Source organism: Amblyomma maculatum, chromosome 8 (assembly GCF_055883805.1).
Source record: "Amblyomma maculatum isolate TAMU_Amacu chromosome 8, ASM5588380v1, whole genome shotgun sequence".
Taxonomy (NCBI): domain Eukaryota; kingdom Metazoa; phylum Arthropoda; class Arachnida; order Ixodida; family Ixodidae; genus Amblyomma; species Amblyomma maculatum.
In genome coordinates, this window is record NC_139351.1 from 57058571 (window position 1) to 57130659 (window position 72089).

Here is a 72089-nt window from a genome sequence, read left to right on the forward strand (position 1 = left end):
CTCACTACTTTATATCGAGGAAAATCACTTGGCACTGTCGATATCATTAATCGTTGTTTTTTGTGGCTGTAGGAAGAAGGAAAAAAAATGCACGGACCTGCTAATGGTTCTGAGCCACTTCCGCTGCCTCGTGCGGACTGAAGAGAAAATAAAGAAAGGAAAAAGAAGAGGGAGAGAAAGGCGCGCTCCGGCAACAACAGCCTTCGTCCGCCACCGAAGCAGTGCCGGGTGCAATGACGGCCTCCAACAGATAAAATTCGGTGTCCGGCTAGCCTCCGCCACAAGCGGCGTTGAAGGTCAAATTATCATACCCAATCATCGTAGCGAAACATCGCGTAGTGGGCCCTCTGCTAAAAATTCATGAAACTAAGCTAAGTGACTTAGGGCACCATTCGATATGAGCTGATAATGGTTCCGCATTGCTCTGCTCAGTAGTGTTAATGCAGCTGCCCTAGGGCAACGTTGGCGGCCCGGTTGAAATAAGTTTTTCCAGGAACCCGCTGCCCTGGGCAGTGATGGCGGAGACGAGGAGGATGCCATGACAATAAGCGGGTTCAGAAAGCCTGTCGGGACTTAAGGAGAAAGTGGCGCCCTCACATTTTGTTTTTGTAATGAATAGTAGTAACCGCCTCACTTTTCGTCTGTACAAGACCCCCACCCTTTCAATATTATTACTACAAGAATCTCATTATCGCCCATAGCGCAGCCTTGGGCTAGCGCGATGGATATGGAGGAGGGGGAGGGGGACGGCGACCGTGAACACATCCCAGGGTGGATCGTTGACGGAATGGAAATATTAATTTTTCTCAACAGGCCCGCATGGTTTGCTTCAGGTTTCTATCGTGTCAAACGTCGAAGCCTACGTGCCTACGTTGCCTATAATGGCAGCGCACTCCTACTCTCGCCAAGGAAGTTTCAGGCGAGTGGTTGTGAAGGAGGGAGATCCCCTTAAATTAAAAAAAAAATAGGTGCAACTTCACACTGAAAAAAAAAAAGGAGTTTAGAAGCGGGCAACACTCAGTTCGTTCTCTTCACTTCTTTGTATATGTTTCCTCTTCACAACCTCTCAGTGTGGCGGCACACTTCCTGCATGTACCCAGCTCCACCCAAACACAGTACGGTACCGTCCACCCTTTGCCTAAACACGGTTGCTGTCCTCAAAGAGCCATTGCCACCAACTTGGACACGCAATGAAGTTTTGTGACAAGCCGTGCCAAACACAACCTCCACGTCCCTTTCTGCTAGCGTCCATTTGCTGCGTTATGCGAGGCCGTCCGAAGCAATGGCGCACGGCGCACACCGCCAGTGTTCAAACTTGGAGCGGACATGCCTGTACAGATCTGAAGGTGCCTAAAGGCAGACGGGGCACAAAGGACTGCCACAGCGACACCCACGTGAATCTGCACCTGTTGAGCATGCAGGGTGTGCGGTTCAGCTTGCTCTGCTCAAGAAGCGCGTCGGTTTCCCTTCCTTCGTAAAACCTGTTAACACGGTATTGTTAATCAAATGAATATAACACTCCTGTAAAAACGATGTTAGTTTGAAATAGACGGAACATTTTGTTAAGCAACGGGTTAATACAAACTGCGGGTAAAATACGCGCAATTATTATGTATCAGCTGTATTTATTGAAATTCTCAATTACCTATATCTATGTACTGCAAATAGCCAGCGTAAGATGACTGACATAAGAAATTGGTGTGTAGATGTATTGCTTTGTGTATAGCCTGAGTTGTTTTGTATGCGCTATTTTGTGTGGACAGACGTTTTATGTTACCATAACTGTCTAGACAAGAAATGTATGCATATAAAGTTATTTTTCCATCTGCTGCCTGATCAGCCAACAAGCAAAACGTATTGCGCAGATCAGAATTTATGATTGTGTACGCATACAGATGAATAAACTTTGATTTGACTTGATTCTTACGGCGCTCGATGCGAGCGAGAAGTTGACAGTAAACGTTTGCTGCAGAAGATAAGGCTGCACTTGTGCCTTCAATATTTATTTACAGTCTCGTAGTGAATGGAGACTGTAAATAAATATTCATGGATCACTGCCTTGTCGTGGCGGAGGGGCTTGCGAAACAGAATTAAGTAATGAGCTCTGCTGTGTAGGGCCACCCATGACAGACAGGTCACAGCAGAGAGTTCTGACAAAATGCGATCCACTGGAGAAGGTAATGCCAACCCACTCCAGTATTTCTGCCAAGAAAACCCTATGGTCAGTCACAATAGTATTAATGATATGGCGCCGGAGGATGAGCCCCCCAGGTTGGAAGGCGTCCAACATGTTACTGGGGATGAACAAAGGGCGATTCCTAGTAGCTCCAGGACGAATGAAGCGGCTGGGCTAAAACCAAAAGGACGCTCAGTTGTGGATGTGTCGGGAAGCGACCGGAAAGTCCGATGTTGCAAGGAGATGTATCACATAGCAACATGGAACGTAAAATCTATGACGCAAGGTAAACTGGATGTCGTCAAGCGAGAAATGGACAGATTGAACATTGATATCTTGGGGATCAGCGAGCTCAAGTGGACCGGAATGGGAGAATTCAATTCCGGCGACCATTATGTCTTTTATTGTGGGCACGAATCCAGAAGAAGGAATGGGGTCGCTCCATAGTAAACAAAAGAAGGGGCGGATCAGTCCTAGGGTACAACTCCAAAAACGACCGAATGATTTCGTTTCGGATCCAAGGTGCACCCTTTCAACATAACAGTTGTCCAAGTCTATGCACCAACCACTGCTGCTGAAGAAGCTGATGTTGAAGAATTTTATGCTGACCTGCATTGCCTTTTAGAGCGCACTCCATCAACAGACGTTCTTTTTCTCATAGGAGACTGGAATGCCAAGGTGGGCAGCGAAGAAATATCTGGATATTGCAGGCAAATGTGGTCTTCGTGAACCAAATGAAGCTGGACAGAGGCTAGTAGAGTTTTGTCACGAAAACAACCTGCCCATAGCAAATACTCATTTTCAACAGCACACGAGGCGCCTGTACACATGGACTTCACCGGACGGTCTGTACAGGAATCAGATTGATTATATTTTTTGCCGGCAGAGATGGAGAAGCGCAATACAAGCAGTAAAAACAAGGCCTGGGGCATTTGTGGTCCCAATTATCAGCTTCGTGTTGCCAAATTTAAGCTTCGATTGAGGCAAATGTAGAAATCTGTAAGGGCCTTCAGGTACGATCTGGATCAAATTCCATCAGAATATGCTGTGGAAGTGAGGAATCGATTTCAAGAATTAGATCTAGAAGCGAGAGAGCCTGAAGAGATGTGGACTGACGTTCGTGATATAATACGAAGAGTCGCTACTAAGGTAGTTCCAAAGGAAACGAAATGCAAGAAAGCAAACTGGTTGTCTGAAGAGGCTTTGCAAATAGCTGACGAAAGGAGAATGGCAATAGGTATGGGTGAAAGAGAAATATACAAGGTTCTCAGTGCAGAGTTTCAGCGAATAGTAAAGAGAGATAAGAATGCCTTCCTGAATATACAGTGTCAAGCAGTTGAGGACAACAGCCAATTAAGGAACACAAGAGCTCTGTATAAGACAATCAAAGATATCAAAGGAAGCTTCTGTGCTAAGCTGGGCGTGATAAAGGACAAACGAGGCAAGGACCTCACTGAAGCCTCAGAGATAAAGAAGAGGGGCGAGAATACACAGCTGCACAAGAAGGACCCGGATGTGCAAACCCAACAGAAGACGGTTGTGATCACTGAAGAGTGGCATCCTAAAGAGTGAAGTTCAATGGGCCTTAGGCAGCCTTGCGAAGAGCAAAGCTAGCGGACTTGATGGAATTCCAGCTGAGTTGCTTCAAAACCTTAGCGATGACGTTATTAACGTTCTGTATACCTTATGCCACCAAATTTGGAGAACCGTGCTGTGGCCACAGCATTGGAGGATGTCAGTTTACATCCCCATTCCAAAGACAGTCGGCGCCAAAGATTGCACGAACACGCTTATTTCGTATGCTAGCAAGGTGATGTTGAAAATCCTCCAAGGTAGGCTGTAGCAATATGTGAATCGGGAGCTTCCGGACGTGCAAGCTGGGTTTCGCAAGGGAAGACGAACTAGAGACCAGATTGCCAACCTCTGCTGTACCATGAAAATATCATGAGAAACCCAGATACCCATCTACTTCTGCTTTATTGATTATGTGAAAGCGTTTGACTGCTTAGGTCACAACAGATTGTGGCAAGCTCTCCAAGAGATGGGAGTTCCAATTCATCTCATCTGTCTCCTCAGGAACCTGTATGAAGGGCAAGAGGCCACAGTCAGAATTGGGCATGGTCTTACTGATTGGTTTCCGATCGAGAAAGGAGTGAGACAAGGCTGCATACTGTCACCCTGCCTATTTAACCTATATGATGAGTGCATCATAAGGAAGGCCGGGCTGAACGAGTCTTCAGCTGGAGTGAAGATTGCTGGAAAACGTATCAACAACCTTAGATATGGGGATGACACCACTTTAATGGCAGAAAGTGAAGTGGAAATCAAGAGACTTCTGATGCGCGTACAAGAAGAGAGTGAGAAGTTTAGGCTTAAACCGAACATTGCCCTATCAAGTCCTGGAGCATCAAAGGACAAGAAGTGGAAGCCGTGGCAGATTTTCTCTTGGGCTCCAAGATTACCCCGTAAGGTGACTGCAGCCATAAAAGTAGGAGACGCCTGCTTCTCCGAAAGAGAGCCATGACTAGCCTTGACCACCTAGTAAAGAGCAGAGACATCAGACTGCCAACCAAGATCCGTATGGATGTATGGATGCGAGAGTTGGACTGTGAAGAAGGCTAACCGCCGAAAAATTGAAGCGTTTGAATTGTGGTGCTGGCGAAGACTCTTGAGAGTTCCTTTGACTGCCAGAAGATCAATCAAGTCGATATTATCGATCATAAACCCTGACTGCTTTGGAGGGTCAAATTCTAAAGAGTAAGCTCAGCTACTCTGGCCATCTGATGAGAAGAGAGGAGTCGCTGCAGAAAACTTTGAATGTTGAGAAAGGTTGAGGTTTACCGGAGAAGGGGTAGGCAGCGAACGCGATGGTTAGATGGCATCCTCGAGGCGCTGCAGATGAAGTTATGTGATGTTAGTAAGATAGTGAAAGACCGGAAAGCGTGGCATGATATGGTCCTTAGAGTCACGAAGAGTCGGGCACGACTGAGCGACTGAACTGAACTGAGTGAATTGAACTGTTGCCTCAGTTAGATTCGTATGTCACGGAACTCTTTACATAGTGCTAGCTCACTGTGCAGGGAAGTAATTGAGGTATTAGTGGCCGTACCTATCATGCTTTCCGCATGTCTCAGGTAGCAGCCTTGAGGTAAACATAAGTTTGAAGTCAGTATTCTGCTTTTGCTTTGAACATGATCGGAACTTCGACGCATGCGCAAGGCATATTAGCATCTGTTCACGCAGTCTACTCTGGCTGCATAAACAATCTCGTGAATATTTATCTACTGGCGAATTTAAAGTTGAATATGCCTTTGGTCTCAATAAAAGGGAGCTTATGGCGTCCGACACAAACAAGGTGACACATAACTGAACAAATACTGTATACGACACATGCGGACCACAGGGTTTAGCTAAAACGTGTATGAAAAAAAAAAAGTTTCATGAGCAATTGAGGTTCAGAATGTAAGACAAACCCGCACATGATAAAAATAGACTAGGGACGAAATCTGTGGTTTATAACAATAAACGCAAACTGGTTAAGCTTTTCCCATCAAAATATATACGACAAAATATATTGCTCAAAATACAACTTTCTGTTTCTTCTTAACTGGAAATATTGTTGAAGTATTGTAATTCCTCCGGTGTATAGTCTCGATTCCGGTGTACAGGGACACCGGATTACTTCGTACATTTGTGCTAAATAAATTCCGGTTTTAGTTCAAGAACACGACACAAACAGCTGTAAAAGGGGCGCTGTGAGGGTGGTAAGATTCTGTTTTGCGTTTTTCGGTAGAGATCATCAGTTAAATGAGCATTTGCCTTGCACAGGCGGGAAGAAAGGCAACAACAACAAAAAAAGAAGAACCTTGTAAATTCTTTCCTTTAAAGGACAAGCGATCGTTGATCGAAGAACAACGGTTCAGGGGTCTGTTTTGGCCAATGTGGTTGTCAATCCGTTGCTTCTGATTCTGGCTATTAAGGCATCTGCGCTACTTTATAGAGTGCTTGAACTGCTTAACGCGGAGTAAAGGTGCGAAACTCGCGAATTCCGTTTTGGTCACAGCATTTGCTTATTTTACACGCAAGCAGGAATTGGCTCTGCCAACTTGTCATGTCTCTAACGGCAGGTAGATAACCACTCGCGCCATCCGGGCTATAAAACAGGTAAGCGGTCATGTGTACGTTAGGGACACACGTTTTGTTTCATGGCGGGAGGGCATAACAGGTCAATGATATGCCTAAAACTGGAGCACACGTGTATGCTTGTAAGCAAAATATTCCAAATTGGCTAGCGAGGCACAGGGGAAATCTTTTTTTTTTTCTTATATAGGATGCACATATCGCAAAGTTTCGTGTATGTTTCCGCATCCGCTAACCAGTAGTAAAGCAAGTACGACATAAAGCAAGTACACTGACGTACCGGCAGAGAGAGAGAGAGAGAGAGAGAGTTTTGAAAGAGAGGTGTGCAGGTGTGCGGCCATGTACAGGTGCCATCGTTGCTGGCATATGCGGGGTTTCCTTGTGTATTCTGCACCGTTTGAAACGATCGTCTAAGTTTGTGCGCGTGGCGAAATGGTTGTTATCGCGCTATGGACGCTTTGTTCAGCGGGCAGATCGAAATAATTGACATCAGTGTATCTCAATTTGTGGTCCATCGTCGCTTCGACGGATGGCGACTGTGCGGACTCACCAATCTCTGTCCTGAAATTAAGAGAGTTAACTGGTTTAGCTAGTTGGTATTATTATTTATTTTATATTTTTATAATGCAGCCAGGGCGAGGCTATTGCTTGAGCGAGATACATTACAAAACAACTAAGCACAGAAAGTAAATATACGACATTATGAACCGGTTTCTAAGAATTGCAATTATAATGAGCGAATATTGCCCAGTACAAAATTGCAAGCTTCAATGAAAAAAGCCGGTACGTAAAAACGTTAGTGCGCACGAAAGAAAAAAATATCAGAATTTTGTGGCTTCTTGTAGATTGAAATTTGAAGAATGTGAGAAAATCATAAATATGTCAAATCTCCTACAAACAAAACGTACAACCTTCTTTTGCTCAGATTCTAGTTTGTTGATTTCACACTGTTTATATAGATTTCAGTTACCATAAGCGTATTCGTGGTGGGACGAATGAGTGTTTCATATGTCAGAAGCTGAGTTTCTTCATCAAAAGCGCGGAAGGTGTGGTATTATAATTGGCCTAGTTTTTTAAGGGCCTTACTGCAGATGATACCAATGTGTTTTGAGATGTGTGTTAGCAGGAGACCGTATTACCTGTATTCTTCAACACTGTGTAAATTCAATGTATTATATGAATACGTGAAGAATGAAGGGCACGGACATCGTGAAAATGACGTAATAATCTTAGTAAAGTAATGTTCATTTGTTGTGTAATGAGCCAGTTGTAGAAATCAGCGAATGAATTCTTAAGGCCTAACATGGATCAAAGGAAGATTTAATGGTTTGTTATAAAACGCAGTCGTCTTTCCTGAAGCGGTAAATGGCAGGTCATAATTACGTACTCCGAATAGAAAATGACCCAGGACAGAGCTTTGGGGCACCCCGGATGATACATGAACTGCAGATAAGTTGGTAGAGTTGAACTGCACGTACTGGCAGCGCTGAGAATGATAGTCTGATATTCAGTTAACCAGGGACGGGTTTTTCAGTATAGCGGGCAACTTCAGCATTAGTGTACGGTAACAAACTGTATCGAAAGCCTATGCAAAATCAATGAACATAGCATCGGCCTGGTTGCCTATATTGAGAGAACTGTTGATGTCATGTACGAATTCTGCAAGCTGCGTTACGGTATTTAAGACTCGTTTGAAGTCCTGCTGCAAAAAAGCATTGAGTATGTTATTGGTCTCAAGAAATTCCATGGTATGTTTAAAGGTAGCTTGCTTGAGTAGATTATATAAATCCGCTGTTAAGAATATTGTACTGTAATTAGATAACGATTCTACATCACCAGAGTTCATTAGGGGCACAACCTTGGCTAGTTTTCACGATGAAGGGAGGGCAGCGGCTGTTATGAATTTCATAAAGATAACTGTAATGCATCTGCTAGACCAAAAAGAGTAACGAAGGAAAAATGCATCAGGAATATCATCAGAAGCGAACGATTTGTTGGTGTCTAAATTTAATATGATATTCAGCACACCATCTGTGGACACTGACACATCGCCGATGGATGAATGTGACTCATAAGCAAAAGCTGTAGTTACTGAATTTCATTTCGTAAACAATGAACGGAATTAGTCGTTAAAAGTAGAGAAGGTTGTTAGCTGCTCAGAAACTGCGGCATCGTTTATGATCAGTGTATCCGAAGTGGGACTAGGGACTAGAACAGATTCTAGAACTTGCGGCAATTAGCTTTTGATAATTTGGGCAAAATACCCTTGTTATAAATATTTTGCGGCGTTAATTTTAAGACGACGCTTCTCCCTGATACTAGAAAATTGACTGATCTTTACGGGGTCGCCAGAACGTCGCGACCGGCGTAGCCTAGCAATCCGGCGTGGTAAATGCAATAAGTCTCTATTCTACCAGGCAGTGGCAATGTTATCTTTCTTTGTTTTTAAACGAACGAAATGATTGATGCATGTTTCCACAAGATGTTTGAAGAAATGTATTGACATCACTATTCGAACTTATTTGCTCAAACTCGCCAAAGGAATCACATAGGATGTCAGTGATTGTGAGATCATCTGCGTGGTTAAAATCTGGAAACGTGCTGTAAACAAAACGAGGATTAGGAGCGGTGGAAGGAACTGAAACTAACACAACTTTCTGATCGGATACTCATTCAGTTACATCGCACACATAACCGTTGTTAATGAGAAATGGGACGAGAAGGACCAAGTCTAGAGCTGCCGCCTGCTGTGTACAGTTTTTTTCAAAAGTGTAGAGCCCAGAAGGTCTGCTTCTGAACATCTTCGTGGGGCTTGCGATGCATTTCTAGTGCTCCGATTCTCTTGATGTCAAGACGATGTTTTTGTACTGTCTTCTCCAATAAGAAGGACCTCCACTAAAGCTAAATCAGCCCCATTGGACGGCTCATAAGCAGACGCCTGGACTCTACACTTTTGACAAAGGCTGTACATTCTCGAACGACATGACACTGAAAAGTGTGTCAGCTTCCTTTCAACAGACACTTCATATCCGCTTACTGCCATGGATGACCACTCGAGGCAAGGTGCGTTAAAAACGCCTATACAAATATCGTTTGAAGATGAAGTATGGCAGTTATGTAATAACTTATTCAGAATGTCTGACTGATCGATATCGCAACCAGGTGAACGATAAATGAACTATATTATTTAGGATGAGCTTTCTAACTGTACACTGCACCTTAGCTTCATATCTGGTGGGACTGGCAACACAAAAAAAAAAAAACGGATGCTGCACTGCGAAAAACAAAAGGCCACGCCGCCACCTCGACCCAGTTTTTTTTTTTATCCTCTAACCAATATTAAGCAGGGGGGAGGGGGAAAGGCGAGTTACCTCTAAATCTTGTACACCATCATGTAGCCATTTAGCTATATCTTTGTGACTCCAAGAATGTGCGCCGCGTAAGAGGTGATCAATGTTAGAAAGTTCGGGAGTTTATTAACACGGCTGCTTGCATTAATGTTCAAAATAGATATACTGTTGTAGGATCTTAGATTAAGTATCAGCGGATATAGACGAACCAGCAGGCGACCCGACGAGCGTGTTAGGTGTACGGTCTCGGTTCTACCGAACCTTGGCCATGAAAGGTGGTCATATCGAATACGCATAGAGCAGCCATTATTCCTGTAAGAGGCTGCCTCCCAGAGTTTCTTGCGGTTGCTGCGGACATGGACGGAGTGGTCTTCGGACACACCGAAGACTGAATTTTTAGAACAGTGTTTAAAAATTACGACTTTAGTCTAGAGGTCCAAGCGCTTCATGATGACAGGACGCGGTTGGTCACTAATCTTCATGCCAAGTCTACGTCACCTCTCAATGCACGGACAAGAGATCTGAAGGTTATCCTCAAACCAACTGACAATGTTCGAAGACATGTTCTTAACTCTCGTCAGGTTCTTCGGCAAGATTAGGTAGGATACTATTGTTCCTACATTACCAGATTTCTGTATTGTAATTTATGGAAGTAAGGTTTGACATTTTTTGGGTTAATTGCTGGATTTGAATCTGAAGGTCATCATTGAAAGACAGCATGCTACCAGACGCTGGGGTTGATTCCAGTAAAGAGACACGGGCCTCGAAAGCTTCAAACTTCGCATTGACAGGTAATAGAAAAGATAAGATGCCAGCAGTATCCTGAGCCAGTTTTGTAAAGGTAATCAAGGAGTTCAGCACGCATTTGCGCAACCGTAGGTTAATTTACAGCATCCATCAACTGAGCATGGAGAGTAGAATCACTCAGGGAACGTGTGTTGAGACCAGACATAGATAGATCCTGCCAAGATCGCCCGAATGATTGGGCATCACCACTCAGAAGAAGCCTGCTGATGGCGTTCACCAGATCAGAATACAGTGAATTGTACGTAAAGCCATGGAGGCTGTTATGTGGGTGAGAGAACAGCAGCATACATCGGTCGTCATACCGAATGCACCGAGAATTGACAAGGTAACATACTTGCGGGATGAACAGACAATATGTAAGTACTTTGCCTGTGCTGCTGTCGCCTAGCCCACCGAAGAAAGAAGCCACCGACCACGTTTTTTTGACCGTAATCCGGGACGTCGCAGAATTCGGCCTGTCGATGATTGTACAGCAAATTGTGACATTGACGTTGATATCCACTGCACGTGAGAGGCATGCCTTCGTGACGAAGGATAGACCGCGGTTGTCATCCGCAAGGTAGATAGGGCAGTCTATATACGTGCTGGCTGGCACACACTGAACCGGGTGAAAAAGACGGCGAGGCAAAGCGCGCCGCGACGTCCGGGAAATGCACCGTATAAAGCATTCAGGATGACGAAGGCGGCCAAATAGATGGCGCACTGCGGGATGAACACACAAAGGGTAAGCATTATGCCTGTGCTGCAGTAGCATAGCCTACTCTCCTAGACCTGGACAACACGGGCGCTTGCTACAACTCTTTCATTAGGCGAAATAAGTTAACATATAGATCCCTCCCAGCTGAGGCGATTTTTTTCTTGTCGCCTTGTACGCTTGCACATCTGCTGGGAAACCTACACATAACTGCATGCTTTAATAAAACAGAGTTGAACTAGCTTGTGCAACATTTCTTTAACACACATTGCAACCGATGAAAGAAAAGCGAGTAGACGGGAACAGCGCTTCATATCAGCCTTTTAATTTATTGAACCAGCACGTATATGTACAAAGTGTAAAGACGATCAAGTGCGCATCTTCTTAGATAAAAAGGACGATTCACTTCATCCAGTTTCATGAAGATATGAGATTTCACGGTCATGAATGATAACCGACTGGGGTGCTAACGCACGTGTCAGAATTCTTGTGAATGACGCAGGCCTCTTTTCCTAATTTTTCTCTGTGCTTCTGAAACACTTGTTTCTTTGAAGAGGAGAGTGCATGGAGGGTGCAAAGGAGGCTTGTGGCTGCACTTTTTATGCTGTAGTGCCATGTTCGATGACGGAGCTTTGTCAAGGGAGTTCTCATTTTCTCGTAGCCTTATGTTGAGACAGCCCCGCCGGGGTCGCGCAGTGATTAGGGCACTCGACTACTTTGCCGAGGATGCGGGTTATACCAAGATACTTTTTTGGGCGAGTTGGTACTTATTCATTATTAATATAAACAGCGCGAACACGAAGACAAGGGACAAGAAACAAGAAAGCCACAGTACATGCGCTGACTCACAACTAAGCCTAAGCCTTGGAGTAAACGGCTTAGGCTTAGTTGTGAGTCAGCGCATGTACTGTGGCTTTCTTGTTTCTTGTCCCTTGTCTTCGTGTTCGCGCTGTTTATATTAATAATGCGGGTTAGAATCCCGGCCTCGGCTGCTGCTTTTCGATTAACCTAATTCACCACGCAAAAAAGAAAAAAAAAACTTCGCTTTTCAAAAAATGTCTCCAGTGCCATCGTTTCAACACTAAGTTCTTTGACGCCCGTTGCTGGGTTTCGCGTCGTCGTCGCCGTTGCCCATCGTAACCAGTTGTCATTGTACATACATGTCTTGCTCGAATTCTTTGCCGCAACATATTTTTTTTAATTGGTTCACAGAAAGGGAAGGCGCAGTATCTGTCACACTAGCTCTGTGACACCCGAACCACGCCGTAAGGGAAGGAAGGTAGGTGGAAGATAAAGTGGAAAGAGAGAAAGGGGAGCCATACTGGAGGGCTACGGAGTAATTTGGACCACCTGGGAATCGTTAACGTGCGCTGATAACTCACAGCACACGGACGCCACTTCGTTTCGCCTTCTCAGCCTATCGAAAAGCTGAAACAGCTGACGAGCCGCGCTTAAATTTCGCATTAGAAAGTACCGTAATCGTGACCAATTTTGCTTTAATGATATATGTCTACTGTCTTCATAATCCCCATACGTGGATCTGAATACCGATACTACATTACGGAGCGAAAAGCCGAGCTCAAGGAACGTGGTCTCTTATAACATAGCGCAGGTTAGGCTTTTACTGTTCTCCTCCCAAGAGACGTCAAAGATTTCCTTTATTTTTAAATAATATTCGTCTACTGTGTTGCATGATCCCCATACGTGGCTCTGATATCACTATTGTATTACGGAGCCGAAAGCCGCCCTCAAGAAACGTTATCTCTTAAAAACGCAGGTTAGGCTTTCGCCATGCTCCTTAAGAGATTATCTACTTTTTAAATACACGTCTACTGCGGTGCATGATCAACATATAAAGGTAATTTATTGGGTACATACATACATACAAAACCGCACATTACTCACAGACCACAGCACTATACAAAACACTGATACATATATATAATAAACTGAAAAACATGATTCCCCAGAGAGGAAAAAACAATGACGCAAAAAGTGAAAATATTGGATACATACATACATACATACATACATACATACATACATACAAAAACGCACATTACTCCCAAAACAATGCACTATACAAAACACTATAGGTTACATATGCATAATAAACTATGATTCCCCAGAACATGGCTGTAGTTAATACAACTGTGATACGGAACCGAAAGCGGAGCTCAAGAAACATGATGTCCCATAATAAAACACGGGTTATTTCGCAACTGAGGGGTGAAAATTTAAATGGAAAGTAAAAGTCCAAATCTGCGATGTCATCATTGCGGCCCATATTCTAACGCATTCCGCATAACGCACATACTTGTTATCTTCCTAAAAACATCTTGACAAGGCACACAGCATCATGAGAAAACCTCTCACAGAAGGAGAAAAGGACTCTTTAACATCGGTTTACCGAAGTAAGTATGGCAACCGCAAGTGGCACGCTGATCCCGTGCTGGCCGCCATGTTTTGATCGCTCCAGCCGTTAGTTTCGTGTCCGTCCGTGAGCGCTCGCCGTTCTGTTCGCACTTTTCACGTTTTAACCTAGTGTGCTGTGCTTCGACCTTTCTTCTGTCCCTGGTGGTTTCTATTAACGATGCCTAGAAGCGCATTTTGACAGCCGAGACGGGGCGGGGCCCACCGGCCGCGCTGCCAAGCGCAGTTACAAATTGCTCTACGAGTCGTGCATGGGCCCCACGGCAATTTGTGTGGTCTCATCCCTATCCAGGGTTTTGTAATGTGGATTTTTTTATCTGTGTGCCTTTGCTGTTTACTTGAACGCCTATAAGAGACGATTGCGAGTTTGCTTGGTTTGCGAGGTTGCGAGACGATTGCGTGGTTTGCGAGACAATTGCGAGGTTGCTGGTTAACCAGTAAAAGCAACCGGTTTGCTACCTTGCACTGGGGGAAGGGGATGAGTGGATATAAAAGTTGTGAGAGAGGGATAGTTGAAGTTAATACAGTCACATAACAAACACGCCACATCACATCACGTTACAGTGATGACATAGCACATTCATATTCTATCGATTACTCTCGGAAATAATCGGGGGCGGCGTAAAAAGAAACATGCCATGGTAATTTGTGCTTCCAGTGATTGAAGATTGATTGGTGTGTGATAGGCGATGACGAGCTGATAAAATATTTGTAATTAATTGCTCAATAAATGTAATAGGAAGCAAAAAAAGAGAAAAAAAGGTAAATTAAGGGTTTAAATGTGTTAGGATGCTCAGAATGAAGAACCTGCGGTGCTTGGCGATGCTAAGGAAGAAAATTTAAAATGTGTAATTGATTAATTGAAATAATTGAAGAATGCGTTCAAAAGTTTCAAATTGCTCAGAATGGAAAGCCGATTGTTGCTGACGCGTGTGTATTGGTGTATAATAATATAAAACATCAATAAAAATAAAAATAAATAAAGATTTGGTAGAAATATATTATAAATAAAAGAGCTAAAATATAAAACGTGAAGAAAGAAAACATCGTGCGAGAGTGCGTATGAGAGAGAGACGCTATCGCGTTATACCTTTAACGGCGGGGCTTAAGTGTCCCCCTAATGTTTTTTATAACGATATGATATTATACAAAGCTGACTTTATGAGCAGCCAGTTGCATCAAGCACAAACACTTCGAAGTAATGTGAGTTGACTTTTCAAATTTCTTTTCGTTTCAGCAACGTTACTCTTCCTCCGAGTTCCTCGAAGCTTCCCATATCAGCGCTTTCATATGAGGTTATGGCTTCAAATGTTTACTGTCTGACAGAGGAAATAAACAAGAAACCTAGATATTTAAAAAATTCGCTGACTTTCAGGTAGCTGTCAATTAGCGAACCATCGGGTGACTCGACAAAACACACAAAAGTGAAGCGTACGCTTCGCTATTTTATCGACCCCGCTGTCAGGTATAAAGGCACATAATGCAAACCTGAGCTGCGCGCTCCGGACGTGGACCGGTCTAAACGGGCTGCACGAGAGCATGTTACAACACAATAGTGGGATGCCATCTTTTCCTGCTTGACAAGACGCCTCGGGTTTGACAGCTGCTTGCTTTTGCAGCAGCGTGAAACACGCACCTCGGGCGCATTAGACAACTTTATTGTTCTTTGCACCAAACACTATCATTTTGTACGACTAAGAAAAGTATTTTCGATATCATTCCCCTGTCTTAAATCAAATAAACAATGGTAAATGCAACCTATGTACAAAATGTTTCAAAGAACGTATTTGTACTATAGCGTTCGTTATACATGCATTGCTCCTTTGCCCGTGTCCTCCATCGCAGCGTAAACTTATCCTTCAAGTTCACAAGGCTCCATTGCACGCAAAGCAACCTTGCTGTTTTAGGTGATAGCAGGTTCTGTGAGCTAGCTCCCAGTCAGAGGGACGTGCAGTAATGCTTTACATGATGCAAGCGACACTTGCAAATACGATTAGGACTGCAAACGAACGGTCGCATACACGCGTATACCTTGATTCCGTGCGCGTCTACGACGGTGCGTTGGCTGCAGAAGGGCACGCAGCAACATGCTGGCATCATTCTGAATAGAGCTTGGTGCTAACAGCGACTGCTGTGAGGTTAAAAAATGAAACAATCGCTTGTGAGCACTCCAATGCACATTTCCGTGCATGCACGGGTTCCACGTTGACAGCGTACTCGATGGGGGGTGCGGGCGGACGGAACAAAACATAGCCGCCGTGCACAGTTTCTGTTTCTTTCACTAGATGGCGCTAACTTTTGTAAAGCCTTGAATATGCAGGTAAATCTGCTGGCGTGGCTCAATGGGTAAGACTACTGATTTGAAATAAAATTTAAATGTAAATTGGTTTATGAAAAAATAATGAAGTGGTATCAGTCATACTTCTCCATGGACACTTGAAAACCGGGTCGGATGTAAAGCGAGGAAGGCAGAAGTGAAAGCGGAGGAGGAGGAAACAACTTTATTCGACGCATTACTAAGCGTCAAGAATGTCTTGGGCCAGGGTCACCAAGGCCTACTGATCATTTAGCTGGTCAGATGCTAACCAAGCCCGCCACGTTGGCGGAGGAGGGTGTGGAAAATGGGGCGGTTGAATTGCGACAGGCCATGAAAACATGCAATATTCCAAGTTTTCATAGTGTTCGGAACTATTTGGGCATGCGGGGGGAATGTCTGAATCGGTATAAAAAGGATCTGGCAGGAGTAAAGCAGTGTGTTTAGTTGTATGCGTCTAAAAATGCGTATTTGCGTGGTAGTCAGTGATTTATCAGGAAGAGGAAGTGTACGAAGAGTTTCTCTAATATTGTCATAGTGAATGTTGATATCTTTTTTGTAGTGAAGAGTAGTGTCCCATGTGGGTGGATAAGGCCAGGGAATCCCAGGCGCCCGGTGTTGAAGTTCGCGGGCTAGGCGATGCATTACCTCATTGCCCGGGATTCCAGCGTGACCAGGAATCCACCTCAGTGTTACAGTGTGAGGACGTAGTTTGGTGAGAGCTCTGTGAAGATCATCCTGCAGTTCTTCAAGAATGCGACCCGTATGAATGGCGCGTATAGCCTGTATTGAATCAGTGTATATGGTATATCATGAAGGGTTAGGGGGTGCTTGTGCGAGGTCTTGAATACTAGCGACTATTGGCAGGGTCTCGAGAGTCGCTGTAGGTGGAGGGTCTATGTAAGACCCAAGGGTGTGCGTCACTACATAGCTAAAGCTCTCAATTGAATAAGCAGCTGCTTCGACGTTAGTTCGGGATGCAGCTGTGTAGACGATCGTGAAATCTGTAGGGTGAACATGATTGTCAATGCGAGCGGATCATCTGCCTGGTGTTAGTATCGGGTGCAACTTTTTTTTTTTTTTTTGGAATAGGGGTTATTTTGAGGCTATCCGGGAACGAAGAAGGAGGAGTAATTATAGGTAGGTCGATAGGTTTGAGTGCAACTTGTTGAAGTATACAATGTCCTTGTTTGGTGCTAGAAATATGAGCCATTTGCCGGTCTCGAGGTTGTATCAGGTCTCCCAGGTGCAAGAACAGCCCCTTAGAGTATAGGCGCTCCTTGGACGTATGTACGGGGACGTTAAGTGCAGTCTTGTACAATATATGAAGCGCAACCTTAATCTTATGTCGTTGGCGACAGGTTAGAGTAAGGTAAGGAATTGTATATAAAAATTTTGCTAAGTGCTAATGCACGGACAAGCTGCCTGACTTCACCCTCATGTACCCCGACGTGCTTATTGACTATGCGGCGAACTAGATTCATAAGCTGATTGCAAACTTTAACGGTTGTAGATACATTGGCCTGGGTAGTTGACTCATGGATATGAAGTTCAAGGATCCGGCAGGACGATGCACGAGGAATGGGGGGACCCTGCAAATGTAAGATTGATTAGCTGGTTATGATTGCGTTTTTGCAATCAGCAGCAATTCGGATTTTTTAGGTGCTGAAATAACCTTACTTTATCAAGATAGCTAACGACCGCATTTACCTCGCTGTAAGTAACAAACCTTGAGGTCACTGAAGAAATCGCAATGGACGAATGTGAAAGCACTAGAATTGGAGAGGCCCCGCTGGGGTGGTGCAGTGGTAAGACGCCCGACTACTGTGCCGGAGTCCCCGGGTTCGAACCCGACCGCAGCGGCTGCGTTTCGATGGAGGCGAAACGAAGTGGCGTCCGTGTGCTGTGCGATGTCAGCGCACGTAAAAGATCCCCAGGTGGTCGAAATTACTCCGTAGCCCTCCACTACGGCTCGTCTTTCTCTCTTTCCCCTTTCCCTCCCACCTTCCTTCCCTTACGGCGAGGTTCAGGTGTCCACAGAGCAAGTGTGACAGTTACTGCGCCTTTCCCTTCCTGTGAACCAATTATTATTATTTTTATTAGAATTGGAGACACTTTCTTGCAATATTTTGTTGATAACCTAGCCAGTGGCTGACAGAGAACCTGCCCCGAAGCCTCAGCGCTTGAGATTCCCATTCCTAATCAGTTTTAGTCATTACAAGTCGTCGTTAGATATTTTGGTCATTACAAATAATTAGTAGTCATTGTATATCATTAGCAATTCATTTTAGGCATTACCATCATTAATCATATAACTACGACCAACCTCTGTTAACACATCTATTAATCACTAGCTAACAGTATCAATCATTCTTTCTTTTTTAATCTCTCTTCATACGGCGGACATTTCCTGATGACGAGCCAAGAAGTCACATCCGGCGGTAACTCTGCCGACGCGCCACGAGCCTAGAAAGGCTTTCACCTTGAGAAGTACCTAGTCACACCTCTTCCCTTGAAGGACGAGCGATCGTTTCCTTAACAACGATTCACGGATCTGGGGCTGCCGACGTGGTTCTGATTTCCTACTTTTCGATTCTTACTGCACACGTTCGCGCATCTGAAAAATTGGAGGGCATACTTTGGACCACTAATGTGCGACGACGCGGAAGCCTTTATAGCACAGGTGGTTGTTGTCGTTTGCGCGATCTTTAGTGAACTGTGGATCACTGCTTACTGATTATTTAAAGCCTGGGAAATGATTTGAAAATGCCTGACAATAAAGGTGTGTAACATTTATAGATGTATGTGGCTCTTTGTAGGAACGAACGCACGCAGGGACGCACACTTGTGAGCCTATAAGTGCTTTCGCCCTGATGTTCCTTGGCGCGCGCTCGTTGCAGTGCTCATTATACTGTGGGATTGGATGTACGGCGTCGCCTCTACCGTGCGGTGTTCTCTATAGCCACGTGACATCGACACTAGCCGGAAGCACCTGAAGCGGCTAGGTTTCCGTCCGTGTGCTGTGCGATGTAAGCGCACGTTAAAGATCCCCAGGTGGTCGAAATTACTCTGTAGCCCTCCACTATGGCTCCTCTTTCTCTCTTTCTACTTTCACTTCCACCTTTCTCCTTTCTCTCACGGCACTGTTCAGGTGTCCACAGAGCAAGTGTGACAGATACTATGCCTTTCCCTTCCTGTGAAGCAATTATTATTCGCGCCAGCGCCATCTATATGGCGCTGAGCGCCACCGCTCTCTTCTCTCGACTCACTGTGCCGCGGCCTCGTCATGTTGTAGCTTGCCCCGCCGGGGTGGTGCAGTGGTAAGACGCCTGACTACTGTGCCGGAGTACCCGGGTTCGAACCCGACCTCGGCGGCTGCGTTTCGATGGAGGCGAAACGAAGAGGCGTCCGTGTGCTGTGCGATGTCAGCGCACGTTAAAGATCCCCAGGTGGTCGAAATTACTCCGTAGACCTCCACTACGGCTCCTCTTTCTCTCTTTCCACTTTCACTCCCGCCTTCCTCCCTTCCCTTACGGCGTGGTTGAGGTGTCCACAGAAAACAAGTGGGACAGCTACCGCGCCTTTCCCTTCCTATAAATAAGTCAGTCCTAAATCAGTTCAAGTTGTAGCTAGGATTCGCCATGGTGTCGGTGGAGGTGGTCTTCTTGAAGAAACGAAGAGGCGTCCATGTGCTGTGCAATGTCAGCGCACGTTAAAGAGCCCCAGGTGGTCGAAATTACTCCGTAGCCCTCCACTACGGCTCCTCTTTCTCTTTCCACTTTCACTCCCGCCTTCCTCCCTTCCCTTACGGCGTGGTTGAGGTGTCCACAGAAAACAAGTGGGACAGCTACCGCGCCTTTCCCTTCCTATAAATAAATCAGTTTTTTTTCCTCCTGCCGCATAGCCGAGCTAGATTACAGCGCGGAGGGGTCGCGGGCATTATAGAGACGGGCATTATAGAGCGCGGGCGTTCCATTTTGTGGTTTTTAGAGGCGAATACACTAAGAAATTGGTATCGAAGTAAGTCGCCAACTCGAATGAAACCAGCTGGTCGACAGTTTTTAGTCATTGCATACGAAAACGATGGAAAGGCACTTGAGCGACATAATTCTTTAGTGGCAATTTATTTGGAAAAGATGCGGAAGTATACGCGTTCCGACCGCGCTTAACCGAATGATTACCGCATTGAAGGCCTTCACAACTAATTTTAGTAGCTCATTTGAGTGACCGTTTGTTTGAGGAACTCTATTTTGATCATTTATTTTCGGCAGCCATCAATTTTGCAGCGCTATAATAATCCAACCTAATTTGTCTGCGTCATTCTAAATCAATGTTTAGTTTATTGAATAATTTTAATCCGCATAAATTTCTGTAACTAATTCGTAAGAGTTAGTAAGTGTCAGTCATTATTCACAGTCTTATACCTTCTAAGAGTCCGCTATAAATACACTGTCTTCACTGCACCAACAGCTCCACACATTTAAATGTTATCTTTGACTTAAACATTACTAATTTGTCAACCAGCCTTGACACATTAACTTATTTTTTTTCGGGAGCTCGGCTAAAAGTTGCATAGTAATGATCTCTTTAAACCATAACAGAGGCATTTGGAGCTATAGGATGTGTTATGAGCGGCACAGGGACAGAGCATAAAGATCCCTGCGCGACTGCAACGCACGCTTGTATTTCGTGTGTTCTGTTCAGATCCAAGCTGCCTTATTCGTTGCAACTTATTCGCTGTAGACGAAATATGCGATTCTTGTCCGCAGCTGCGCGCCCTGAAGTATACATTGGTAAAGCATTTTAAATACAGTACACGATTACGCGATGCATATTGTCATAAACGATAATAGCATGCAAGAAATGTTAATGCCTACAAAATCGCTAACGTTGTTTTCAAGACACATGCACACTTTAGGTATTAATTTAAAGCTGTGCACGTAATTATGAGAAAAAGCAAGGAAACTAAACAAGCAATATTGTAATCACACTGGATAGGTGTGAATTCTCAGTAGGCAGCCGCTTGTCCCGTTTCACATTTATAACCCACAGGTCCTTCTCTTTGGATGCATACGAAATGCAAACATCGTCCAGCCAGCTCAGGAGTGATCCTTGCTCTCGTGCACGCTGACATGGAAGACCCCGGCATGCATCGTAGGGAAACACGACGCCTTACGTGAAACTGACGCAGGAAAAACGCGAAGTGGGCGCAAACACGGCCAGCGCCCTCGCGGAGACGGCACCGACCCTTTCAAAGGATGTCTTCATGCTCCGCGTAGTGGCAGTGGCAGAGAGGGGTGTGTGCATCGAGGCACCCCATTCCGTGATGGCCGCTAGCGCCCCTTGCGGATGGCGTCACCTGAAATGGACGGTGTCCTGTGGTCCGAGGCAGCTTTTTAAAATTGCCGATTTTATACTATTTTTTTCCTGCTTTCTACCGCTGTTTTCTTCAGCTCCCTGCGGCGTCCTTACTCCAGACAAGAGAGCCCGATGCAGAGTAGTGGTCAGCGTGCTCAGCTGGGAATAAAAGGGATTGTGAATCGGCGTTTCGCCACGAAGCGATTTTTCTCCTTATGTATCAATGTGAAGGGCATTTTCTAGGGGACAATTTCCGGTCACACTTTACGGTGACACGGAGCATGAGGAAAGGACGTCACAAGGGAACCAACTTCTGCCGATATATTATGCGGACAGTTTCTAATATATTGGATAGGGTCTAAAAGGTTCTGCTCAGTCGTAGCTAGGATAGTTTGAAAACATTTGCAACCAAACTTAGTGAAAATATAGCTGTTGATTGTGGAGCAATTTCTGATTTGTTGTATTACAAAAATCCTTAGGAATAATTGTTTTAATTTGCCTATAGTTTTAATAATAAATGTGCCTCTTGTGGTGCCGCAGTCCCAAGGACGCCGATTTGCTAAAGCCTCTAGTGAAAAGTAGTTTAAAGCTATCTAAACTTGCCAAAATTTGGGTAGAACGTGAGGAACAAGATTGTTTACACGGTATGAAGGAGCACTGAATAAGGGCAAAGGGGCTGCGCTTCAGTTCGCAGGTCGAGCCAACGTTTCGACAAGTGGACATATCGAAACGCCCAGAAGACAAGTCCAGTTGTCGAAACGCTGGCTCGACCTGCGAATTGAGGCGTACCCACTTCACCCTTGTGCAGCGCTCCTCCATAACTTCCCAAGATTTGCCACAATATACACAACAGGTTGATAAAACACACACCTCAGAAGGCTTGGTTCCTCCGCACAATACAATACTGACAGAAAGTTTGTGATTTGGGATATCATTTATTTCACACAAGAAATATCTCCTGAAATCGACAAATGCATATGACAGAAAAATGGAGCGCTGCACAATGTGCAGTTGTTCGTATGAATAAAAGTGTGATCCGTTTGTAGCATTGTCTCTCAGAGCCTTAACTTTCAGCATCACCACACACTGAAGGAAAATTTACGTGGTACTCATGAAAAGTGGTTTCATCTTGTTTTGTTGATCAGTCGAGGATTCATCACATCGTCTCACCTGTGCTACAACATTGTGCCACAAAAACGGCATTTTGAGAGTGTGTGAATGGGGGAAGCACAATGGCACTTCACGCATGTAGCGAGCCGATCCGAAAATTATTTAGAAACAAGCGAGAATCCACAATCACATGAAGTAATTGTGTTAAGGCCCCCTTTGTCACAAACGTCTCTGGACGGCTTAGATGTCACCGCTCCAGACACATCACAAACTCTTGGCAGAGTACGATAAGCTTGACTAGCAACAGCATTTCTTTTGGTCTATCTCTGCTGCTTCATTATCATCCTCTCATCGCAGAACTTGAGTTATCGGATTTTTAAGCACCTATTTCTCAGGGAAAAACATTCCCTCCAATTTCTGAAGCTTCGGTACCCTATATCTCAAGGTGTATGAGAGGCAGCATAATTACGTTATAACATATTTATACGCTCATATCAGGACATTCCAAATGGCACGCAGTTAGGCACGATTACAGAACATATTTCTTACCAGCTCGCGACACAGATCATATGTAAAATGCTCAAAAAAGAGAAAAGTAGATGTACATGAAAGTGAACTTATATTTAAGATGAGCTCTAATTTATAAAAATTTAGTAAAAATGACATAATTTCGAATTCATTTACAACAATATTCGTTCTAAAACAATTTTCATAAAATCAGCAGGTACATATGGCTGCAGCAGATACAGATGTGCCTCACGGGGTATCGAATGCCTGAAGGTACCATTCGGGCAGCACAAAATACTCCCCCGGCTCCACGAGGCGCTTGCAGACTACCCTACGCGACGGCGGCGGCGACGACGATGACGGCCGCCGCGACGATGACGACGGCCCCGACGATGACGATGATGACGACAATGACGGCTTCTCGTAGTAAAATAGGTAGACTACCCTGCATGTGCCACGCATAACAGACGGCATCCAGTTGGTACGAGCAGACGAAGAGCCACGAAAAGCACCTAGCGCTCACTGTTTAGCAGACCCTATTTGTTGGTCGCTTCTTGACGCTAGAGCAGCACATCAGGCACAAATTGCACAAACATCTGCGATCATTAAACTTTCACTGCTTCACAGCTAGTAACTATTGGTCACTCAGTGGGACAGTGATTAAGATGAATACAAGCTGTCATTGTATAGACATACAGCCGAGGGTGGCGCTCCAGAATTAGGTAGTCTTCAGCGTCATTATAAACGAAAGCTTGTGTTGATCTTTGCACTGTCCCACTGAATGACATTCCTTATTAAGGAAATATGCTCTCTTTGTATTGGTTCGTATGCATTAAACCGGGATTGGCATGTTTTCTTGGATAAAACTGTAATAGACTGTCTTTACAGTGACGTTTTCGTTTATACCTTCCGCTTTAGTTTCTTTTTTCTTCTTCATGTCCTTTCGGTTTGACTCCCTGAGCTTCATTTTCACTCGCGCACTGAACATCCCATTAAGCTCCTTTTACCCGCGTTTTCTACCTCGTGCCATACCTGTGTCGTGTTGTTGCAGCGACTCTGTACAAAGGTGCCCAAAATATCTGCAATCAATACAAATGCGTACACCCATCAAGACGCCTCGTCTCCCTCTTGGGTTATTGGTCACCCACTTTGTTCTTTATTTTTGTTTTTTTGTCGTGCGGGCGTGCTTGTCTATTTTTGTTCTGCTTTAAATTGGTGTCACATACCCACCTTCAACAACACAACAACAGTATATTGATCTGCACAACATTACATCAGGCACTAAATTCACCGGCCCCTCCCTTGATTTCCTTCCGCACACAGAGAGCAAGCAACCTCGGGTGAGAGTTTCAACCTGCAACACCTCGACCGTGGTAACATAGAAGGCATACATTCTTCACCACTCCTATATCCTCCTTGTGTTCTTAACCGATGCTGACAGATGCGTTCGGTGAAAGTACCACAACTGTAAGATTAGGCAACCGTAGTTCAATACAACCGCACTAAGGCTTTAATTCATTACTTGTGCGCATTGTTACGGAAGGAAAAAATGCATGCATACAACTGCTACTCTCAAAAACTGCACCAAGTGCTATACAAAATTTGAAAAGATTAAGGTTCTTGGGATCGCAAGACTGCAAAGCACTTCAGAGCATCAGTCTTAATTCGAGACTATCGGTTCTGAAGGCCGGTTTTACTGTGCTTCAGTTTCAGTAACTCGTTAATGATAGCTAAAATTAACTACGCAGAACACCTATCAATAACCACCTAGCTGCCTACATTTTTGGAATGTGCTCCAGTATATCAAAGATGTCTAGCATTCTCAAAACGTAGGCATTACGTGGTTAAGACACCCGCGACAAAGCTGTATTCACGCATAGGACGACGTTGCAGCAAACTTGACTGCCAGGATCCTACCTAACGGACGTGATGCGTGCTCCCAGAGTAGTGGCTCATCGCGAACATTCTCCTCGTCATTTCTCATCAGCTGTGATGTACCATACATTCTCACATCTCCGACGCTTTCTTGGGCGACCAAGTTAATATTTGTCATGCCAAGTGAGAGTACAGCCCTAATACGTCGACCAAGCACAAAAGATACCAGGCAGTTGTTCAGAGCTTCGTGTGATTATTGGTACAGCCAGCACTTTAAATTCCACCGCTGGCTTGCCAGCTATGCACTTTCCTGTGCTTTGCTTAAGAACATTTCACCAGAAATTTGCAAACGATCCGAGGGACGAGAAATAGAGCAAAACAGAGTGAACTGACCCTGGGTTGTCTTCTTTGACGTGCTTTTTGATGGAGGACAGAAGCAAGTCGCAATACTGCATGCAAACCTCTCCAGACCACGAACTCTGCATTGTAAGAGAAGCAAGCAATAAAATCACTTGAGGTCTTACCAGGCCGGCACAACTTTCCGTTTCTCATGAAAGCAATGAACTATAACGTGCAGTTTGTAGTTTGTGACAACACATCGTTATTCAATAAAATCTGCAATCGCTGCTTTCTCAGCGCCATAAATTTGTGTTACATTAAATATATTTTGTTGTTATGGTCAATCGTGTAAGACGCGCGCGCGCTCCGATAAACCATCACTCTGTTATTGGATAGTGCTATAAGTAATATACAACGATTGCAGGACTTGCGGTAACTCGAATGACACTGACATCGAGAGCCTCTAAAACGCAGTGATAACGAATGCGGAATGCATTAAAGAGAACAAAATAAGGCTACTATGTCTCACTTTCCGCACTAATGATAGATAGATAGATGGATTTATTGATAGGAAAAGGCAGAGAGGTTGGCCCGAATAATTCAAATCTGGCCTGCTACTCTGCACTGGGGAAGGGGAAGGAGAGAAGAAAGAAGGTCATGATGGGTGACGATGTGGGAGAAGGCATATGAAATATATATACAGACACAGCAGCTTGCTTTACAAACGTGAATCAAGTCCACTGGCGCTCAAATAACGGCAAAGAGCGCGCACTGCCTGGATGCCCTTCCCCTTGTTCTGCCAAGCGCCCAGCAGCAGTTCCTCCGACAGAGGCCTCTTGTCTAAACGCTTCAAGGAAGCAGCTAGCACATTTCTTTCGTTCGCATACTCTGGGCACACCAATAATACATGGTCCACAGTCTCTGGGATGCCACAAGTTAAACATTCCGGTGAGTCCATCTGTCCAATTAAATGTAAGTACTTGCGCGTGAAAGCCACGTTTAAACGAAGTCGATGTATCAAGCATGTCTGATGACGCGGAATATCACGCGGAACAGTAAATTTAAATGTTCGATCAAGCTTTCTTAGACGCATGTGTCGGGCGTCTGGTTGAGCCCAGTAAGTCGCTGTAGCACTAATGATCACAACATGGTCATATAATAATTGGATGCCAATGCTACTGGCATAGGTATCAGGCTTCGGAATGCGGCCCTACACAGCATGAGGGCTCAAATTTTACGAGTTCCTTTATTCAAGAAGTGTTTTCCTTCAAACCATGGCAATTTTATCTTTTATCCTGATGCTGCCCGAATATCCCCATGCAATCCCTAATGCCTACTGCATATTTGCCAGGGTGATTTCTTGGGCTTTTCTTGAGTGTGCGTAATGAAGGCGGTGTAGCAGAGCTCTAGAAGCGTTCACAAATACTTTTTGATTGTTTACGGTGATGCGTCAAAACACCTGTCTTGACAGTTGCGAATGCGTTCGGATAAGTTGCTGTACCGCTTCTACCGTGTCTACAATAGCCTGAAGAGGACGATCACTACACAGAGTTAACGGTCGCAGAAAATTTCTACAACGCTGTGTACCTAGATCATGAATCACACTAATTGCATGAGTTCCATGCTCATCGTGGACACTTGTTATTGGAGGCCTTTTTGAGCGTGCTCCATGTGATTTGACGACTGAAGTCGATTGTGGTTTTGGCGATACATTTCAAGTGGACAAGTGAAAGACAGAAAGGAGGAAGAGGAAGGTGGGAAAAAGGATTGGAGAAGCATATCATCATCATCATTATCAGCCTGACTATGCCCAGTGCAGGGCGAAGGCCTCTCCCATATTTCTCCTCTTAACCCGGTTCTGTGCTAGCTGCAACCACTTGACCCCTGCGAACTTCTTAATCTCATCCGCCCACCTAACTTTCTGCCGCCCCCTGCTACGCTTTCGTTCCCTTGGAATCCAGTTTTTTACCCTAAGCGACCATCGGTTATCCTCTCTTCGTACTACATGTCCTGCCCATGCCCATTTCTTCTTAATTTCCACTAGAATGTCGGTAACTTGAGTTATTTATCTGACCCACGCTGCATGCTTCCTATCTCTTAATGTTACCCCTACCATATACTACACTGTCATTGTTCTGGGGAAAGCAATATATGCACGCCGGCTCTCGCCCATATTATAGCTTGCTTTGGACAGTATTATTTCATGCTGGGAGGAAGAGTGAAAGTAAGTTTTTTTTCGTGGATTTCAGCTTCCTAGCAACGTTTTCCTCAAATATTGGTTAAGCATCTTGCGTGTAACAGTGCAGACACAGACCAGCACAAGAGACCAGAAGACGTAAAGAAAGGAACTGGAGAATTAAACACGGGTCAACACAGGACACAGCGTAGGCGGTGCAAGTTTATGTAGGCGTAACAGAAAAGAGGCACAAAAACCAATAATGGTGCGCCACCAACCTTAGCTTGTCGCACAATTTCATCGAGAGTGAACTCGTCGAGTTTGCTCACAGTGCCCTCATCGTTGCGGAAGCCGCAAAGCACTCTGGGAATGCCAGCCAGAAACGACCGCATCCACCACTTGAGAAGCTTGTGTCTGCGATACGTGAACACAAATATCGACTCAACATCCCGAAGGGGTTGCGCTATAAGAAATGCACAGATTGACAGCGCCTTCGGGTTAATTTAAACCACCTGAAACCCCTTGAGGACCAACAGAAGTTGTTGTGCTTCAAACGGATACCGCTCTCCTGACAACAAAAAATATATCACTCATCAATAAGAATATTTGTGCACTAAAACAGTAACCAAAGTGAAATAACTGTACGTGTTTGAGTATGCGACATCAGAGAGCCCGGCTACTTCGTCTGTGTCCGTCGCATTTTGGCGAATCCTGAGCGCCAAAACTACGGATGTGAGAGAGAAGTCCCTGTCGTATTTCACTTTAGGCTTTGTCAAAATATGTAAACTCAATCAAACAAACCTAAGAAATGTCCATACGTTCCTCACGGCATGGTTCAAAAATCGAACCAGCCTGTCAGAAATTTAAGGGAGTGTTTCTTGAGAGTTCAAGCTGCTAAATATGAGATATATCTAATTTTCTTCATCACTTATGTCATGCGCAAGTTGCTCTGCCGTAAATTTCGTTTCATGAAATTATTATTTTGGAAGCAAAACATCAACAATGTAGTGCCAGAGGCAGCTATTCCTCACAGAGCACCTTTTTTTGCCAATTTGCAATGAGATACGAATTAAAATATGTAGACGACTACATATATAGTTTGCCTGCTAAGAAAAAAATTCAGAAATTATATGCCAGACATCTCTCTCGGTATGCGGAAGTTACCACTATTTAAAAAACGAATATAGGGTGCAGCGTTTTTCTGTGAAACTCAAGTGAGTCGTTGCAAAATGTGTGTAGACTGCTGCGCAAGCAACAAGATAATAGCTAGGTTTGCCATGCGGTAGTTCTAAAGGCAGATAATGGTGCCTATGAGAGCAATTTACATTCAACAAAAGAATATTCATCGTTTAAGCCGATTCGAATCTTTTTGAAGCACCCGTGAACTGTCTATAGCACTCCTTTCCAATCAGCCTCTTTCAGAAGCGTCCCAACGATTCCTTTCAATTCTCATGAAATGAGACTGATTTAAGCGAAGGTGCCAGCATCGGCGGAGTAAGGTACGAATATTTTGAAGAAGCAAGACTCTACTCTAACTCTAGGTTGGGTCATTTGAGGCGTCCTATACGCAGCTTCCATCCCTTGCATCCAAAATGCCAGCTTCAATAAGTGGACATTGCAAATCCACATCGCCTGGTTCACTCCGCGCCTCTCACCCCTGGCTAAGATGGAAAACATTTACAAATTGAGGGACAATACCTAAGGCGTTTTCGCTGGCCTCGCACACTCCGTTGCTCGCATCACTGACTTGTGCCTGTGACATATATGTAGCCTGTCAGGCACAGATACGTGCAAATTCCTTAAGAGGGCCACTTGAGGTACTTGAAAACTTTATTCCGGCTGCCACATCCCACCTTTCTGCTCACCTTTACTTTGCAACAAATTCGTTTTACCAAGTACACGCTCGGAGCATTTTACGAGAGCAGCACACAGCAAACTCAAAACAAAGAATATAAGGCTGCAAAACCCAGGCTGCTCCCTCATTTTGCGCAGCAACGATATCGCAAAAACTGCCAGGAAACACTCCCTCCGGCATTGAATGACTGAAATAGACAAATTAATGACTTCTCTTATAAACTGCTTGTAACGACTTGAAAAGTTTCCGAGACCACTGCAGAATGCGCACTGAGAAATGCGTAACCCTGATTGTTGCTATGTTGTCCGCGAGTTGTGTCAGCGGGATTCCGCAAGTGACCGATACTGCACCTTTCTTTTCCTGTAAACCAATTATAGAACCTGGGTGAACGTTGATGCGTTCAACAGAACTATGGTTGTGCTCGACAAGGGGCGCGCGACGTACCGTATGCAGCAGCAGCGCTCAAGCTTTCCTATTTCCGCACTGCAGATTCAACAGTGCTGTCGGAATTTTTCAGACCGCAGTTTGTTGATTGCCTCTCTTCACACACTTTCTGATCATTCCCACCCATTTGTGCACGCAAATAATGGCCTTTCCCGCTCAATCACGTTCAAACCTGTCAGATTTCCCGCAACGGAAGTTACGGCTCCGTCACTGGATGTCAAGTGCCACTTGAACCACTTTGGACGTCCATATTACTCCTCCCTGCTATTTTGACGTCTGGCTGATTTTACTGAATTTACCTAATTAACCCAAATCAATCGTTTCGTCCCTTTCACACCTTTCCTTGACGACCTATCTTATGGTACCACTCTATTCCGATATACCAACTAGTTCCTTTTTTGCAGCACCGGCAGGGTCATTCCTACGCGAAACCTACCTACATAGCCATATAATGCTTACACATTAGTAAATACATGAAACAAAATTGTCCAATAAATGGGGAATCGGTACAGATTTCGTAAGAAAAAGGACCATTTTGCGCCGTCAGTTAAAAATATTGTCTTCAGGTATTGTAGCAAAAGTAACAAAACATTTGTTGTTGCGTGCACTTGTGGCAAAAATTATTCTCGAACAAACAATAACTAGCCAAGCAATCCCATGGGCCCCGAAAAACAGTGGGAAGTAACACTCAGCTGCCACGCACTGGCGGAAATTGCGGCGTTGATTTGCAGTGTTGCTGATTCGGGAGGTCTTGAGCTCGACGTAGGCGGCCATGGAGCCCTCCTGGTGGCGCTCGCTGTCTCGGACGTTGGGATCGATGGCACTAACTTCGGCGTCGAAGACGAGCGTATGCGACCCTAGTTGCCTCCGCACCACCACGCAGTACGAGTCTCCCTCGTGGACCACAGCGTCCACGTCTGGGCTGGCGCCGGGCTCATCTGCATCATACACGTGGCGCCAACGCTACACTGGCATTTAACCATGCCATTCACCTGCTCAAAGGGGTTTCATGAGTGGGATTTAAATTAAAAATTCCTTCTGCTGCTCTAGCAAATAATAAATGCCTTTGTTGAAAAGAAGACTTCAATTAAAATGCGTTAAGCTGGCGAATGCAGTCCTGTGAAGTTATACCAAAAATACTGTATTGTCGAACGCATTTGTTAAGAGAATCGATTCTTGACTAGCCTCCGGGATAGCGGCAAAGAGTGTTATCTATCACGTTCAGACTCAAGGGAGAGCGTGGTGCTTACCGCCTCCGCAATGAGGTCTGTTTTCACCTCCCGCCGCACCTCGATGGGGTCGCCACCTTGTCACCCCACCGCCCCTGCTACTGCAGTTCACGCGCATGGAAAGCGCACGCTCGGTTCCCGACTCACCCGTATATATTGCAATTGAAAGTCCTTAGGTTTCGATCCTTATGGTTCGTACAAAGACCGCGTAATCAACGTCTAATATTTGCAATCTACTAGATATAAAATGAGGCATAATGAAGTAAAAGTGGTCGTAGAAAAGAGTGCGCGCTCTCCGTCGAGATCGACCATGCCTCAGTAAAGTGTGGCTTAAAAAATATCCAAAACTTGGTGACACCTCTATCTCATTACTGGGCTTTTTTAGGGTGCAAAGGATCAGCATTAAATGACAGGAGGGTCTTTAGCATTGCAGTGAGATATACGTCAACTCAAAGTTGTACTACGCGTCCGCATAAACTTCAATGAATATGCCTTCGAGGCAAAGTAATGCTGTTTCTTTGAAAGAGTGGCCTCCTATTATTGTGCCGATGAATACTGTCAGACTTAGCAATACGGCAACACACAGGGTCTTCAAATCATTCAGCACAATGATTGACTTCACCTGTATGCAGCCAAAGCACAGCTCATCAAATAATCGCCCAATTACTTCACACACCACTGTCTCGGTGTGTCCCTCAGACATGCTGTCAGCATGGCGAAATTTTCAGCATAATAAGGTGCTGAAAAAAAAGCGGAAAAATGGGCGATGTCTCTGGCTTCGTGTTGAGTCTAAAATGTATCATCATTAACCCGAATAAACGATACGGCAAAACCCTCTCCAATTATCTCTGAAATGAACCCATCCTGTGCCTCCTGGTCCTCACCGTATTTACTCAAGGGTCCTAATGAAGTTCTACTTGGCTCCCCCCCCCCCCCCTATGTACGCTTACCTTCCCTAAATATCCAGTCTGAAATAGCGGCCATCGAGTACCCTGCACTTGCATTACGTACACCATCCCGTATTTCCCCTTTTCGATTTCACTAGTATTTCATCAAGCTGCGTTTGCTCCCTGGCCCATTCTCCACGCTTCCATTCCTTAAGGGCCAAGTCCTGAAATATTTTGAGCATTTTGCGTAAATGATCGTATCACGGCATTGCGAGTCCCCTATGTTTATCCCGCAAATCAATTAAAGTACCGTGGTAAAGGATTTTAGCATAGCAGAAATTGGGAAACAGTAATTCACTAACCGAAATCAGGTTCCGACCAACCTGATATCACTATCTGGTACCTAACGCCCAGAAGATTCCCACAAATCACATGATGTAGGTGCTGACTAGCTAAACTCTACATGAAATTGCTGAAATATACCTGAAATTGTCAAAAAGAAGCTCATGCTTTTGTCCCGCAGTAAACAGTTGTGCACCCAGTGACGTCAAACACTCAAGGTTGCCCGCAGGAATATCTTCGAGGCCACGAAATGGGAAACTTTGAATGTCATTCGCGCTGCGACAAACATCGAACCATAGCGAAGCATTGCACAAAAGGCCAGCAAACCGAAGTCTGAAGAGAACACGCTTTGAAAGTTCCAGATGAATTTGAAGGGGTCGAAAAACCTCCTTTAATATTAACCTATTCTTTTTCTTTTTCATAGAGGGCTGCTTCGCTCTCCTATTTTCAAAACGTCTCCTTCAGTCTGTTTCGAAACTCTAGTTTAGGATCGGCAAGACGAAGCTGTTTCATGTTTTGTCACTACAACTACTCCAATTTCTCCTCCCTTCTACCAAACACGATGCAGCATTTGTGAGAACAATGTACCTGGTGGTCGGGCTTTAAGAACAACATCTGAAGTCGACGGCAAAAAAAAAAGGCAGATGACCTCTGGTACTTGACTCACCGCTGACCACGTACTGAAGAAACTTGTACCCCCAGAAGCGCACGAGGTCTTCGCGCTTGGATTCCTTAGTGTGCATAGCCTGCCTGATGCGTTCATTGCGCTCGTCCTCTGTCTCGAAGGCGCACAGGTAGATGGTGCCTCTAAAACAGCAAGCCACCAGAAGCCACTCTCTCCACTTATCGTACGGAGTGCACGCCAGCCGCAGCAGTGCTCCCCTGTGGCAGACAAAGTCTGCGCGAAGTCTGCAAATGAAACACATTGAACTACAATTAACAGTAAATAGGCGAGGCTTTACATAGTCGATGAAGCAAGAAAACATGACCTCCGCGGCGTTGCCAAGTTGCGGCGCGTTTTAAGAAATTTTTTATTTCGGTGCAGCCAGCACCGCAAGGTGATCGAGTTGGTTGGGTGCTGTTTTCCCGTACGCATGCATTTAAAAAGGTAAGGGATTTAAAGGCTACCTTTCTATTTGCCGTTGCTAGCCGGCAGCCCCGTTCGCCGCCAGTGATTATGCGAGAAATGTCTGCGAAGCTATTTTGGGTCGGTACCTGGTCGTCATTCGACGAAGAACTGTATATCGAAATCATTTCAGTGAAAACGGCAGCATGCCAGGAACGCCGCATAAGACCAAATGGGGTGCAGGTCGTCAGCCTAAGGCCGTAATGGGCCGCTAATGGAGCTTTTCGTTCGCATTGGTTTAATCATCATCATCGGACAAACATTGTGGGAGTTTAAGAATGACTTGCACCTAGTTATAGAGAGAAAGCTGTGAGTAGTTGCAACGATAATCTCTGTAACACCCGCTTTACAATCTGCGGTTTTTCCATAATTTGCATTTTAATTTAAAACGGGTGCTATTTATGTTCCCTTGTTTTTAAGCTACACGGAGTCAATTTCTTAAAAACGAGGTGCAATGGAACCACTATAAGTGTTATAAACAGCAGTAACAGAGCACTGGTCGCCACCGTGCAAAACTGCCGAAGCGTGGGTCTCTTCTGCCATGTGTCTTTTGGCTTCGTGTGGGTGTGCGAGCGGCCTCCACCCACGCGCCATAGTACAGTCGTCAAAAATCTTCGCGCCACTGCCCGTGCGGCAGGAGTGGCGCGAATAAGAGGCAGTGCGAACAGGCAAGGCCGAACAGATGATAGCAGGACTGCGTCGACAGACAAGGTCGATTAAAAGGGCCATTTACTTAGGTTTCGCTGGATAACAGTGCTCGCGAAAACTTAGTGCGGATTTCATGCTCGCCGACACGGAAACCTGCGCTGGGATAACGAAGGGAAGGAAACTATAAAGCGTCAGCAGCAAGTCATCACACAAGGATAGGCAAATTATCGCGGCTCATTATTACTGCTTCTTTTATATTTGTCATTCACTGTGACTTGCCGAGTTTGATATCTGCTACATAACAAAGATTAAAGTTGCACACCGTTGATACTGGAAGACCAATGAAGCGCTCTGTCGAACACGGCCACACAAACACAAGACTGGCGAATAAACGAATGCTTATCATGGCAGTTTCAATCAGCAAGCAAATGCTTTAAAAATAGGCCCTTCTAATGAGCAGAAGCCAGCGCTGCTTTGAGTATTGGCAAGCCGGTCAAGTCATACTGAAGGATAATTATAGCATGAACAAAAATCAGATAGCCCTTGAACAAATAACTTTGCCTTTATTTCCCGATAAGCCTCAATGGCCGTGAGGACGGCGGCGATAAAGTCGCTTGATAATAAGTGTGTCATCGTGACTATCCTGTAGGACGCCATGACCGTCGAGCCCTACACGTGTTTATACCTTAGATATAAACGTTTCCTTTTCCGCGCAACCACCGCGCGTGGCTAGCTGAAAACATGAGTTAGAGCTCTGCTTTGTACTTCAAATGAAAACCTGTCCATTCAATAAAAAAAAAAAATGGATATCACACATTCTCTGAAAGCTCTAGCACTATAAATGGACGAAAGAGTTCTAGAGCAGCGCTCTATGTGCGCTAGGTTAAAGCGAATGCTTGCTCTTAGACGTTCGTACTGACAAGGCGATTTCCGGTGCTGCAGTGTGCTATGTGAAGCTCCGTGGGCATTACTAGGGTTTTTTTTTTTTTTTTGCTTACCGGAAACTTACTGCGCAGATGTATTCCAGTTTGCCATACGCCTGCAACACAGTGGCGGCGGTTGCTCCCACCACTGTTAATGCGGGCGTGCAAGAAGCATACGTTGAACCGAAATACGTCGACATGAGTACACCCTCCCACATTTTTTTAACCTGGAAGCCCAAACGTCGACCGTCGAGACTATAAGCGCCGTATGACGGCGCACAGCGGCGAAACGAGCGAGAATACGCGCGTGCGCGCAGTGAGCACTCCGGTGCAGCTGTCCTTTGCCAGGCTGTTCTGGAACGGGACCTCACCCCTGCTTCTTTTAAGCACCACTACCTTCATCATCTTTTTTTTTAGAGCGAAAGTATTTAATGGATCATACTATCGTGGACAAAGTGTGTCCTGCTTTTGCGGTAGCTGTCGAGTACCGTTATTTGGCACGCGTTGAAGTGTGGGATTGCAGATGGCAGGAACGCTAGACAAGATGGGACGTCTCAGGTTTTCGCCTTTCACTACTTTAGTCGCTAAAGTCCCTCGTAATTTTTTTTTCTGAACGCTTCGATCAGGTTATAAATAAGCGGTCAGGTGGTAGCGCTAGCGCTGGATGGAATGCGATATACACCCGATGATTATACTGCATCGTATCAACATTGTTTCTTTTTTCTATGGGTCACGTAGCACTTTCCTGTGCCCATTAAACGTTCTTAGCTTACTTCGCTTATCAATTACTTCCCTTATCAATTCACATCTTACTCTAATACAGGAAGGCAGGTGGTACCACGTGGCCTTTTTTCATCGTTTCCACAGTGGCATGCAGAAAACAAAAGGAAATGCGATAACGCACAAAAAAAAACAGGTTGGGTTGGATCCGGTTCCCGTAACAGCTTGGCAGAGCACAGCTGCACCGGAGTGCTCATTGCGCGCATTCTCGCTTATTTCGCCGCGGTGTTCCGTCGTACGGCGCTTATCGACTCGGCGGTCGACGCTCGTGCGTTCGAGTTAGAAAAGTGGGAGGGCGTACGTCTCCGGCAAGCTAAACGCAATGAATTCCAAATGCGCGCTGCTTGGCTGTGACCACAGCATTTAAGTATGCAAAGCAGCCTGCCCTTGGCCTCTGTACCGCAAACGTGCTTCAGGCAGGACAAACGCTGCACCAAGTTTCTACACTGTTACCAAGAAACACTCGAGAGAGTATTTCGCTTTCACCCCGTTTTTATCATCAGTAACTCGCAATGAGTTGGAATAGTCGGAAAAGCGGAGCACTGCCGTTTGGGTTGCTTTAATTGGCACCATAAGTCTTTCGACTATAGCTACGTATCGTTGCGAAGAATATTGTTTACGTTTAACGCTTTACTGTGGCGCAGTTCGCTCGTACGTTTAGTTTAGTGTCGGTAGGTTGAGGTAAAAGCGGACCAATATAAGTGCTATCATTCTACGGCATTGAGGATATGACCCATACCCATGACTTGAAATGTGTGCGAACGAAGTGGATAAAAAGCGAGAAGCAGCATTGGCACCAGGCGCACTGCATGCAAGAAGAATGTGACTGTTGTGCTGCGTTCAGAATGGCCTCTAGTGAACCGTATTAGGCAGTGCTAAAGAACTGTTTAGGCGGCAGAGCATACTGCGCGTCTGGCGATTAGCTACGCCTGAACAGAAAGTGCAGTAATTTTATAAAATAATCATGGGGCTCTCCTTCGAGCGCACCAATGATACCTAATACTGTACACGCTGTTAACAGCGGTCGCCTACAAATGTGCACAAGCGAACACTCGCCTTTGACGTTCTTTCCTCGGAAGTTCTTCGGCGGGCTCCGAGGCTTGGTCCAGAGCGAGCTTGTCCTTGTTACGAAGAATCCAGTGAAGTAGGTTATCCAGCCTCTCGTGTACAGAGCGGTCAAGTCGAACTGCCTCCTCGTAGCCAGGGTTCAGGTCCCAGCTGAGGTTTTTAGGATTTCTCGGCATCTGCAGATACTTCAGCTGCTCGGTGCCGTCGACACACTCGCGCTTCTCCCCTACCAGCGAGTAGTTGCCGATCTCACAAGGATCCGTGAACTTTGGCATTTCGACTTTCAAACTGTTGACCGGTTCGGGCACATCGATAGACGCGACGAATACGCCAGGGATAGTAAAATGTGACGGCTTCTGTGCCTCGACCATGCTGCCAGCGCTGCTGTTCAGTGCCGAATTCAGAATGGTACTGATGACGTCCATTTTTTCAGCAGTGACTTTTATCTTCACTGTTCACTGCGTATGCTCGAGATTGAGCAAGAGTGCGATGCGCCAATGGAGGCATGCGGTAGAATTATCAGTTTCTATCGGCAAAGACGCATGACTTGAGAAGCTTGCGTTGACGAAGCAAGAACTCGGTGAAATACAGACATACGGATCCAAACACAAATCCATCGTGAGTGATACGTGGAAATAAAAGCCAGAAGGAAAGGCGCGCTGTATAGGGTACTGCGAAAGAAATGGAGAATAATGCCAATATGACAGCAGGGCCAATATCATGCCAATATCAACCACATCACGAATTTATCGGAGCAAAGTTGTCCGAACACGCGTGCCTGGTGGGTGTTTCCGGACCGCCTGCATGCGTATACTTCCTGAAGCGTGCATTTTATTTCTTTTTCGTTTTCATTTTGTTTTTCTCCACATTTTCTTTCCTAAGGCGCATGATTCTCGAACCGTTATGTGCAGACGTATGAATGCTTCCCTGCATACACTGCAAGCTGCGCAGAAGCAACTTTGTTCAATAGGTTAAAAGGGCGCCTAATTATTACTATATGATGAAATTCCGCTACAATTAGGTCGTGTTGCTTTTTATTGCTTACCTTATACTTTTTAGCAAGTCGCCATATTCCTGCACATATATTGCCATGTATTGTATTTTTAAAGGAGTTTTGCCAATTGTTATTTAACCAATTGCTGAAAAACTTTGCTTAGATACGTGGCTCGGCAGCTTTCATAGTCTTTCTTAGACATATTCATATTTGTATGGCTCATTCTCAGTTATTTTCGTTTTCCCTGATTCATTCATAACCCTTTCAACTTCTCCCGGGTCATTCCTAGTCATATAACGTTTTCTTTAGTCATGCCCGTATAGATTATAAATCATTACTAGCTGTAAGGAGCCATTTCTTTGTGTATATTCTTCCGTAGAAGCCCACTTGCTGCTTATGTCACGCCCCTTGCCTGCGAGTGGAGGAAGTATTCCCACTCTCTACTTCGTCATCTTTCAATGGTGCAAGAATTTCAGCCGACTCTTCCCCCTAGAAACTGTATTGGAGGCAGTAAGTCCCAGCGTTACACATTGAGTTACATATTGGGACAATATATCTATATTGACACACATAGCACATCTACCTAATATGATCTATTCGACGGCGCCGGCAAAGCTCCCTTCACCTAGGGGAAGAAAGTTTTAAGGCGAAAGTCTTTTAGCGCTCATACTCGTGGTGACCGTCGGCCCGTTACATCTTAGTCTGGAAGGCTGCATCAACCCGAGCCTCGACGTAGTCGACGTCTTGTCAGCCTACCACCTCAAGAGTCCAAAACGTCCCGGGATAGAAAATTCCCACTTAGACCTACACCCAGCGGTTCCTGGCCGCATTACCGAGAGCCCCGCTCCTTTGCGGAAGCAGCTGGCGATGACGTGGATGAATGGCTGACCCACTACCAACGAGTGAGCCGCTATAAAAAGTGGGACAATATTGACCAAGTGGCGAATGTCGTTTTCTCTTTCACGGATACGGCCCTCACGTGGTATAAAAATCACGAGGATACATTGACATCACGGCCACATTTCGCGGAAGAACAAAGTGCTTTTCTGATTCCTCGGCGAAAACGAAGACGGCTGAGCAGACATTGGCTCATCGGGCTCATCTTCCCGCTGAGACGTGCACACAGGATATTGAGGCAGTGCTGAAGCTCTGCAAGGTCGCCTGGTCTCGTATGTCCGACAATGAAGGAGCGACATTTGTTCAATGGATTGGCTAAGGATAAGGAACGTGTAGTTCCTTGAGAGTAAGGAAAGCCCGAACACAGTCGCCGATGTCGTACGGAATTGTTCAACATTTGACAACTTGAAGATGCGTCGAATAACGACACAGTGACAACCGTTGCTGCCATTGAAATAACTTCTGAAGCCACTGATCTCGCCTCCTCTATCCACCGAATAGTTCGAGGAGAATTTTCTCGCTCCCAGGCACTCCCTTGCGATTACAAGTCCACATCTGTGCAGCGATCTGGAGAGAGGTTTGCCATCAACGCAGCGACTTTGATGCGCACCACACGTCTAACGTTTATCGACCAGACAATGCACCGAGATGGCACCAGGGCCAACGTTACTATGATCGAACCCCGCTCGTTCACGGCCAGAACGCACGGCCCAATGGATCCCAGCACCGATCAACGCTACAAGACAAGGACCTTTGGTCACTCCGATGAAGGATACCAGGCAAGGACTGTTGATTGCCCACCCATGGTTTGCATCCTCTGGAGAATCCAGGCCATATCGCAAGTTTCTGCCACCGCCGTCGACCTTATTGATGCGGGCCACCAATCTTACCAGTGCGACCGGCTTACCAGGGTACCTTGACTGCCTACTAACGTCCTTCAACTGAACTTCGGCACACCATCCTTCGTAATTCGTCCCCGGCGTATGATCTGAGTGTCACTCCTCCTCCCGTGCTTCGCGCGGTGGTCTCCGTCACCTCATCGCCGGTCGTCATCACCTCGTCCAGAAAACTAACCAGCGAGACCGATGGAGGTCAGGCCGCTGGAACTCTGCTGTGTTGATATTTCTCTTCCTGTCGCAATGCTTAAGAACAAATTTTGTGGTCGTTAATGGCGTGTATACATTAGCTCTAATGGCGTGTATACATAGAATAATGGCGTGTAGATATATACATAGATATTAATGGCGTGTATACATAGATGGGAGCGAAAGCGGAATAGAGAAAGAGAGGTGCCGTAGTTGAGGACTCCGAAGTAATTTCGACCATATGGGGATCTTTAACGTGCACTGACATCGCAGAGAACACGGACGCCACTTCGTTTCGCTTCCATTGAAACACAGCCACCGGAAGCCTCTCCGTTAGGTTAGGTTAGGTTCGCTTTTTCTTAGGTTTTTAGGAAAGGAGGGCGCAGCATACTTTCAGGCGGACACTACTGAATCGTGGGCACCCACATGTAGTTATGACAAGTTATCATATTTAAAAATATAAAAATTGCGAGTGCAATGCAGAATATGGACTGGAGAATGCTAAAGCATCAGCGTTGCTGCTACACATGGTACATTGCGCACCTTTTGTCTAGAGTTTGCAAGAAAAACCACAGTTTATGCCGCAGAGTGGAAATATTCTGTTCTTGTCCCGACCGCCGGCAGCTTCTTTTCAATAAAGGGAAAACAAAGAGGTATCTGTGTGCTGCCTGGTGATGCACAACGGGATTAGGTGCGCCTTTTGTAATCTTCAACGTGTCTTCACAACCAAGACATGCAGGCCACCATCCTACAATGGAACTGCGGGGGACTAGAGCGTATGCATATTCATAACAATATACGCATATGCCGCTAGTAATAGTCCTGCAGGTGGTGAATATGGAGGCTAAGATCACAGGACGCACAACACATCAAACAAACTCCTCGACATGCATCTTGGTCCACAAATCGTGCACAGCAAACACTGTAGACCTTTGTCTAGACAGCCACATTTAATATAGCTTCACAAAGTTGTTACCGCAACCCAGAAACAGCAAAAACACCTACATGCTTTGTATAATCCCCCAAACAGCGCTGCGCAGCTTTGACGCTATCTTTCTAGCCCCTTATGGGGATATCCCAGAGAAGACGCAAAAGGCAAGGAACTAAAGTACCTACCCCATCGCTGACATGACACTTACCTAACTCACGGACTCGCAGCACCTGATGCAAGTCGGTGCCAGCATAACGCGGGATACCTTCCCTGACCTCATGCTCGTCCGCCACGCCCGCAACTATGAGTGCCTTAATGCAGGAGAGACATTAAGCAGCGATCAGTAAGTGCTGCCAGTCATCTCTGAAAGCAACAAGCACAACAAAGCACTAGGGCAAGCCAGAGTGACAGACTGGGAGAATTTCAGGACGAAAACAAAACTAGTTACATAGGAAAAATAACTAGTCATGAAGAGTGGACGGCCTTCATTTTCAATCTTAACGAAAAGGTCCCAAAAGCGCTTGCCACTGCGGAGGATCACTCACCTTTTGAAAACCATCTTCTACACCTTCGGGAACTAGACGTAGTTTCATAAAACGATGGAAGAAGCAGAGGCACAAACCAAAACTTAGAATTCAAATAGCGAAGCTTACAACTCAGGCAGACCAATAGGCATGGGATCGCGCTCGCACCAATTGGCCAACAAGATGAGAATCCCTCAAAGGTCGCCTAGACACAAAGTCTACGTGCAAACTTCACCGATGGCTAATTCATTCTCCGGAAGTGAAGAGTGAACAACATAGAAATTTGCATCGAGCCTTACACAGCTTTAAAGGTACGGATAACGAACTCCTGGATGAACTCAGACGTCGCTATATCTGCAATTTGATAGACGCGGAACCCTCAAGTCAGGAATACCGGGGGGGAACCGAACTAAAACATAGATAGAGATTTCACTTTAGAAGAAATCGCGGCAGACTAGCTGATATGCGCCGAGGTACAGTCCCGGGACGAGTCAAAATTACGGCTCGACGTCTAACCAACCTCGGCACGGAGGCACTTCAGCAACTTACAGATTACGTAAACGAATGCTGGCGTACCGGCACCAATCCACAAGCATGGAAAACAGCCATAGCGCACTTTATCCTCAAACCTGACAAGAAAATCATCATTGAAAACATGCGCCCCATTACTCCCACGTCGTGCGCAGCCAAACTTATGGAAAAGCAGTCCACAAATACCTCTCCAACTATTTAGAGAACACCGAGCTACTGCCACTCATCATATTCGGATTCAGATAACCTGTCCACCCATGCATGTTGTACTTCTAAAACGCAAACCCAAAGACATTGGTCTAGTGCTCAGAAACAGTGACCGAGTGCTTCTAACCCTCGACCTCAAACGAGCGTTTGACGTCAAGCACTCCACATTTCTCAACAACCTCCATAAAACGAACTACGGCAAGTAAGTCTACTCGTACATTTTGGAATTTCTTAAAAAAAGAACCATCAACATCGGCACAAAACGAAGCACGCAAGTGAAAATGGGCACGAGAAGCAATCCGCAAGGGGCAGTATTATGCCGACTTCTATTGAGCATTGAAGTGAAAGTGAAAGTTTATTAGATTGACATATTTACAAAATGCATAAAAATACAGACGAGGGTCCCATAGTCATAAGACTGCACCGGGACCCTCGATAAATCACTACAACAAAATAAATGATAACAGCAAAGTTAGCGAAAGGTTATAATATACAAAACATGGCAAATCGGTATTTTTACACAAAAACAAAGGCACTAACACAGGAAATAGGCGAATGAGTAGTTTTACACAAAAACGAAGACACTAACACAGGTATCAGACATAAAAAATTTAAAACATCAGCAATTCTACAAATATTCTTTCAAGTTATTCTTAAATGTGGGCGAAGACATATAAGTTTTCAGTGTTAAAGGCAATGAATTCCGAAATGAAATGACTGCAAAAGGTGTCGTCATTTTTCCATAATTAGTACGAACTTTTGGGAGAAGTAATTTGGTATTCGCTGCAAATCTTGTAAAGTTATAGTTCAAAAGTAGTAACGGATTAACAAACTGGAAATGCAAGCTGCCATTCGATAGCTTAAAGAACGCGATTACAAGGTGATACTGAAATAGCCGGTGGACTGATAAGATATGATGCTCATATAATAAGGGACGAACGTTAGTGGAAAAAGTGCTGCAGGTGATAACGCGGATGGCCCGATTTTGTATATGCTGTGCAGACGATAAATGGCAGTTGTATTTCCCCAAACGACAATCCCATAAGTGAGGCGACTGTGAATGAAAGCATAGTACACAGATAAGAGAATGAACAAGGAAAATATGTGCGTGCTTTAATGAGAGCTCGGATGCCAAACATACTTAGATATTTTTTTTTTTCAGATGAGTGATGGTGGGCTGAGAATTTAAGTCCAGAATCAAGAATAACGGCCAGAAGGATAGTGTTATCGGAAGTTGGTATAGTGTAAGAACAGAGGGTTAACGTCGGAGTGCAAGGAAGGATTTTCTGGCTACTTTTGAAGGTTAAAAACTTTGTTTTAGTGGGGTTAATAACCAGGTGGTTATTAAGACACCATTTTGTTATGTTACTCAAAACGACATTCAAATCAATAGTAAGATCATCAATGAACCTGCTAGATAATGACACGGTAGTATCGTCCGCATATAAAACACAGTGAGTTGGACTAATAGAAGTAGGAAGGTCGTTAATATATTGTCACGTTAATGTATTTCAGGTTCACACTTGTCGTCTCAGATGTCATCTTTTGCGTCAATATAATATGAACAGTAAAAGTCCTAAAATAGATCCCTGAGGAACACCCTGGTTAATAGTTTTATCTATAGAGGTAGTTCCATTGATATTAATTATTTGTTTACTATCTTGTAAGTAGCTTTTCAGAGGAGAGATACAGGGCCTACTATGCCATAACATTCTAGTTTCTGTAGCAAAATCAAATGGTTAATCGTATCAAAAACTTTTGTGAAATCTAAAAACACAGGACCAACAAATTCGCCATTGTCAATGCCATGCATTGCAATCAGAAATCTACCGCCCCTTCTAAATCAGATACAGGGCATATGCCACGACCTGTACGTCGGCGATATAATCAACTGGACAACCACGGGAAGTATTGAAATGATTGAAGAACTACAAACGACGGCAACAACAGTTCTGGAGTATGGCCGAGCGTATGGACTAATCGGCGCTCTCAAGAAACGTGTACTTCTAGTCGTCCGCGAGCACCAAAATAAGACCGTTATCGACATCCACGTTGAAACCTTACCCATCCAGGAAGTTCAGACCCTCAACGCACTGAGTCTGTACATAAATAGGGCAACTGCCTTCTCATCATCAAGGAACTACGCCTCGTGAGCGAGCAAGTTGCCAGGATGATGGACAGGATACCGACGCGGTAATCAGGGATGCGAGAAGAAGATACTTTCCGACTGGTGCAGGCTTTTGCCGTAAGCAGCATAGTCTTTGCAGCACCTTACCTACACCTCAAAGAACATTAATAACATCGATGATGTAAACAGAACAGCCTACAAGAAGGCCCTGGGTCTTTCTCTTACGACATTGACGGACATACTTTTACGACTGGGCGTCAACAACACGGTAAAAAAGCTGATAGAGACACACCTCATGAGCAGGTGGTACGGCTCGTCATGGCACGGACTGGCCAAAACGTTTTGAACGATATGATAATCAACTTCCCCCGACAGCTTGACCCATAAACGACATCCCAGCCTCATGAAGAGGAAAATTCAAGGATATCCCATTGCCGAGGAATATGCACCCCGATGTTCACCAGTGAAGACGACAAGCACGAGCGGAAGCTATAAAGGCACTACGGCCGCCGCGAGGGCGCGTTCTCTGTTGATGCTGCGGGTGCCGAGTAGGAAGTGATGGCCTTCGCAGTAGTGCAAGGTAGAAGGTAGAAGTAGGTGAACTACGAAGGTAGATATATACCTTGGTAGTGCACCAAAATGAACAGTGGATGGACTAATATTGTGACAAGCAAACCGCATTTTGTTGTTCATGTCCCGACTTATAAACAGTAACGTCATACTCTTGAATACGGAGGCTCCATCGTGCCAAGCGTCGAGATGGGTCTTTAAGACGTGCCAGCCAGCACAACGAATGATGGTCGCTGACAACACGGAATGGTCGTCCATACAGATATGGTCGAAACTTGCTGAAGGCCCAGATTATCGCAAGACACTCCTTCTCCGTGGTCGAATAGGTCGCCTCCGATCATGAGAGTGTCCGGCTCGCGTAAACGATAACCATTCTACTCCTTCTTGCCACTTGATGAGTACTGCCCCGAGGGCAACGTTCCTGGCATCAATGTGCACATCGGTGGCGGCATCTTCATCGAAATGGGCCAGTATTGGGGGTCTGGGCAGGCTACTTCGGAGCTCCTGGAAGGCTTGTTTTTGATCACCTCCCCACAGGAAAGGTATGCCGTCTCTGGTTAGTGATGTCAGCGGTTCAGCTGTCTTGAAAAAATCTTGGATGAAACTTTGATAGTAAAAACAGACACACAAATCGCCGAAGTGCCTTTTTGTCGGTGGGGCGTGGAACATTTGGCACTACCGTAGTCTTGTCGGGATCAGGGAGGACACCCTGTGCACTAACATGGTCGAAAAAGCGTAGTTCCTTGAAAGCCGAGTGGCATTTTTCAGGCTTGATCGTTAGTTGGCCGCCTTTGAGTGCTTGAAGCACAATGCGCAACCGGGTCAAGTTTTGCTCGAAAGTATATGCGAGAAAATAACATCATCTAAGCACCCCAAGCACGACTGCCACTTCAGACCTAATAAAACTGTGCCCATCATACGTTGAAACGTGGCCGGTGAAGAGAAAAGTCCAAACGGAAGCACCTCAACCTGGCATAGGCCGTCGGGCGTCACAAATGCATTCTTCTCTCGGCCTCTCTGATCCACCTCGATTTGCCAGAATCCGCTTTTGAGGTCTAATTAGGAGCAGTATCTGTCGTCGCGTATTCGGTCGAGGGCATCATCAATCCTGGGCAGTGGATAGACGTCCTTTTTGGCCACGTTATGTAGCTTTCGGTAATCGACTCAGAATCTCAAGGTGCCATCTTTCTTTTTGACAAGGACCACTGGCGATGGCCGTGGGCTCGTCGAAGGCTGGATCACGTCGTCCGCAAGTATTTCATCCACTTGCGTTTTAATGGCATCACGTTCCTTAGGAGAAACCCGGTACGGGCGCTGGCATGCCGGTAACGTGGTCTCATCGGTGATGATGCGGTGCTTGGCGACAGGAGTACGACCGACCTTAGAGCCTGTGGCGAAGCAGTCTGCGAAATCGCTCAGAAGAGCCGAGAGAAGATTCCTCTGATCGGGCCTCAAGTCGGGGCTAATCTTAACGGTTTACAGAGCATGACAACCCTACTGAAAAATCAAAAAGTTCTACCGGGCAAAAACCTCATAAAATCTCATCTCATCGCATAGTCACTCATACGGTGCAGATCATAAAATATCGTGCATAATTTATGATAATGTACAAGGACCTATGAGACCTTAAGCAATTATATGCGACTTGTATGTAACTTGTTATGTGAATTGAGTGAGATTGTGTGAGAAAATGTGAGGTTATTGCCTCATACAAATTTTTCAGTAGGGAAGGTGCGGCCACTTCTTTAGGATTGGCTCTGGGGGTGCATAAATGAGGCAAGGCAGTAACATCATGAAGGCAGACAACAACCGTGTCCTTGGCGATCGGTGCTGCACCTCAGCAAAATTTGTCAGGAAGACAGTAGCACAACCATTACGGAGTTGTACGAGGCCTCGAGCAACGGCTAATTCCTTCTCGAGTAGTAGCGGGAGGTGCCCATCCGCGATGCCCTCGTAATCGTTAAACAAGTCATGCCTCAGAAAAACAAGCACACTAGACCGTGCTGGCCCCCTCACGTCATCGTCAACTGTACGCAAAACGTTGAGTCGCGGATCCTCGTTTTCAATGCACGCCACGGCCCGATTCCTCGCAAAGGTCACACGCGCTTTTTTCAGGTCAATGACAGCGCCGTTGGTCTGCAGGAAGTCTAGGCCAAGAATCAAGTCTTTCGAACACTCAGGAAGTACGACGAATTCTCCGACATACACAATACCACGGATTCCGACCCGCGCTGTGCTCTTGCCAGCGGGGGAAATCAAGCGACTTTCCACCGTGCGAATTTTCGGACCGGACCAATGCCTAAAAACTTTCTTTAGTTCTCTGATGAGACCATGGCTCATTACTGAATAATCGGCACCGGTGTCGAGTAAAGCGGTGACATCCACTCCATCAATTGTTACGCCCAAATCGGAGATAGTATGTCGGATGCTGTCGCTACCTGTCCCAAGCGAAATGTCGTCGTATCGGTTGGAGGTAGCTCGTTGTATGCTGTCGCTACCTGACACCAGCGAAATCTTGTCGGATCAGCCTGAAGATGACGGAGGACCTTGATATTTCCCGACATAAGCGACCCTGCCTCCGAAGGCCGCTGGTATTAGTTTTCCCGGCGAGGGCTGGGAGAGCGTCTGGAATAGTTGGGACTTGGCGAACGGTCGCTTGTCGGTGACGTAGATCGATGCTCTTGGTAACCGGGCGGGTTGGGATACTGTCGAGCAGCAAGGTTGCTTGCGACCTCAGTAGGCCGTTCGCCATTCCGAGGGCAGGGGTCGTCCAGTCCAAAACCCTGCATATTGACCCGGCGGTACGGGCACGTTCGGTAGACGTGACCAGTTTCACCGCAATGACAGCAGAAGGGTCGATGGTCCCGTGTCCGCCATGCTTGACCCTTACGAGGTCGCTAGTAGGTTGGCGGAGGGGAGTAGCGAGGCTGCATGCGGCTCCATGCCAGGTCTTTTATGCGAGAACCCTGCGGTTCCATTGCTGGAGCGGCGGCATTGACACCATGGTCCGGCGTGGGAGCCTTGCGTAGGAAGGACGCGTAGGTGGGACGCGTAGGTCTCGCGTCGAACTGATGGGAACGTCACGCACTTGCTCAGCTGCCATACGCACCTCGTCCCGGAAGACTTCAGCCAGTATAGGAAAAGATGTCGTGTTGGAAGGCATCCAGAGGACTTGCAGTTCCTTTCGAACGACAGAATGTATGAGGTTGCGTAATGCATGCATGTCGCTACCGACATGCATAGGGAGTGCGTCGGACCCAATGCTGTTCACGTCGCGGTTCTGTTGTCGGGCTCGGTGTTGCAGCGTTATCTCCGTGGTGGCAGCCTTGGTGAGAAACTCCGCCACAGTGCGCGGTGGGCTGTGCGCCAGTCCCGCGAAAAGTTCTTGCTTAACGACCCGCATCAGGTGGCGCAGCTTCTTCTCTTCCGGCATTTGCGGGTCTGCGCTTGAAGAGGTTTGTCATGTCCTCAAAGAACATATGCACTTTCTCATTCTGGCGCTGACTGTGGTAGTGCAGCGCAGCCTCTGCTCTCTCCCGGCTGTCGGTACTAGGAAAAGTGGCTTTCAAGACAGGAAAGAAGGTTTCCCAGGATGGGAACGAAGCCTCATGGTTTTCAAACTATCTCCGCGCAGAATTTTCAAGCGCGAAGTACGCGTTGTGGAGCTTACACTCATCGGTCCACCCGTTGTAACGAGCGACTAGCTCGTAAGTATCAAGCCAGTCCTCGGCGTCCTCGAACACGTCGCCATGAAAAGACGGAGGTGGTCGCGGCTGATGACACAGGATGTGCGTGGGAAGCCTGCTCTCAGATGTCATTGCAGCAGGTTCTACGGCCGTCTGAGGCTGCGTCGTCCTGGTAGTGGCCAGAAGAGGTACGAATTCAGGGGGCCCTCCCCGTAGGCGGCGGCCGAGGCGCTGATGTACCGGGGTAAGCTCCGTAGTTACAGGCTGGTCATGCAGGACTGAATTGATACCCGGCAATGCCTCCACCAGACATATAACGTAACGTTACACAGAAGGCACGCTGGCACCGAGGAACACCGACAACCAGTTAGGTCATCACGAGACAAAGTAGCCTCACTTCGCCATCATTTCCCAACCACCAGTTCAATTCTCCGTCGTCGTCTTTGAATGACATTTGTCAATATTGCTTAGCCAAGGCACACTGGCTGCGAAAGAAGTGGCGATTGCCCTAGCTGCAACACACACCACTTCAGAATATATTTACAGATTCATACAGCGTTTCGAAATTACCTCAGGCACAGGATTCCACCGCTAGCAGCTAAAATCCCGCACGATAGTTACACCCGTGGCTAACAACCCACATATAAACACTTATTACGGATACCAGGTCACCAGGGCATCCCACGAAAGAGAGCACACGCCCCTCGGCCCCAACATTTCTTCACCGGACACCCAGTACGGATCTCGTGGAACCTACTATCATATTTCTTACACCGAAATACATAAGCACGTAACATCATCTCGCCGGGTCTACCCTCCACCGGCTAAGACGCTGCAAAAATGGAGGAACAACACCTCCGCAAGCTACAGAACAACTCTTTCAACAACCTACTAAGACTACAGGCGGCAGATCTAGAGTGATGTGATTCGCAAAGCAAATTTTGAGGGGAGAAGGTGGACCTGTACCATATGGTGTGGATCTGTCAACGAAATCAGGCTGTCACTATTAATAACCAGCCAACGCAGGAGGGGTAGGAGGCAGCTTTGACTAGCTAGGACACAAAACTCGTCGAAATAGCACGGACAGCAGCGTATGCCAATGAGGTTGCGAATTGAGGATTCTTACCACTGCTGCAACCTTCTAAACATTTTCATTATATTTCTACCATCAACATCCATGTGTGTGCGTTGTTGTTGTGGCTGTAGGAACAAGGAAAAGAAAATACACGGGCCTGCTACTGGCTCTGTAACTAAGGCTAAAACCTCTTGATACTTTGAAAGTTACGCCAACGATTGAACTTTGCCGCCGCCGCGCTACCTCCTCGCCTCCTCCTCGCCCCTTGCGCGCCCCTTCGCTGAAGGCCGGTTCTCCGCCCGATTTCCAGAGCGACGATTGGTCTCCCTGCCGTTGCCCTTGGAAACCGACGCGCGTCCGGCGTTTTCCTTGTGTTTTCTTTTTCCTTCGCGCCATTTTTCTCCTAGTCTCGGCGAGCGAATATTGCGCGCTGTGCTTTTATTGCAGCGTGCAAGCTCTATGCCGTGTTGTTGCTTGTACAACTGCAGCAAGCGGCCTGAAGATGGTTATGCGGTATTCATGATATCTCAAAGCAAGCGTGACGGCTTGCGCACGAGTCAATGGATTCACAAGATTAGTCGAAAGACGTTTATTCCTAGAAAGAACAGAGTTGTTTGCGGCGTCGGGTGCCTTTCTCACTCCCCGTAATAACGCGTCACCTGATGCTGCGTTTTTTATTCTTGATTGTGCAGCATGCTGAATATTCTGCGAGGCTCCAAGGCTCCATCATTTAACACGCTTCGACTTTTGTACAGTCAGAAACAGGGCGCTATAATCTGCTTTTTGCTGTCAGAGATAACTGAAAAATTACAGTCTCTCGATTGCATTTGTCGCAATTATGCTAGGATCCCTGGCCACCTTCACTAAAAATCAAAATTCGGGCTTGTAGAGGAGCTAGCCTTTCCAGCTTGTACTTGTAGTGTGCGTCGGTTACTCGGGAGCAATAAATGCTGGCCCTGAAAAACTCTTTGGCAAGTAAATGCGAGGTATTGTGGGTAATCTACACTAGTTAGGTCGTACGGCATTTTTTTTTTTCAATTTTTGAATGTGTCTTGCCATGCTTCGACGTACGCGTGGGTTAAAAAATATGCGTTCGTTTTATCAGGGATACGGCCAATGTGCAGGAGGTGTTCATATGATCACACACGCTTCACTTTCACCATGACTACTAGGCGTTGGCAGGTTACCTCCGCTTTGAAAGCAGGAGATCTAAAACCGCGATTCCGCGTATTCATTTATTGCGAGAAAAGTTATCCCATCGATGTCAAATCAGCCGGAATCATTGCATCAATTTTCTGATTGGTTGATTGATTGGTTGATAGGAAGGTAAAGGCGCAGTATCTGTCACACTTGCTCTGTGGACACCTGAACCGCGCCGTAAGGGAAGGGATGAGGGTGGGAGTGAAAGGGGATAGAGAGAAAGAGGAGCCGTAGTGGAGGGCTACGGAGTAATTTCGACCACCTGGGGATCTTTAACGTGCGCTGACATCGCACAGCACACGGACGCCACTTCGTTTCGCCTCCATCGAAACGCAGCCGCCGTGGTCGGCGGTTACGAAACTTAAACAATCAATATTGATTATAGTTATGATGTAAAAATAGGGGAACATTTTGTGAGCAACAATTCTTAACACTGTAACATATTACTCATTTCAATTGTATGCAAGATTTTTTTTTCACCTAGCCTGAGTGATTAACTCATCGCTCTATGTTCTAGCTACATTTCACTGGAGACCAGTTTGAGCCGCCAATATTACACGAAGTAGAAAATAAAAAAAAACAGGCCAAACGCAGTTCCATCAATTTTCTCTCACCGACCTGTCCTGAAGTAAAGGAAGCCTCCTCGACAGAGACATGAACCTCGCGCTGATAGTAGTCAGTTATTTCTGTGGCTTGCTCTTTTCCCACCGCCATTTATGAGAAAACAAGAAAGTATAAGAATTAAAAGTCAATGTATAGTTGTCTCGTCAGATATTATGAGATAATAGAGATATGACTGACAACGTAAGTCAATGAAAATTGAAGTATATCAATGAGTCATGGGACGGCATCAGATTAAATAGGGATGGTTATGAATAGTGATAGGTAATGATGGTGACTGTTACGGATAATAATAGTAAATGATAGTAATAGGCCCGGATAGTGAGGTGATAGTGTTCGTTGCGGATAGTGACAGTTACGATAGGTCTCTGGCATTAGTAGATATAGTGATAGATAGGATAGCGATAGTTAATGAATTGGCAGTTATATGCTTTCTCATTTCCGCACGTTGAAGACGTATGCGCACCTTGTAATTTTTTATTTGATTGTTGCGTTCAATGAAATCAAGCTGTTTTACATAGCGCATGAGACCACAGCATGCTTGCCCCAGAACTTCAGCGTATCGGCAATAGGGCCCACCACTTCTCCCAGTGTGCCCTGCTGTCTTTTAACCACACGCGAAGTGAGGGGCCGCGTACTCATAAAATTATTTAATTCCTCCATCAGCATCATATCAAGACTGCCGTGACAAACCTGTACCTTGCCTCGAAGCAGCAAGGAACAGCTCAAAATTTGGTTTTATACAAAATTAACTAATTAACGTAGATAATCGCGGATCGCTAACTAGCACAGTGCCATTACACTTGGCCTAAGCCTTCCAACGGTATACGGTTCGATGTTGCAGCTAAAATTTAGATTTTAATTGCAATTTACTGAATATCAATTAATTTGGCCCAGTAATTGATCGAAATACATGTACAATTAACCAATAATCTAATCTCATGGTTGATCACGTGACATATACTATGCTTAGAGAGATAGCTTGACAATAGCGAAATAGACTAAGTCCTGCTTTAACCTTCTCTGACCTTGAAGTTCAAAGCACCAGCCTGGATCGTTTTTCGAAGTTTTACCGCGGTGACAGATTTCACGCTCTAAAAAAAACAAACACAAAGTCAAAGGCAGTAGTAGATTAAGTGCACAAAGTAAAACCTTATCATGAGACTTAAAAAGTGCCTGTAGCACAGAACTCGCCTGAAAGCTTTGTTTATCAGTATTCCCCATTCAAACAGTTCTAAGAAGAAACCAATCAATTCATGAACTTTACTTTCAGCATTCTCAATGCTTTTCTCGCAATTTTTCAAAAATTTTGCGCACTCCTAGAGCGCAGACCTGGCGCAAAAGCTCGCGCTTCACTCACTGCTGCGGCCGGCCGGCGGGCGTCAAGGAGAAAAAGCGTGTCGTGCGCAGCGCTCGCCGCCGCTGCGCGAGGAGAATCGAGGAGGAAAGCGCGGCGCGGAGGAGAGTGTCGCTACTTTCAAATTATCAAGGGACTTTAGCTGAGCCATCTCTGCTGCCCCGTGCAGACAGAAGACAAAAAAAAAACTGATTTATTTATGGGAAGGGAAAGGCGCGGTAACTGTCTCACTTGTTTTCTGTGGACACCGCAACCGCGCCGTAAAAAAAGTTAGTTAATTTGGTTCACAGGAAGGGAAAGGCGCAATAACTGTCACACTTGCTCTGTGGACACCCGAACCGCGCCGTAAGGGAAGAGAGGAAGGTGGGAATGAAAGTGGAAAGAGAGAAAGAGGAGCCGTAGTGAAGGGCTACGGAGTAATTTCGACCACCTGGGGATCTTTAACGTGCGCTGACATCGCACAGCACACGGACGCCACTTCGTTTCGCCTCCATCGAAACGCAGCCGCCGCGGTCGGGTTCGAACCCGGGAACTCCGGCACAGTCGTCGGGCGTCTTACCACTGCACCACCCCGGCGGGGCGGCGCCGTAAGGGAAGGGAGGAAGGTGGGAGTGAAAGTGGAATGAGAGAAAGAGGAACCGTAGTGGAGGGCTACGGAGTAATTTCGACCACCTGGGGATCATTAACGCGCGCTGACATCGCACAGCACACGGACGCCACTTCGTTTCGCCTCCATCGAAACGCAGCCGCCGAGGTCGGGTTCGAACCGGGGTACTCCGGCACAGTAGTCGGGCGTCTTACCACTGCACCACCCCGACGGGGCAGACAGAAGACAGAAACTAGAGAAGAAAGAAAAAGAAGAGGGAGAGAATGATTCGCGCCGCAACAGCCGTCGTCCACCACCTAATCGGTGGCGGGCGCAATGACGGCCTACAACAGATAAAAATTTGGTGGCAGGCTAGCCGCAGCAGCAAGCGGTGTTGAGCTGTCAGTCCCAGCCCCGTAAGGCCAGGAAGAGCCACCCTTCACCACCTACCACCTGTGTGCGAATGTGTGCGAATTCAGCGCTCGTTGTTCGTGAGACTTTAGGAACAATGAAAAGGAAATACACAGGCCTGCTGCTGGTTCTGTAGCTGAGCCACCTCAGCTGCCTCGTGCGGACAGAAAGGAAAATAAATACAGAAAAAAAAAGAAAAGGGACAGAGAGACGCGCGTCGCAACAGCTGTTGGTGTGGCTTTAGGAAGAATGAATAGAAAATGCATCGGCCTGCTGCTTGCACTGTAGCTGAGTCAAAACTGATCGATTTATAGGAAGCTACCTTCGCTGCATTTGATTGATTTATAAGAAGGGAAAGGCACGGTAACTGTCTCACTTGATTTCTGTGGACACCTAAACCGCACCGAAAGGAAGGAAGGAAGGAAGGTGGGAGTGAAAGTGGAAAGAGAGAAAGAGGAGCCGTAGGGGAGGGCTACGGAGTAATTTTGACCCCCTGGGGATCTTTAACGTGCGCAGACATCGCACAGCACACGGACGCCTCTTCGTTCCGCCTCCATCGAAATGCAGCCGCCGAGGTCGGGTTCGAACCCGGGTACTCCGGCACAGTAGTCGGGCGTCTTCTCTGCTGAAACTAGAGAATGAAAGAGAAAGAAGAGAGAGAGAAAGACGCTCGCCGCGACAGCCACCATCCACCACCTAAGCGGTGGCGGGTGCAATGACGGCCTACAATAGATATTTCGATGGCAGGCTGGCCCCGCCGCACGCGGCGTAGACCTACACGTCCCAGAGACCCGTAGGGCTAGGAACAGCCTCGCTTTACCACCGTTGTCCACCACCGAAGCATTGACGGGAGCTATGACGACCTACAAGATATACAAACCCGGTGGCAGGCTAGCCGCCTCCGCAATTAAGGGCGGTGACCTGTGATCAAATTTCTTTTACAACACACAAACAATAATTATAAATACGCAAATTCTTGAATGAAAATTGAAACTACCGCACGAGGCCCGGAGAGCACTGTTTTCGGTGATTCTACGATCGATGCTGTTTGCAAGCAAGCTGTCAACCGTGTCTGCGGAATGCCGAACACTTTATGAGTAGCACCGCTGACCCCCTGCCTCGTGTCAGGTGTCCCGTTTAAGATAGTCAAAGTCATGATAAGCGGCCAACACGGCTATAAAGGCGACACCACACCAATAAGCCACGTCCAGCATAGCCGTTGCATCGTCGCCGTTGTCTTCTCGACGTTCCCACACAACTGTGACGTCATCAAGTGCAATGTTGGCAGCAATATTTCTTGTTTTTTAACCTAGCAGGGATTAACAAAGGGCTGTCTTTGAACTTACTTTTCGAGAAAACTGAAGCGTCGTCAGCTGTACTTTTTGGCGCACATAATCGTGACGTTGAGAACTTCTCATACAAATTTGATATATTTCAGCATCAAAAAATCGTCGCAGTATCCCTTTAAGCAAGCGCGTTAAAATATTTCTTGGTGGCCGAATAGACCATGACAAACATATTACACGTCATGGCGAAATATAAGTTAATCATGCCAAATTGGCAAAAGGCTGGAATCCCCGCGGTGGCGCCACTCACCGACACCCTGCCCAATCGCCTCTCCGAAGTTCTCTACACTTCGGCTGCATTGGCACTGGTGCTCCTGCAGGGGACTGATCCCATTTCGGAATTGAAACGATGATGGCTCAATCCCCAACCCACGATGGTGTCATGGCTTTCGGGCTGATTACCCTCGTTACTGCGTATGGAGGCAGGCTGTGGAACTGCTTCACACGACCTGGGCTACCTTAGGCACGATCCAGTATAGAACAACTAGACTCCTTGTACTGATCCACTTGGCTAACCTCCAAGCAACCGTCGCTCGACGAGTACATATTTAGTGTAGTCCTTTATATAAGACCAAGGTACACAAAAACGATAATCACGGTGTGAAGCACAGACAACCACCTACTGACTCAATCATCGGCTCAGCAATCAGCTTTAGATATTACGTGCACATATGCATCTTCCATTGGCCTTGAACTTTCCGCCAGTAAAACTACGTTCATATCAGTCGCCAACCGCTGGAGCCGCCGTAAACTATCGGCAACACCTATTCGTCTACATCTATCCGGAACCCCACTTCAGGAAAGTTCAACAGTAAAAATATTGGGCTTAGCAATTCATGAGTCAGGAACTGGAACTACATGGCTGTCTGGCGCTAAAAAACAGGCGCTACAGACACTGGGTCTGATTAGACGCATTGTTCCAAAAATGGGCGGCGCTCGCTCAGATGTTGCGAGACAGTTGGTGCGGGCAGTTGTACAACCGCGCCTTGTTTATCAAGCCCAATTTCAGCATTTGACAAGGGCACAATGGGATCGACTTGAGGCTATAAATCGAGAGGCAATGAGGGTCATCACCTGCCTCCCTCGCATTACACCAATCGTGGCGCTCCAAGAAAACGCACAACTAAACACTATAGATGAACTGGTGCAGCAACGACGGGATGCACGTAAGCTTAAGGCCAAATTCTCTCACGCAACTTGCGCTCTGAAGGCAATGCTTCGACACATTCACTACTACCACCGCCACTGCCAGTTCTTCCTTCTTGGCCTTTTGTACAGCTGAGCGATAACAAGCCAACTGATTTACGCCGACCAAGAACAGAGGAAACGGCGTCGTCACTTCGCGACAGAATTATATAACAAGACGCCCGCTTGCCACATGGTTCCATTATAATTTACGTCGACGCAAGCATCAAAGCCTGTGAAGTGATAACAGCAGTTTACTGTCCTAGCAAATCTTCATTGAACAAGATGTCAACATTTCAATTACCGCAACCTCCATCTTCTTTTTGTGCGGAACTGCTTGCAGTGCAAGAGGCGCTTCGCTCTGTGACCGCCATTCCCATGCTTCCCACGGCCCGTATTATCATACGTACAGATGCCCTCCAGGTGACAAAGCCACTTAGACGCGTTAGTAGTAGCCCGGAAATCTGCCAGAACATACACAGTCTAGCGGCTCGCATACCAAATCCAATTCGTATTGAATGGACACCGCGTGACCTTTAGAGTGCTCAAAGCCAAGTGGATTCTGCGACCCGCCTTTCAAACTCAACTTCGACATCGCCAAACCTCATAAAATTGGACAATGCCACCCTGCTTTTAACAAGAAAGGAGCACCTCCGGCGCCGTACACGTGCTCTTATACCTCCGTGTACAGTAAGCCTCCCCCGCGGTCTAACCCGTGCAGAGGAGGTGGCGCTTCGGAGGATTAGAGTTGAGGTGGCCCTAACACCAGCAGTGATCCGAAAGTGGCCACAATTTCGGTATTTATATCCACACCCTGGGTGCCCCATCTGCAAGTCAAGAAATATAGAACCTGACATCCATCACCTACTGTGGGATTGTCCAGCGTTGAAGCCAACGCGGATCCGGCACCTGGTGGCAGCTGGCCTCTCCCCCATAATCCACAGTCATATGCTGTTTGGACACTGGGACCGCATCATCGTTCACTCCTCGATTTCATTGCATCAGCCAACCTTTTTTCATTTAATTGACCACACCCTTCATCCATCATAACATTCCTTTTATGCCCTGAGGCAATAAACTTCGCAAAAAAAAAAAAACGCCAACACAGGAAAACAAAAGTGTTACATATAAAGATGACAAGTGCAATAACTCTTTCATACAGTGAAATTTCCGTCATCGAAGGGGAAATGAATTGCATGTGTATTTCCCTTATTAAAATACTCGCTTTAAAGTTTCCATTTAAGTTGTCTTGTTTGCGGTTTTTGTGTTGCTAAGCACATCGGTGAGGGCCCATAAGGGCACCATCCTTTCTCTTGCGTCTCGTGACGAGCATGGCTAATCACAGATGAAGGAGGCGGCCAAACTAGGCGTCCACTGGGGTGGTTCAATGAGCTTCGGGTTGGCGAAAATGCAGCTCATGACGTACTGGCATCTCTGGTTTCCTCCTATTTCTGCCGCAGCTAGCTTTATACTCTCGGTGGTTGCTTCACGAATGGGCTAACACAGTGCAGGAACAAAATGAGAAATGGCTTCGCGCGTGTCATACAGTGCGGCCATGATCGGCTCCTTTTGTACTGCGGCTCCTGACAAAGCTAATAATTTGACGGCTCCTTCAATATGCTTCTGTCACGCTACATCAGCTTGGACGTAACGCTCTCTTACAGGAGGGATAAACACTTGATAAACTAGGCTGAATTAGTTAAAAGATATGTCGGCAGTCGTAATAGTCGCATCTGTCGTAAGGAGGCGACTGCTCACCTCTGGCGCTTCCTGCGCAACTCTCAGTGCTAAGCGGCAATCAAACAGAGGTAGATGCTCAGGTGGACGGGTTTACGGTTGGAACAAGCCCAATGCAACATTTCGTGTTACTTGGGAGAAAACGAGTACAGCTGCCTATCGCCAGCGGTATCAAGTCGATGAACGATGCAAAGTGCCTCTTCGAACTATGCGGCAAGTTATTAAAGCACAAAAAATAAGAGTACTTCAAAGAACTAGAACCTAAATATAATATTCACGCGCAGAAATGAATGTATTTCTCGTTCCCTGCGCAAGAAAAAGCGTGTGACATTTATAATATTATTTTACATTGTTTTTAGTGACCTTTTTCGGCCACTTAGTATCCAGTGCGTAGTTACTCGATGTTCAGATATGCTCCGACATTGCTCAGATCGAAGCTTTTTATCCCAGTTTGGGTGCGTCATCAGCCCCAGTTCAACGTTGCGTGCTGCCTTTTTCAATCGCGTGCTTGTAAAGTGGGTTATCTGTGTCAGTCAGTATTTGGATCAGCTGCTCGTGGTAGAGCTTTACAGCGAGACGAAGGATGTGCGAGCTCATTGACAAACTAATTGCTGCTGTGTGTGCGCATTTTCGGACTATGCGACAATGTTGCGTCATGTTCGGCCTCCCAGGCACGTCTCAAAGGTGACACTTGTACGGATATACGTCTGCACGAACGGCGCCTCCCTACATCTATTTAATTGACTGGTGAAGATTAAATTTATTGCCCTCAAGACACGTGTCGCATTGCGTAAAGCCTTCGGTTCGCTCATTTCTCTGCGTGGTTTGTTCACTGCGCCGCATCACCGCACTAACGTTCGCTGAATGTGCTTTATATGGTACGACAGGGAGGTCTGTATTGTCAGTGGAATCGTTTTCATAGATATGCTAAATACTGTAGTTGTAAATTTTCAAGCTCAAATTGACTTCTCTCGGCGAAAAAATGAAGCGCGAGGGAAACAATGGAATCACGAACAGGGCGAGATTTTAGTATTAGGAAGCGAAGTCATATCGTAGTTATTTTCAGTTCGTAGACGCATTAACTTCTAAATAGTAGTAATCCCCCTTTGCATTTCTCTTCTACGCTCTTGTAGTTAGGTGTCCTAATGCTAGCTTTAGAGTTGTCCTGCTGGTTTGTCTTTGTTCTTTGACACGGATATCTACTTTCCTTGTTCGCACAATCTCTTACTTGAAGCTTATGACAGACGGATGAAGTGTAGTAACTTTCCTACAGATCAAGACGTGCATCGCCGTGCAACTTTAGGCGTGTAATCGTGAGTAAATAAATCCAGGCTTTCGATGCAGCAATGCTTTACTCTTCGTGCCCTTAGTGAAATCCCTCAAGCCATGTGATTCGAACCCATGTGCTTGCCGAATTCACTTGCAGGCCCTTGTTCAGAAACGTGCCAGCAGAAACTAGCCCCAGAATGCGTTTACTTGGCACGCGACGAAAGACAAAGCTAACGACGACGGAGGCAGAATGGTGCTAGCATAAGGTTGTTGAGGATGTCGTAACATTGCACTTAATATAAATGTTGGAAGTAGAAATCCATTTCAAGTCTAGTTGGCAGAACAGCAGTTACGGGAACCATTCTTCGGCCTTATCCGAGCATCGTTCTGCTTCCGTCGTCGTTGGCCTTGTCTTCCGTTCAAAAGTAAAAGAAAATCAAATTCCCAACCAATAGTGCGTCACTGTGAGGACACGATCTTTTGTGACGTCACAAGCTCACGTGTTCCCTTTGTGTCACATTTCGCAGGGAGTGCAAAGAATCTGAAGCCTTGCACAGAGTCGATACGCAGGCCTGTATGAGAGTCCCTACCATTTGCTATTTCTAGCATGGTTGGGACCTTAAATGATGACGGGGGGGGGGGGGGTGTCATTACGCCCTCAGATTTTCTAAGCACATCGGGGCAGCAGCTAATGTGATTTCCAAACTATACTTACTGCAAAGCTGTATTTTCCAATGAGAGGAACCATTTAATGAGAAACGCAATTCCGCCGGCGTGCGAGATCCATCGTATTCCTCTTCTGAGTGGGGAAGAAAACTTGGAGAAAAAGAGGCTTGAGAGAAGTTCAGTAAGGCGGTAATAAATAAATAAAACTAAAAGAACAATGACATGAGGGTGTTGCAGCGCCCGCTTGAGTCTAAAATACTGTATCAAAAGCCGGCATCAAGTTTTCATGCATGGACCGGACGAGCCGCAAACCTATACGCCCGAACCAGGCCTGGGCACTTGACCAGTGATGCAAGTGATGTCCCAGCGTGGCCCGGCCCATGGACCGTCCCGAGCCCGTGCTGTACTCTAGACCCTACGCTGTCGGTCCCCTCCATTCGTAGAGAGTTTTTTGTATCTATTTATTTTGTGTTTCAGCTTTTAGTTTTGTTTTCACTCCCCATAAATTATGTTCTTGATAGCCATTAAACATGCATCCTAAAATCCACCCTTCCCCATCTTTCCGCCATTCTTTCTTGATAGATCCCCATATCAGGGCACTGCACGTGCCATCTGTTTCACAGTAAGGTGAGCAAAAATAACACCAATTTGCTCTCTTGATAGCGGTTCTCATTTTAGAGCAGGATATACTTTGGAACTGTTCTCGCAATATTTGGAGTTTTTTCTCTCCTTCAGTGCAAGAGGCACGGGTTCTGTACTCGGTGCTGTTTTCTACTACCTTCACGACTTTCTATTCGCAACCGGCCTATTCCCTTGTTTTCTGTAGCAAATTTTAATATTATTGTTTTTGTTTATAATCAACTATGTGATCTTTTCATTTATTTCATTTCTCACTTATTTACCTCTCTATATTATATGCACGTTTATTTCACCCTCTACTTTGTCAACGTTTCGATAATCGTTTCTGGAAATCTTTTCCAACGCGTTCACGTCACTCTACTTTGTTAACTTTCAAATCGTCTATCCTGGAATTCTGGTCGAAACGCCTTTCAGTTCCTCCTCCATACATACGGGTCACATCAACAGAGGCAAGAAGAGACCGGGAAAACAGCCAACAGGCGAGCGCGAATGATATTTTGAAGCTCTATATGGCAGTGCAGCTTTGCTAAGAGACCTCAGTTGTGGCAAAGGTCTCGGGTGTCGTTTTTATTGATCCTCTAAAACAATGAAGACCATTGATTTCAGTTGGCGAACATAGTGCTCCCCCCCCTCCCCCCTTTTGGGCTCATAGCTTCAAGGTGTCACCTAACATATCGTTACGCCATTCACGATGCATCACGCACCACTGCACATGTCGCAGAGGAGGAGGAGGTGAAATCACATGAACTGGGTTGTTTCTGGCCAAATGCGGGCTCAAGTTGGCTACATTTGACGATTATGACGTCCTAAATATTCAGTTTGCACCTCCTCGTCCGTACCCGATAGCGGATCCCTACAACAGCACGAATATGAAGCAAATGACATACATATACATTTATTCCTCCGACCAGCAAGACGTATAAGGTTCGGGCACATTACGCATCTAAGTTCGAATTTGCTCAAAAAGCCGATTTTTTCTGTACCGTCACGTTCGTGTTTCTCAAATACGAGAAACACTGGTTACGCGATCCCGATCAGACAGAAGGCCTACCTAGAGCCCTCACCCGTAGCAGATAATCAGTGAACCAGACCAGGATGTTGAAGAAAGAGGTTATATTGCAGTCCTGCCGGCTGCCCACTGTTACCTTGCAGAAGGAACAGGATAACTTATAGAGGTTTTGTATTGATTATCGCCGCTTAAAGACTGTTACAAGAAAGGGCGTTTGCTTTATTACTGGTGTCGATTATGCTGTAGACTGTCGGGTTCGAACCTGGCTACTCTGGTACAGTAGTCGTCGTCTTGCCACTGCACCACCACAGCGGGGCTAATCAGCGTCGAATGGTGGTGACCGCTTTAATATAGGACACAGAAATGTCGTATTCTCGGAGACGCAATGTCAATCGAACTAACCAACCGGAGGGGTCACGCCAGCCAACACAGGGAGTGGTGGTCGGTAATTACAATGAATTGGCGGGCGTATAATCGGAACTTGTTAATAGCGAAGTTGACGGTAAGAAACTTCACATCTGTCCCGCATCAGTTACGTACGGCTTTCGTTAAAGTGCCGCTTGCGTACACGATTGGCATTCTGGGCGGCGTTCTAAACGCTGGACGAGTACCGCGCATACACTCACGCCTCTGGTGTCGGTGTGAACCTCGGTGGAAGTAGCAGTAATTGTAGTAAGTGGATATTTATTACAAATATGAAATGTGAAGGAGAAGATGCTTGCCGGCCCAGAGACCAACGTAAAACATTAGTTGTGGTTTAGCTCTGGATAACTCTAGTTGAATTGCGAAAGCAACGGTGGAAGCCTCTTTTGCTTGGTACATAATTGCCCTACGTGCCTACGTGTCGTAGGGGTAACGAGAATGCAAACGCTTCTTGCAGGCTGATTAAGATATCACCCTCCCGTATGAAAGGAGCGACCCGAGTTGGCAGCTCGTGCCCATGGCATAAGGGTAACGTGAAATCAAATGTCATGGCAGGCTGATTTTTTTTATGAGGGAGTCCGGACACGAACATGGCACACACTGACGAGCGGTTAGACCTTATTGTTTTCACAATAAAGCTTGAGTTGACGATAATTGGCTCGTATACACAAGTTGCAGAGATATCGAAATATGCTTTGGCAGAACAAAACAAACGCACCATTTATACAGTGATGAGTGGTTTCGTTCCGTATCAGTGGCGAGATGGGATGGGTGCAGTGGTCTAACGCAGTGGGTAACAATGATGCCCTATTTTTCTAGGTCTATAATCAAAACCCACAGCCAGCAATTACATTTATGCATTTATTTTCATCTGTCAAGATCCGATCTTGTTCAGAGATGAACCGCCTCGACTGCTTCCTCAAAAGTGCTGCCCACGTTGGCAGGTCTCATCTATTTGGCCTGATACGTGTCCTCATCACATCAATTCGCCAGTGCAGACATAGATCGTCGCTAGTGCACGATCCTGACGGCAACGTAAGTGACGAATTCAACATTTAACATGTCAAAGTGACGTAATATGAAGACGAAGTAATGCTGTCGACTTTGTAACAACAGGCTGGAACCCACGCGGTGGCGCCACTCACAGACACCCCGCCCAACTGCCTATCCGAAGTCCTCAAATGTTCGCATTATTGGCACTGGTGCTCCTGCAGGAGTAAGATCCCATTTCGGAATTGGCCCGACGATGGCTCGGCCCGGAAACCACGATGACGTCAGCCGCCTTGGCTCATGGCTCAGCAAAGTTCCGAATAGAATTTTAATGCCATGAGACTACCGCTCAGCCAACGGAAGCGGGCGGTGAAACAGGTTCGAACAAGCTAAGCTGCCGCCAGCGCGGACCCGTATAACTAATTGCTGCATTCCACATAGCCACTGCATTAACCAACGAGCAACCATCGTTGGCCAAATATGTTTTTTTAGCGCTGACGCTTTTGTGGCTGCAGGAAACACAGTACAACCAATATAGAAATGAGCGGATGAGCAATTTTGACGAATTCTTGCATGAAGGCGGACGTATGAGTCTAGACCCCAAAAACGTCCTAAATTTCTTACGTTTTTAAGCTCTGGAAAGTAGCGCAGCTTAGCCATATTTTGGATGCCGGCCCGAATACCGTCATGATCATTAGGGACCTCAGGACTAGTGCCTGTGGCTGACAGGGATAGTTTTGAAGCGAAAACTTCACGGCGCTATATATCAGCCAAGGTCACCTGGCATGCTCCTTGACCATCAGTGAGCCAGATGTCATAGTTCTTGCTATATACCTTAACAATGGTTTCACTTATGCTGTACCGCTCACTTGACCGATGGCCTTTGAATGTTGACGACGGATATAGCACTAGGTATTCCTCTTGATATGGACGGCGTGCTCGACTCCACATTTCAGCAATTTAATCGCTTAAAAATCAAGTCTGACCATGTCAAAACCTAAGCCTAACCAAAGCAAGACTGCACTTTCGCTTCGCCGAAGTAGGTTTAGCAGTGTTAAACCTCAGCCACGTTAGGGTTCAGAATTAGGCTTGCTTTTCGAATACAGTCCAGCACAATAAGAGGCCGCTCTTTATGCTCTGCAAATTCATGCACGTGTATGATTCCCTCATCTAATTAGCACATGCGTACCAAGTACATTAATTACGCCATGCGGGATCGTGTCTATAAATCTTTCTAACGTCGCTGGTGCATTGCACAAACCAAAAAGCATCAAATAAATTCGTAAAATTTGTCACATTTCCCAAACACTCTGATTATTTTTTATCGATGTAACGAATGCATCAGGATCAGCCAATAACCAGACCGCGAGTCTACAATTGAGAAATAGGATGCGGCTGAAGGCAGTCTACAGGATAATCGACACCTGGAAGAAAGCAAACGCCCTTTCTTGTGACAGCCTTTAACCGGCGGTATTCAATACAAAATCTCTATAAGTTATTCTGTTCCATCTGCAAGGTAATCGGGGGTAGCCTAAGACCGGCAGGACTGCAATATAACCCCTTGCTTCAACATTCTGGTCTGGTTCGCTGATTATCTACAACGGGTGAGGACACTAGGTAGGCCTTCTGTCTAATCGGGATCGCGTAACCAGTGTTTCTCGTATTTGACAAACACGAACGCGGCGGTACAGAAAAATCGTCTTTTTGAGCAAATTCGAACCTAGAAGCGTAATGTGCCAGAACCTTATATGTCTTGCTGGTCGGAGGAAGAAATGTATTTGTATGTCATTTGCTTCATATTCGTGCTGTACTCAGGATCCGCTATCGGGTACGGACGAGGAGACAGACTGAATTTTTAGGACACGATAATTGTCATATATAGCCGGCCGCGTCAGGCTAAAACAACCAACCCCAGTTCATGCACTTTCACCTCCTCCTTCTTTGCGTCATGTGCAGTGGTGCGTGATGCATCGTAAATAGCGTAACAATATGTTAGATGACACCTTGAAGCTATGGCAGCAAAGGGGAGGGGGGGGGGGAGCACTATGTTCGCCAACTGAAATCAATGGTGCTCACCATTTTAGGGGTCAGGAAGAGAATCAAAAGGACACCCCAGCCCTTTACCAATACTCAGGTCTCTTAACAGGGCGCACTGCCATATAGCGCTACAAAATATCATTTGCGCACGCCTGGTGGCTGCTTTCTCGGTCTCTGCTTGCCTCTGTTGATGTGATCCGGAGAGACTGGAAGGCGTTTCGACCAGAATTCCAGGATAGACGATTTGAAAGTTGACAAAGTAGAGTGACGTAAGCGCGTTGGAAAAGATTTCCAGAAACGATTATCGAAACGTCGACGAAGGAGATGGTGAAATAAACGTGCCCATGATATAGAGAGGTAAATAGGTGAAAAATGAAATGAAAGAAAAGATGACATAGTTGAATATTAACAAAAACAATAATATTAAGATTTGTTACAGATAACAAAGGAATAACCCGGTTGCGAATAGAAAGTCATGAAGGTGGTAGAAAACAGCACCGAGCACAGAACCCGTGCCTCTTTCACCGAAGGAGAGAAAGAACCCCAATCTTGCGAGGACAATTCCCAGGTATATCCTGCTCTAAAGTGAGAACCTCTGGCAAGAGAGCAAAGTGGTATTATTTTTGTTCACCTTACAGTGAAACAGATGGCACGTGCTCTCATATGGTGATCGACCATGAAATGATGGCGGAAAGATGGGGGAAGGGTGGCTTTTAGGATGCATGTTGAATGGGTATTAAGAACACAATTTTATAGGAGTGAAAACAAAACCAAAAGCTTAAAACAAAATAAATACATACAAAAAACTCTCTACGAACGGAGAAGACCGACAGTGTAGGGTCTAGAGTACAACACGGACTGGGGACGGCCCATTGGCCTGGCCACGCTGGGACATCACTTGTATCACTGGTTCGTGCCCAGGCCTGGTTTGGACGTATAGGTTTGGGGCTGGTCCAGTCCAAGCATAAAAACCTTGATGCCGGCTTTTGATTCAGTATTTTAGACTTATGCGGGCGCTGCAACACCCTCACGTCATTATTTTCTTTAGTTTTCAGTATTTGTTACCGCCTTACTGAACCTCTCTCATCCCTCTTTGTCTCAAGTTTTCTTCCCTACTCAGAACAGGAATACGATGGCTCTCGCACGCCAGCGGAATTTAGTTTTCCATTAAATGGTTCCTCTCATTGAAAAATACAGCTTTGCAGTTATTATAGTTTGGAAAGCACATTGGCTGCTGCCCCGATGTGCTCAGATAATCTCGGGGCATACTGACCCCCCCCCCCCCCCCCTCCCGTCATCATTTAAGATCCCAACCATGGTAGAAATAGCAGATGGTGGGAAAGCTCTAATACCACCGGCCTCCGTATGGACTCTGTGCAAGGTTTTAGATTCTTTGCACTCCCTGCGAAATGTGCGACGTAGCGAACACGTGCCTTTGTGACGTCACAAAAGCTCGTGTCCTCACAGTGACGCACTATTGGTTGGGAATTTGATTTTTGTTTTAACTTTTGAACGGAAGACAAGGCCAACGACGACGGAAGCAGAACGATGCTCGGATAAGGCTGAAAAATGGTTCCCGTAACTGCTGTTCTGTCAACTAGACTTGAAATGAATTTCTACTGCCAACATTTATGTTAAATGCAATGTTACGGCATCCTCAACTACCTTATCATAGCATCATTCTGGCGTCACCGTCGTTAGCTTTGCCTTTCGTCGCGTGCCAAGTAAACGCATTCTGGGGCTAGTTCCTGCTGGCACGTTTCTGAACGAGGGCCTGCAAGTGAATTCGGTAAGCACATGGGTTCGAAACACATGGTTTGAGGGATTTCACTAAGGGCACGAAGAGTAAAGCAGTGCTGCATCGAAAGCCAGGATTTATTTACTCCAGATTACATGCCTAGAGCTGCACGACGATGCACGTCTTGATCTGTAGGAAGACTGTCACACTTCATCTGTCTGTCATCAGCTTCAAGTAATGCTGTTGATAACAAAATCACCTGAGCGTAGGTTTGCAAACGAGATGCTACGGGCAAGAGATTGTGCGAACAAGCAAGGTACATATCCGTGTCAAAGAACGAAGATAAACCAGCAGAAACCTGTGATGCTAGAGTTAGGACACCTAACTATAAGAGCGTAGAAGAGAAATTCAAAGGGAGATTGCTACTATTCAGAAGTTAAGGCGTCTACGAACTGAAAATAACTACGATACGACTTCGCTTCCTAATAGCAAAATCTCTCCCTGTTCGTGATTCCATTGTTTTGCTCGTGCTTCATTTTTCGCTAAGAAAAGTCAATCTGAGGTTGCAAATTTACGAATACAGTATTTAGCATATCCATGAAAACGATTCCACTAACAATACAGACCTCCCTGTCGTACCATATACAGCACATTCAGCGAACGTTGGTGCGGTGATACGGCGCAGTAAACAAACCACGCAGCGAAATGAGCGAACCGAAGGCTTTACGCAATGCGACACGTGTCTTGAGGGCAATAAATTTCATCTTCGCCATTCAATTAAATAGATGTAGGGAGGCGCCGTTCGTGCAGACGTATATCCGTGCAACAAACGCTCACCTTTGCGACGTGCCTGGGAGGCCGAACATGACGCAACATTGTCACATCGCCTGAAAATGCGCACGCACAACAGCAATTAGTTGGTCAATGAGCATGCACAGCCTTCGCCTCGCTATAAAGCTCTACCGCGAGCAGCAGATAAAAATACTGAGTGACACAGATAGCCCACTTTACACGCAGACGATTGCAAAAGGCAGCACATAACGTTGAACTGGGGCCGATGACGCACCCAAACTGGATTAAAAAATTTGGAGGACGCTTAAGCTTCGCTTTCAAGAGTGGAACGCGATAGCGTTATTGCACCTCGTTCGCACCGCCCACTCATTCGCTCGGTATGCTCTTGAGTCACACAGCGTTCGGCGCGGCAACGAAACGTGCGCCTGAGCAAGCGGAACGAACCAAAGAACTCGGTGCCTCGGAGGGAGAAAGCCGGGCAGCGACGCACCATGAAGGCGGACGCGATCATGGGGCTGACGCCTTGATGGGATCGTCCTCTATCTCGCTTGGAAGCACCACGCAGAAGCATGATTCCTCGGAAGCAGCTCGGCACACATCGCAGGGGACGCTTTCCCAGCAGAAGCGCTACGGCGCAGCGATCACGTCAGAGGCGACCGGCATCAGACGCTGCACCTAGCAATCGCGCTGTGAGCGGAAAGAGGAGCCGCGTTGTCTGAACACCACTGTTCGAGTGACGCACGCTGGATGTTGGAAGGGAAGAGAGCGAGAAAACTTAGTAAACGCAAAGGTATTGGGGCATCCTCGCACCGGTACCTGCGCGGCCCGAAGGGGAGAAAGTGAAGATAGTGATCTAAAGAAAGGAAAGACGCTTGATTTTACGACCCGTGAGGGTGCACGGCGAAACGTTAAGGGCGAGTGGCGCGCCACGTGTCGGGGCAGCGCCGCACATTGCGAGGAGGGGTTCTTCTGTGTTTGCCGTTTATGCAGTGCATGCCGGGATTTATCGCTCACGGCCAACGTCGCCGACGACACCGGCTTTTCTGCGACACGAGCTCCTTAACGCTACCGCGTTAAAAGCTTCGATCTGAGCAATGTCGGAGCATGTCTGAACTTCGGGTAACTACGCAGGGGATACAAAGTGGCCAAAAAGAAGTCGATAAAAGCAAGGTAAAGTATTATTATAAATATCACACGCTTTTTCTTGCGCAAGAAGCGAAAACTGCATTCATTTCTGCGCGTGAATATTATATTTACGTTCTAGTTCTTTGAAGTCTTCTTATTTTTTGTGCGTTAATAACTTGCCGCACAGTTCGCAGGGGCCCTTTGTGTCGTTCATCGACTTGATACCGCTGGCGATAGGCAGCTGCACGCGTTTTCTCCCAAGTAGCGCAAAATATTGCATTGACTTTGTTCCAACCGTAAACCCGCCCACCTGAGCATCTACCTCTATTTGATGGCCGCATAGCCCTGAGAGTTCAGCAGGAAGCGCCAGAGGTGAGCAGTCGCCGCCTGACGGCAGTTTGTGACCATGAAGACTGCCGACATATCTTTTAACTAATTCAGCCTAGTTAATCAAGTATTTATCTCTCCTGGAAGAGAGCGTTAAGTCTAAGCTGAAGTAGCGTGAGAGATGCATATTAAAGGATCCGTAAAATTATTAGCTTTGTCAGGAGCCGCAATACAAAAGGAGGCGATCATGGCCGCACTGTACGACACGCATGAAGCCTTTTCTCATTTTGTCTCCTTTTGAACTGTGTTGCCCCATTCGTGAAGCAACCAACGAGAGCATGAAGCGAGCTGAGGCAGAAATAGGAGGAAACCAGAATGCCAGTACGTCATGAGCCGCATTTCGCCAACCCGAAGCACGTCGAGCTACCCCAGTGGACGCCCAGTTTGGCCGCCTCCATCATGTGTGCTTAGCCATGATCGTCACGAGACGCAAGAGAACGTGTGGTCCCCTTATGCCCTCACCGATGTGCTTAGCAACACAGAAAACGCAAACAAAAGAACGTAAATGGAAACTTAAAATCGAGTATTTTAGTAAGGGAAATGCACATGGAATTCATTTTCACTTCGATGACGGAAATGTCACTTTATGAAATTGTTATTGCGCTTGTCATCTTTACATATAACACTTTTGGTTTCCTGTGTTAGCGCTTTATTCGTTGCTGATAGTTCGTGTGTACCTTGGTCTTATATAAAGGACTACAGTAAATATGTACTCGTCGAGCGACGGCTGCTCGGTGGTTAGCCCAGTGACTCAGTGGAAGGCGTCATAGTTGTTCTACGCTGGCTCGTGCCTAAGGTAGCCCAGGTTGTGTGAAGCAGTTCCACAGCCTGCCTTCATACACAGTAACGAGGGTAATCAGCCCGAAAGCCATGACACCATCGTGGGTTGGGGGTTGAGCCATCGTCGTTTCAATTACGAAATGAGATCAGTCCCCTGCAGGAGCACCAGTGACAATGCCGCCCAAGTGTGGAGCACTTTGGAGAGGCAATTGGGCAGGGTGTCGGTGAGTGGCGCCACCGCGGGGATTCCAGCCTTTTGCCAACGTTGGCATGATTAATTTTTATTTCACCATGATGTGCAATATTTTCGTCGTGGTCTATTTGGCCACCAAGAATTATTTTAGCGCGGTTGCTTAAAGCGACACTGCGAAGATTTTTTGATGTTCACATATATGAAACTTGTATGAGAAGTCATCAACGTCTAGGTTATGTTTGCCAAAAAGTAGAGCAGACGACGCTTTAGTTTTCTCGCAAAGTAATTTCAAAGACATCGCCTTGGTAATCCCTGCTAAGCTGAAAAACAAGAAATAATGTTGCCAACACTGCACTTGATGACGTCACAGTTGTGTGGGAGCGTCACGAATACAATGGACGACGATGCAGCAGCCCTGCTGGGCGCGGCCTGCTCGGTGTGGCGTCGTCTTTATAGCCGTGTTGGCCGCTTATCCTGACTTACACGATCATAAACGGGACACCTGACACGAGGCAGGGGGTCAGCGGTACTACTCGTAAAGTGCTCGGCATTCCGCAGACGCGGTCGACTGCTTGCTTGCAAACAGCATCGATGTAAAATCACCGAAAAACGGCGCTCTCCGGGCCCCATGCGGCTGTTCCAGTTTTCATTCAAGTGTTTGCGTATTTAGAATCATTGTTTGCGTGTTGTAAAAGAACTTTGATCACATACTTCGATGACCAAAGCTTCAGCATTATAAATCAACCATAAAATCTGGCGTCGACTGTGACGGAAAAATCACGAACAATACACTGGAAGTTGACAGCTGCCACCTGACATAGCCGAACACTACCTGGCGTAGCATTGCCTGACATCATGCTTGACAGGTGTTTCCAACTCGAGCCTCTAAATTTAATTGAGGTTGATATAAGAATTACCCTGGTAGGACGCTGACATTCACGCTAACCCTTGGCCAAGCTAGCACGTTCAAACGGCTCGGTTAAGGCAGGGTTTTATATTGTCATGTGCTCCGGCGCGTCAGAAAGGAAGAAGAGGCTGGGAGGAGAAGAAGAAACAGAAGCCACGGTAGTGTGCGCTGGTGTTCCTTGGGGGACTCGCAGCACACACCACTGTTGTTGGCGTGTACCCTACGCTATCGCGTCGTACCTTTAAAGGTTGAGCTTTAGTGTCCCACTAAAATGTTTAATCACCAACCCATTTTTTTATATCACTTAATTGTTGATTTGCAGCGACGTCTAGATCGGAGCCAACGTTTCTTCCAAGGGTCAATATGAGTTACACAAGGAGTATCTATAAGCCTACTAGAGTGGAGATCCCGCACAGGTGATAGTGGTGGTGGTGAGAAACATTCATTTATTTCTTTGCACAAGTAGGTGTTTGGACCGAGGCCCTATTGGCCCAGGCCATCAAAAATTGCCAGTACGAGCCAGTGGCGCCAGCTGATTCGGCGGCGGCCATACTGCAAGAAAAAAAAAGAGTGTGGTGCCGGCCAGAGAAAGAGCATGACAAGCATTTCACGAGCACAAGAATGACTGCTGCTGTTATCCGTGCGTTCCACTACACTTTGGCCATTTACTCATTTTGGGTATGTACCAGGGTTCAAACGGCAATGAAGAAAACGACAAATATTGCTGCACTGATGGCTTATCGCGCACCCTGGCCATTTATCTACTGTAGGCATATGCCATAACTTCATAGGTCATCACCATCATCATCACGAATGGAATATCGACGAATTCTGCTCAAAAAGATTCGTGGTAAGCCTACGTAGAGTAGGAAAGAATGATAATATCCGGTCACTTCTTGCTTATCTGTGTTGTAGGCATTACGAATGAAGTGCAGGATGGCGTTCAGGTTTTTTTTATCTGACGCTATATGTATCGACATTATGATGATGATAGTCTGGTTGATGCGCTCTAAAGGCCATTTGTCTGTAGGTGTTAGGGAGTAGAATGAAGGTATTCGGAGCCACGGAGCCGGAGCAGCTCTTCCACAATATTTGTCGGGAACTGTTGGCCACGGTAACTTATGATCACGCTGGGCGAGGCCTGACGAACGACCATTCATGCTGAAAAACGTTCGTCACGCCAGCTGCTTTTGCAAGAACAAGCGCAGCATTAGCCGCATATGGTGTAAAGTAGTCAACAGCCACAATAATCCAGCGGCGGCCGCCATACGACTTCGGGAAGAAACCAATAAAATCAATTCCGATTTTCTCAAAAGGTAATACAGGGTGACTCACCGCTTGAAGACCTGTCGGTGGCGTGGGGCTTCGCTTCAGGCTTGACAAAGAGGAGAACTTGCTACGTACCATTTTTTTTGTGTAGGACGCTGGCCTGCAAAAACGTTGTCGAACTCTTGCAAGAGTGTCGACAAAGCCAAGATGACC

The 72089-nt window shown here is 46.2% G+C and overlaps 1 protein-coding gene across 1 annotated transcript; it reads right to left on the bottom strand.

Moving 5' to 3' along the window:
- Window positions 1-22195: 22195 nt before the first annotated feature.
- Window positions 22196-37215, bottom strand: LOC146181212 (decapping and exoribonuclease protein-like). The gene is made up of 6 exons (XM_084576293.1): window positions 36570-37215; window positions 32704-32945; window positions 30282-30516; window positions 27558-27693; window positions 25158-25243; window positions 22196-23334 (listed from the first exon to the last, which is right to left on the bottom strand). The coding sequence occupies exons 1-6, from the start codon at window positions 37004-37006 to the stop codon at window positions 23139-23141; spliced, it is 1332 nt and encodes a 443-aa protein (XP_084432419.1). The 5' UTR covers window positions 37007-37215; the 3' UTR covers window positions 22196-23138.
- Window positions 37216-72089: the final 34874 nt, after the last annotated feature.

Excerpts from the sequence above, each read along its gene's own strand:
- LOC146181212 (XM_084576293.1), bottom strand. The coding sequence starts at position 37,006 with ATGGACGTCATCAGTACCATTCTGAATTCGGCACTGAACAGCAGCGCT. Across the intron at positions 32,946-36,569 it reads CCGAGGAAAGAACGTCAAAG|ACTTCGCGCAGACTTTGTCT; the intron begins GCGAGTGTTCGC and ends TTTCATTTGCAG. Across the intron at positions 25,244-27,557 it reads AAATTGTGCGACAAGCTAAG|AGTTCGTGGTCTGGAGAGGT; the intron begins GTTGGTGGCGCA and ends CTTACAATGCAG.